At 37.9% G+C, this 72,089-nt stretch overlaps 3 protein-coding genes and 1 non-coding gene across 4 annotated transcripts; 3 read left to right on the forward strand and 1 right to left on the reverse strand.

Annotated features, from left to right (window-relative positions):
* Positions 1-356: 356 nt before the first annotated feature.
* Positions 357-463, reverse strand: LOC133296806 (small nucleolar RNA R71). Its single transcript, XR_009749557.1, has one exon. It is a non-coding gene; the product is annotated as a small nucleolar RNA R71 (small nucleolar RNA).
* Positions 464-25,742: 25,279 nt separating this feature from the next.
* On the forward strand, positions 25,743-27,140 carry LOC133296803 (large ribosomal subunit protein uL2z-like). Its single transcript, XM_061495859.1, has 2 exons — positions 25,743-26,259; positions 26,567-27,140. Exons 1-2 carry the CDS (start codon positions 25,820-25,822, stop codon positions 26,907-26,909), a joined length of 783 nt encoding a protein of 260 aa, XP_061351843.1. The 5' UTR covers positions 25,743-25,819; the 3' UTR covers positions 26,910-27,140.
* Positions 27,141-29,249: 2,109 nt separating this feature from the next.
* On the forward strand, positions 29,250-32,326 carry LOC133296805 (peptide methionine sulfoxide reductase A5). The gene is made up of 4 exons (XM_061495861.1): positions 29,250-29,563; positions 30,847-30,959; positions 31,056-31,200; positions 31,888-32,326. Exons 1-4 carry the CDS (start codon positions 29,267-29,269, stop codon positions 32,083-32,085), a joined length of 753 nt encoding a protein of 250 aa, XP_061351845.1. The 5' UTR covers positions 29,250-29,266; the 3' UTR covers positions 32,086-32,326.
* Positions 32,327-60,629: 28,303 nt separating this feature from the next.
* Positions 60,630-63,222, forward strand: LOC133296804 (peptidyl-prolyl cis-trans isomerase Pin1). The gene is made up of 2 exons (XM_061495860.1): positions 60,630-61,018; positions 62,762-63,222. Exons 1-2 carry the CDS (start codon positions 60,769-60,771, stop codon positions 62,884-62,886), a joined length of 375 nt encoding a protein of 124 aa, XP_061351844.1. The 5' UTR covers positions 60,630-60,768; the 3' UTR covers positions 62,887-63,222.
* Positions 63,223-72,089: the final 8,867 nt, after the last annotated feature.

Here is a 72,089-nt window from a genome sequence, read left to right on the forward strand (position 1 = left end):
TGGGGGATTACATGACCCCAGCTCGAGTTCCACAGACGGCAAGCATTGTTAGACCAAACATAGAGGCTAACAACTTTGAACTGAAGCCGGCACTGCTGCAACTGATTCAAAAAGATCAGTTCGCTGGAGGAAGCACAGAGAACCCTTATAGTCATCTCGATAACTTCTTACTTTACTGTGATACATTAAAAGTAAATGGAGTTCCTCGTGATGCTATCTTGCTCAGGCTATTTCCATGCTCACTGAAGGATGAAGCAAGAGATTGGCTGCAGTCTCTACCTGAAGGAAGCATAACCAATTGGGATGACTTAGCAAGGAAATTCTTGGCCAGGTTTTTCTCAGCCTCAAAGATGGCAAGGCTCAAAGCGGAGATCAATGCTTTTGAACAAAAAGACAGCGAATCTTTGTACGAGGCTTGGGAACGATTTAAAGGATTACTCAGGAAGTGTCCTCAACATGGAATTTAAGCATGAGAGAAAGCAAGAATCTTTTTCCAAGGGATGACATCCAGCACAAGAACACTGGTGAATGCTGTTGCAGGAGGCTCCCTGAAAACAAAAACTCCTGAGGAAGCACTTGAACTGTTGGAATCATTAGCATCTCAAGAATTTGACAATGCTCCAGCCCCAGTTGCACCAAGAAGATCAGGAATCATGAAGCTTGAAGGCTATGATACACTCTTAGCCCAGAATGAACAAATGCTACAAATGCACAAGAAACAACAAGAACAATTAGATGCTCTTAATAAGAAATTTAACATTTCTCAAGTTTCTTCTGTTTCTAATGCTAACATTAAATGTGATATTTGTCAGGAGGCTCATGCAACTGAGGAATGTGAATACATAAGAGCAGCGGAAAAGCCACTAGCAGAGGTCAATGGACTCTGGTATGATCATAAGAATCAGAATCAACATCCAGGATTGAGTTACAAGTCAAACTACTAGCTGAATCCTCCTGTGCCATTGCAACAACAACAGCAACCTCCACAATCAGAGTGGAAAAAAGCATTTGCACAGCTGTCCAAGACAACCTCGGACTACATTCAGAATTCAAATTCCTTCAGAGAGGAGACAAGAGCCTCATTCCGGAATCAAGAAGCTTCGATCCGGAACTTGGAGACTCAAATTGGTCAGCTGTCAAGAAAGTTCACTGAAAGGACTCAGGGTGCTTTGCCAAGCAACACAATTGTCAATCCAAGAGAGCATTGCAATGTTATCACCACTAGGAGTGGGACAATAATTCAACCTATAGAGGAACAGCCCAAAAAAAAGAAGCAGGATGGAGAAGCATCAGATGAAGAAGAGAAGGAAAAAAAGGCAAATGATACAATTGAAGTTGACAAAAGCAATCATGAAAAAGCCGAAAAGAAACTATTCAAGTGGGAGAAGAAGAAAGCTTTAGAAAGACAGAACAAGCCATTAGATCTCTCTCCATATGCTCGAATCCCTTATCCTCAGAGATTAAATAAAGAGATTTAGAAGCAGCAATATTCAAAGTTTCTAGACATATTCAGGAAATTGCAGATCAACATTCCTTTTGCCGAAGCTTTAGAGAACATGCCCAACTATGTAAAATTCATGAAAGATCTATTATCAAGGAAACGTAAGTTGCGGGAATGTGAGACAGTAAATCTGACGGAGGAATGTAATGCTATCAGCGAAAAGAAGTTACCTACCAAAGTCAATGATCCAGGGAGCTTATTTTTATTTTGTTGAGAATTTTTAATTTTTTTTAGTTTGTTTTGAAAACCCCAAGCCACTGTTTTGTGAAAAGTTGAAAGTATTACTCAGTGTTTTTAAATGAAAAAATGACGGGAATTTTTAATCAGTAATTGATTGATCCAGAGCATGATGATGAACATACTTAAATTTTCATAATGAACATCAATGCAATGATTTTCATGATTCATTGAATATTCTCATAAGTGATGAATAGGGAAATTACTGTGCATTCATAGCCGTGAGGTTTTGAGCCTATACAAAAAAATATATATTATTGAGTGTGCATCCCACTGTATGAAAGACTCTAGAACTTGCTTTGTTTCTTGCTTGAATTGGTATGTGATATATTTTATAGATATGATTGAGGCATGTTCTTTCTTAAGACTAGATGGCCAAATAGCCAACCCTTGCTGATATTCCTTAGTTTAAACCCTTTGAGCCTAGGCCTGTTTATTCTTTGAAAACCCATGAAGATGATTAAGCCACTTTCCACATACTCTCCTCACCTTAATTGAGATTGAAATTTCTGATTAAATTAAGAAAAAGGTGTTAGTTGTTAATGATATAAATTGTGGAAGTACAGGGAAAAAGGAAAAAGCCAAGGAAGTAATGTTGAGTAAAATGAGAAAGAAAGAAACAAAGAAAAGGGAAGTTACTCAGAAAAAGAAAAAGAAGTGAAAAGAAAAACAAAATTGTTCTGAGAAAAGAGAACGACAGACAAGAAAAAAAAAGTTCAAAAGAAAAAGAAAAAGAAAGGACTGAAGTAAGAAGAAAGAAAGTTGTTTACAAATGTAAACAAATGCATAAGTTCCTCTTCAAGAAAATCTGAATTTTAATCTTGCAGCTCCTTCTCTAAATTTTCCTTCCTTTAGCCAGGCCAAGTTATAACCTAAGAAAGACCTCTTGATCTGTGAGATATGTCACAATACTATGGAGAGCGAGAATATAATCAAGCCTATGGTAGTGTTGATTCAGTAGGGATTCGAGTGAAACACCAAACCTCTAAACAGTTGAGTGTGAGTGAATTAAAATCCTAGTGAGGGAGTGTTTCGGGAAATTTTCCTTATTGTTTATCTTAAGAAAGTTGTTGCATATTTTTACTGATGAATTATGAATTTTGTTGATTGATGCGTTAATTTTTAGAATCTGAATGCTCTGTAATCATGTCTCTGATTGAATAATTCCTGCCAAATTACATGCTTTTGAGATTCCTACTTCCTAATCCTCTAAGTTTATTCTAGTGCATTGCTGAGGACAACAATGTTCAAATCTGGGAATGGTTGATAAACCCTTGGTTTACCATATTTTTAGGCTTAATTCTGATTGATAAATGTTGTGAATTGCATGGAAATTAGGGTTTTATGTTGTAAAAGTTACAGTAATTGAATATCTTGCTAAGATGTTGTCGTAATGTTGAATTACAAGGTTTTTAACACTTATTATGGCAATTTGGAACCAAAGGAAGACATCAAGTGAAGATGAAGTCACAAGAAGGCAAGAATTCAAGGATTCACCTCTGGAAGAGCACGTTTTGGCGTGCTAATTCATGCTAAAACGTCCACAAAGCATCCCAAAACCCTTCGAACAGCACGTTTTGGCGTGCTACTGGACGCCAAAACGTGCTAAGACAGACAGCAACATAATTCAACAGCAAAAATCCACCCAAGAGCTGTTGAAGGTTCAAAGGATAATTTGATCAAGATATGCAACAGATTCCATGAAGATTTAAAGAAGATTTTTTCAGATAGGATATGGAACTAAAACGGAAACAAATCAAGATGATTCCTGAGAAGATTGAAGCAAGATACAACGGAGATTTAAAACTCTAATTCATCAACTAAATCTCCAAGATTTTACATGAAAAAGGAAACAAAGATGAAATCAAATACAAATCTTGTATGGATTCATTGGAAGATTAGATGATGGATACAACTCCTGTGGTTATAAATAAGGAGCTTGGGAGCACAAACCAATTCACAATTCCAGAGCATTACACCAAGATTGAAGGAAGAATCCTGTCGCGGAACGCTGGAACACGGAGGAACCAAGTCAACATCACACCAATGGAGGCTTGGGGTTCTCTTTTCTTTATTATTTCTTTTCTTTTCAGTATGCTAGAGTAGTTCTTTTATTTAGTTAAGGGTAGATGGAACCCAATTGAATCTTTATGTTTATGAATTAAATTGTGTCTGAATCCTGTTCTTTTTATAATTGAATAAATTATCTATTTTTAATGCTTTCTATGAGTTTGTTCCTTATAGAATGATTTTGAGGAATTGTATGACAATAGGGATGTTGGTGCATGAACCTTGACTTGATAATTTATCATAATTCTTGTGATCTAGGAATAGGAATAGGAATAGACATAGGGTAATTATGCAATCTTGTAATTCTTGATCTTAATGCATGTTTTCTTGGGTGATCAATCGGGGAACTAGAGTTCTTTCAAGATCACATAGATTTAGGGTAACAAGGAATTGAGCCCTAATTAACTCAGATAGAACTGATTGTTAATATATTAAGAAACGGATTCTTGGCTTTTTAATTCATAACATATTGAGGATATTGGGGGAAGTCGAAACCTTAACTACGCTTTTCTTTAAATCTTAATCAAACATCATCTCATTCATTCTTCTAATTCTAGAATTTCATACTTGCATTGTTTTTAAATTTAGGTTCTTTGAACCACAATTCTCTTCATCTAAATTCACTATTCTCTCAAACCCAACCTTAGATTGTCCAACTAAAACGCAATTAGTGAACTAGTGCTTGAAATTCTGATCTGTGGGAACGATCTCGTACTCAGTACATTTTATTACTTTCACGATTGGTGCACTTGCCGTGTCGCTATCAGTAATGTTGAACAATCACAGCGCTAGTAAGATGTTTTCCCAGCCATGCATGAAGAGATAACTCAAAGAAGTTCGGCCAACGGGTCCCTACATCCAATGAGGTCCACAGTTCCTTACTCCATTTACAGTCTCTCAACGTGTGCACAGTATCTTCAAAACCTTCCTTACATCTAGGGCAAGAACCATTCTCGAACAGATGCCTTTAAAACCGTCTGCCATTTGTCATCAAAAAATTATTGGAAGCTAGCCACAAAAACATCTAAATGTGGTTGGGGCCTATCCAAGACCAAGCGATGTTCCAAATGCCATCATGAAGGTCCCCTTCATCCTCGCTGTGTACTTCGTAAGCGGACTTGGTAGTAAATTTCCCATCATGCGTGTGCCTCCATATAACCGAATCAGTTCCAAGGCTCGCAAAAGGAGGCATAACATTAGCAATCTCTGCGCAAGAGTCCGTTGTTACTATATTTTGTATAACTTGCCAATTCCAACCACCTAGTACATCCACAAAGTCCTTAACACTCCAGGCGCGGACTTCGTCAGGAATAGAAACCCCTGCTACCAGTTGAACATTCCCACCTAAAGGTTACCATACGTCCGAGCAGAAATTCATTCGAGCACCATCTCCCAGTTGTACTCTTGAACCTTGGACAACCAAAGGCCAAAATTTCTTAATGCCCCTCCAAAGGTTCGAAGCTTGGGAGCTATGCTTGAGAACTGGGATAATCTTTGGCCCCACTTTATATTTGTTTCTCAATACTTGCACCCAAAGGCTGCCAGTATGGGTAATCAAGCCATGACCCAACTTCATCAGAAACGCTTGGTTAGTTTCCTTGACCCTCCTTAAACCAATACCCCCTCTCCTCTTGGGTTGCAAACTCTCTCCCACCCCCACCTGGTGGATTCTTCTCCTCTCCATGGTAGAGCCCCACAAAATGTCCCTAGATTTTTTTTCAATGCTTGAGCAGATGCTCATGGGAAGACAGCAAGACTGCATTAGATAAGAAGGGGTTGCCGCCACCACTGATTGCACCAAGGTAGCTCTCCCGGCCAGTGAGAGCGTCGTCCTGTTCCACGCACTAAGCCTTCTATCGATTCTCTCCAAAACTGAACGTAGTTGGTTTCACCCTATCCGTTAGCAGCGGAATACCAAGATATTTCCCAAGATCAGGAGCAATAGAGAACTGCAAGGTATTGGCAATCTCTGCCATGCGAGAATGATGAACGTTTCTTAAGAAGAAGACACGAAACTTGTCTGAACTGACTTTCTGGCCTGAAGATTTGCAGAAACACCTCAACAGAGTGTTGATAATAGTCGCTTGCTCCATGGAAGCTTCTGTAAACAGGAGAAGATCATCTGCAAAGAACAGATGAGAAATATGAGGCCCATTCTTCCTCAGCAAAACCGATTTCCAAGCCTTCATCCTAGTAGCCTCCTAGATTAAATGGGCCAGCCTTTCAACACACAAGACAAAGAGATAGGGAGAAAGGGGATCCCCCTGCCTAATGCCCCTACTAGGTTGGAAGTCGTTCGTTTTGGAGCCTTCCCATAAAACGTTCAAAGTTGTTGAAGAAACCCCCTCCATGATCAGATCAATAGTGCTCACATTAAAACCAGCCTCCTAAAGGGTAGAACGAAGGAAACACCAATTAACCCTATCGTATGCTTTCTCCAAATCCACCTTAATAGCCATCCACCCCACCAAGCCTTTTTTAGCCCTCATGGAATAAATAATTTCCTAGGCGATGATAAGGTTGTCACTGCTATGCCTTCCTTTAACAAAAGCGCACTGTTGAGGCATGATCAGCGTGGACAAGTGAGGCCTTAATCTATTTGCCATGATTTTAGATATAGCTTTAAAGTTTACGTTGCACAAACTAATGGGCCTGAGTTTTCTAATCGAGTTAGGATGCTTTTCCTTAGGAATAAGACATATCAAGGAGTAATTGATCTGCTTGATTTTCTTTGGATCCAGAAAAACCTCTTCGATAAGCCTACGGACAGACCCTTCCACCGTTTCCCAATGTGTTTGGAAGAAAAGCGCACTCAGCCCATCTGGCCCAGGGCTTTTAAAACCATTCATTCTAAAGAACACATCTTTAATTTCCTCTCTATTTGGGGACCGATGCAAGTCGTGTAAAGAGGCACAGTGAATACAAGGAAAACATCTTGTTAGGGGATAAGGTTCAAGAGTTGTTCCTTCATCCTTAAAGAGATCTTGGAAATAGTGCAGTACCATGGATTTTAGGTCAGCTGGGTTCTCTATCCAATGATCGTTGTCATCCTTCAAACACAGAATCCTGTTATATCTTCTACGAGCCACTGTTGCTGCATGGTAAAATTTTGTATTCATATCCCCATCGACCAACCACATGCAACTGGCTTTTTGAAACCAATTCAACTCCTCTTGAATGTGTATCCTGTTAAGTTCTTCCCATAGACCACTTTGCAATCTCTCTAGATCGCTGTTAGGATTGATTTGGAGAGCCTTGTCAATGCCCATCATGCGAGCAAAAAGTCTATGCTTGTTGCGTAAACTTTCATTAAAGACATTTTTGTGCCAAGAAGAAGCTTCATTCTGAAAATAGCTACAAGCTGGGACCCAGTTAGGATTCCAATCCTAACAGTTCTGAACCAACTCCTTGAACCCAGAATGCGTATTCCATGAAGCTAGGAAGCGAAACGGCCTATTCCAATTCTCCATTCTAATTCTAGGACCTTCCCATAATAAGATAGTTCTATGATCAGAATTAAAGAAAGGAAGGTGAAGATTAAATCTCTCCTGGAACGACATGGTCCACCCGACATTGGCCACAGCCCTGTCCAGTCGTTCCCTCAGTTGCCCTCTTTTCCAGGTGAACGATGGCCATTTATGGTTGATGTTCGAAAGCTGACAGGTATTCAAGCAATCGTTGAACTCCCTCATGCTGCCTGTACAAGCTTCTCCACCACCTTTTGTTCTCACAGCCATGACTAATGGCATTAAAGTCTCCCATCACCAACCACGACTTGCTAATATTACTACTCATGTTCACAAGCTCCTCTTAAAGTAATCTCTCACCGCCCTCCTAGGACTGCCGTAGACGAACGTGACCACCTCCTCCAAATTAGAAGACACACACTTAACATTAAGATGGATAAATTGACTATGTATTGCCAACAAATCCACCTCAACCTCCACTTTGTCCCAAAGGACCCAAATTCCCCCGGAGAAGCCAACTGCGTCATTTTTTATGAACCCATCAAAGCCAAGCTGCTTGATTCTCTTGTCCGCTTTCTCCCCACTAATCCTGACCTCGGTGAGGACCAGAAATTTAATATTATATTTCTTGCCCATGCCCTTTATAAAAGGAATAAACCCTTTCTTATTTGCCCCTCTAACGTTCCATGTGCATGTATTCATAGGAACCAGATTAAAAAACAACAAGGTTAAACAACCAAAAACAGAATGCAAACAAATGCACCAGACAACAAAGGAGGGAGAGACACGTAGTCTAAAGACTAAGCCTTATTTTTCCCCCCAGATGAGTATCCTCTTCTAGGCAGATATGTTCAGGGTTTACCTGAGAAACAGAATGCACCGTCACGAAAGAGGTAGGCTGATATCCACCTACTAAGCCCTCGTCAGCCATAAAGACCTCAGTTGACGTAAAAACAGTGGGCCCACTGTCCCCCTTAACAACTTTTGATCCCTGCAATCCTGGGGCATTAGGAACCCCATGTGCTGACCTTTTCGGCTGACCAATATCAAGACTTGACGTGGTGCTTCTTCCCAGTATCACAGGTTTCGTGTTGGTTGAAGTGCCAACACCAGACGTCGTACTCGCAAGTCCCCGTACATTGCCCTTATGGTCCAAAGGGCCTGCATGCTCTTTAAGAACCACTGTAGCGTTATTCCTCTCAAGGAATCTGCTATGACCTGTTGAACCCTGTGATCTGGTTCCCTGAGCCCCTAGCCTCTCTTCTGTGGTCAACGAAGCACGACTTGCCTCGAACGATTCCCTGCCGGAAGGATGGCCTCTACGGGGTAGTTTGTCTGTGACCGGAGCTTCCCTTAACCTCCCTTTTCTTGGTCTCAGCCACCGAAAAGTTTTGCCTATTCTTTAGCTTTCATTTCACGACCATCCACTCCCCGAAAGCTTGAAGTTTGTCCTTTGAACCCTTATCCTCCCCGATGACAGCAAGCTGGCCAACATTCTAGGGCTGCAGGCCTTTCGACAGGTCCACCCCCTTAGAGGAGGAGGTGTCTATCCTAGCAGCAAGGGTTGGTTCCTTAGCGTAATCCCTTCCCCCATTGCAAGCATCCTTCTGATGACCATAACGCCCACAAGTGAAACAAATATGATGCAATCCTTCATACCCTACATTCAGATATAAGAACTCATTATGGAAAAAATCCCAGATCCTGAAGCGGGACACAAAGCTACGCCTCAAGTCCACCTCGACACAAAGACGTGCGAACCTAGCTCTGTCTGTGACAATGCCCTCCACTCCTTCCAGCCTTCTGAGAGAAGTTCTATCAACCTTCAAAGTCTTACCTATCATGTTACCAATACTCCACAAGTGTTGCATCGTATAAAATTCAGTTGGTAAGCCTGGAATGCGAATCTAGACGGCGAGCTTAGTAACCTCATTGTTATAAGGATCAAAAAAGGGCCTCCATCTTTGAAAAATAACATAATGGTCTATAACAACCCAAGGACTGACACGAGCTGTCGAACTCGCGCAAATTAAAAATTAATTTTATTTAGGGTTCAGAAAATTTGCAGTAAAGTGGAAAATCCTAAGTCGTCTCTCAAGGAGTTTGCAAGGATCTTAATCGCTCAGTTATGAAAATAAAAGCAACTAACCGAAGAATTAGAATTCCAAGGATATCCATCATTGGACAAATAATTACCAAATTGTGATTGATCTCAATTGAATCAGAATCCTTATTTCCAATTGAGAACCTTCTCTAAGCGATCACTTAGCGTTTGGTCGAATATGGTGCGTCTACTCGAGCAATCGCGGAGTATCAACCCATTCGACTTGAGTTCATTGGGTTAATGAACATAACCATTAACTCTAATGGATAATCTCTTTCCTAAGAACACAATCGTGTATCTCAGATTGAACACCCACAATCGCGCGATGCCAAACCGAGTTGGAAAGAGAAACGTATTTGGTTCAAAATGAGGCGCAAGTCCTCAAGATTCAACCATGGAATTCTCAACCCTTGGGTTGATTAAAGAAAAGAGGAGAGAAAAGAGACGAAAATTATATTAATTTCAAAACTGTATAATTCAAACTCAAACCAAAGGTCATCCACAAGGTCCCTACTCTCTCCCTTTTAACCCCTAATCAAGCTAGCTGGACTTCGGGCTCTACAAATCCAACCCAAAATAAAAGGAAACAAAACAGAAATAATGGGTCTGGGCTTCTTGTACATTGGGTTCAAAATTATAACTTAAGTCCAATCGTCAAAATAAATTTTCGGCAAAACACGTCCATCTTGGGCTCAGGTTTCGACCATCTTTCTGTCCGAATTGGGCTTCAGTAGCTGAAATAGAAATTGTAGCCCTTCTTGTTAGCTGAGAAACGCAACAAGAACAGAATTAATCAGACATCTGTAGAGTGAGATATGGCCAAAATACGAAAGTAGTGTAAATCTGTAAAATTATGACGAAAATCAATTAAACCCAATTAAAATCTAGAATTCTGATTTGACCCAAAAGACCTTTATTTAATTCAAATAAAACCTAAAAATATTAACCAAGAGTAATAAATAAGTGTAACAAAATATGTGTTATCAAGGACCTTCATGAAGGACACAAAGATAGTCCTTCTCCTCCTTGAACAAAATAAGGGTGTGGCCATTATCTAAGTCAGTGATGTCAAAAGAGCCCGACAAGTTCCAAATCCGTTCCAGATGAGCCAAGAGGATCCTTGAAGCCAGTTTCTTGCCCATGAGTTTAATGACGAGGGCCTTACTCCACTTCTTGCAATCCTCCTCATGTTGTTTCCTAGAGAAAACATAGGTGGGGCAGAGAGGGTCACTTGTTGCACCAGGACTTGACTCATCCACCTTATCTTCAAACACCTCCTCTTGCCGGTGGATTTCTCTGCATTCACCTTCCTCCTCAAGTAACACAAGGTCATTTTCATTCAAGCCAAGAACCTTGTCCACATAGGACACCACCATCCTCCCACCTGGCCTAGGGCTCCCCATGCAAACAGCTTCCTTCGTATTATCATCCTCCCTAAACCCATCCTCCCTCGTTGTAGACGTAACAGCCGAGGCATAGTCCTTGACTTCAGCAGTTCCTCCACAAATGATTGGGTTCTCTTCTCCCATCGCCGGCTGATCCTCTCCCCGAACTTGTGTTGTCCCATTGTGCTTCTCAATGGAAGAAAAGCTCTTAAAGAAGTAAGTGCCTCATACTAGCGTAAAAGAACTCTTAACATTATTTTTTTGATTTCTAGAAATGCATTTTCACTATATTAATTTTTCCTTTTTAAATTTGATACCCAATATTTTTGATCTTACTTATCATTGATTTTTCTTTAGCTTATTTACTTTCTTTCTTTTTTTCTATTGCTTTCAAGTAGGAATAAAACTAGGCTAGGCCAGCCTGCAGGGGCCTACGGCTCGGTCTACGTCAGGCCAGACCTGATCTAATATATTTCATAAAATAGGTCGGGCTTGGACCTTGAAAAAGCTAGTTTAATAAAAAGGTCGTAGGCCCACTTTCAGAAGGTCTGGCCTATAAGCCTACAGGCCGGCCTATATTATACTATTTATTTTAAATAAAATAAAATAGAATAAGTATGCCTTGAAGAAAAACAAAAGGAATAAATTTAATCAATTGCAATTATTTATAACTTAATTATATTCGATTAGATTTTAATATAAATCTGACTTTATTTCTTATGTAGGAGGAACCAACATCTCAACATGTTAGATTGTGTATATGAATATATTAAAAGGTTTTTGAGAGAGGTTATACTTACTACAAGCATCATGATGTGCTTGTTGGATTCATGTAGTTATTTTAATTTACATAGTATGAATTTGTTTGTTGGATCTGATGAAATGTATATTAATAGAATAAGTATGCCTTGAAGAAAAAACAAAAGTTATAAATTTAATCAATTGCAATTATTTATAACTTAATTATATTCTATTATATTTTAATATAAATCTGACTTTATTTCTTATGTAGGAGAAACCAACATCTCAACATGTTAGATTGTGTATATGAATATATTAAAAGGTTTTGGGGAGAGGTTATACTTACTACAAGCATCATGATGTGTTTATTGGATTCATGTAGTTATTTTAATTTACATAGTATGGATTTGTTTGTTGGATCTGATGAAATATATGTTATTTAGTTTGAGCATTTTATTTTTAAAAGTGACTTAAATGCAAGTTGTATGAGTTTTGTTGTGATTCATGATTCTGTTTGAACGTTAAAATTATGATTTTTGGTTTAGCAACAGAATTTGAACATTTTGTAAAGTTGATTCATGGTTTTGCTTGGAAGTTAAAAATTAACAGGCTAACGGGCTAGGCTAGGCCATTTGTTACTTTTATAAACGGGACAAGCCAGGGTAACAGTTAGACTCGTACTAGGCTTGGGCTTTTCGGGGTAAAGCTTGGCCCAGCTCAGCCCACTTTCACCCTTACTTCCGAGCTCAAAAAGCAATGAGAAAAGCTAAAAGCTTCGTCTATAATTTTTGTTGGGATAGATTACTCTACCTACTTTTTTTCATATATACCTTATTTATCCCTCTCTAACATCGTTAGATTAAAATCTCAATCAATCTTTATCATTTTTCTTTCCTCTTAAGATTCTAATTTAACGGTATTAGAAAGTGATAGGTAAGGTAGATATGAAAAAAAAATAGGTACAATAACATATCCCATTTTTGTTATAGGAAAGCTCCGAATTTATGTAAAAATAATAATATTATAAAATGGAGAATGATATTGTAACAACCAATTAGGGTTACTACCAATATTTCTGCTAATCAATTTCATCGTTAGATCGATTATGTTGATCCAACGGTTATATTTATTTTCATCATCTTTGTATGGTTATGATTCTCCATATTTTATATTTTATATTTATTTCCACCTGCATATGGTTATGATTTTCCATATTTAATGCTTTCACATTAAATATGGAAGATCATAACCATATAAAGATAGAAATAAATATAACCGTTGGATCAATATAATCGATCTAACGGTGAAATTGATTGGTAGTAACATTGTAGTAACCCTAATTGGTTGTTACAATATCCTACCCCATATAAAATTACTAAAGTGATTTTTATCTAAAATTTTAAACTTTTAGGTTGAAATTATATCTTATATAGCACCAAACCTCTGTGACCAAGTAGTTCTCTCCGTGCCTCATTTTATTAATAAATAATTAAATATTATAAAAATTTTAGTATAAATAAGTGGATTTGTGCATTGTTCGCCCTTGTGAAAGAATGTATAAGATAAATATAATATAAAACCATTAGTGAATACTTCACCTAACATTTAAAAAATTTAGGTTGAAATATTTTTTTTATAGTTTCATGACTTTTTAATCGTGGCATTTGATTTTACCTTCATCCTCAGATGATGATGTCTTCATTTTTTAGAGGATGTTTTACAGAAAACTTGTCATGGGTACAAAGTTTTAACCTCTAAGGTCATTCAGCTCTACAAATGCTTTCAAAGCTTGTCTCCATCTATTATTTTTTGTTTTGTCCATTTCATTGACTTAAATGGAGGTTATATTCAAACTTTTTACATAACAAAGGAAGAGTTTTAGCCTTCCGGGTACATCAAGTCAACACACACTATAACACCTCGCATTTCTAAATCACATATTAATATATTAAATGAGGATTAAAGGGAAGGATTAGTGAAAATCCTGGAAATTAGGTTAAAATACAAAGAAAGGGTAGAACGGTAATTAGCCAAACACACAACCCTAGGAAGGTAAAATTGAGTAGGAGGTCTCAAATGATAAAAATAACCCTGGAAATGGATTCAGAACGGAAAATTGAGTGGTTAGGCAAGTTTCAGAAAATTCTGTGAGTAGTGTTTTTACCGGGTAAAAATATCGTGGTACGATTGCGCCGTAACACGTGCCGATTGAGTTTTGAGCTCTAGGTTTTGAATACGAATTATAAATGGTATATAGGACTAGGAAATATGATTTCTGATGAAAATTGATGGAAATTAGTAAGTTCAGGGAAGCGTGCCTACGGCGCGCGTAACAGCTTAAAACAGCATTTTCTCCGAATGACCGAAAAACTCCGGATTCATCTGATCAAGGGTAATTAAAGGACAATGGTTAATTTTAAAAATTAGAGTTTCTAAATAGGTTATGAAATTATGGACGTTTAGCAAAATCGGAGGGAGTTTTAAATTAGTTTGAAATCGCGTGAGGTGGCGGTGGGCCCACCTCACTTAAGTTATAAGGTGACAACTAAGCCTAGTCACTATTCACTCATCCCTTCCCCCTTTCTCTCTCCCTAGCCCGCGGCCTCCATGGTCATTGTGCAAGATTTTGCACAATACTTCTTTTGCTTCTAACTTCATCAATACCTCACTAAATCAAGTAAAATTTGTCATCAAACTTGTTGTAAATCACCATCCAAACACAATGGTAGTAGCCTTGAGCCATGAAACCTACTAGATTTTTAGAAAATCCCCCCCAAACCCGCAGCCCTTTGGTTTAGATTTGTGTTCATGGAGTTGTTTGGAGCTCCAGTGATTTAGTATGATGTGGAGGAGCCCTATACCCACCTTTTGAGTAAGTTTCATCACATTTGAATGGTTGGATTGTTGATTTTAATTTATGAACCCTAAGCTCATTTTGTATGAATTGTGTAGTTAGAGAGCTCAAATGGAAATTGTGTATTAGATGATTATGTCTTAGAATGATGTGTTGGAGCTATAAATCCAATAAAAATTATTGGTGAAAATGTGATCATAACTTAGTGGAAATTTGGATGATGCCATGAACTTTGTGATTTTGAATTGTGTTAGGATTGTGAAATTGAGTTGTTGTATGGTTGTATGATGTAATAATAGGATTGTATGATGTGTGAAGTAGTTGAACTGGATGGAATAATCCTTGGTATATGGCTTGGTACAATTCAGCCATAATGGGTAGAAAGAGGAATGTGATGTTGTGAAATCGTATGATTGGTATGTTGTGTTGTTGAATGGTAATTAGAGGGGTTGTGTGATGGTTGGAAGGTTTGAAAATTAATGGAAAATATTGGATTGTATTGGATTGTGTATTGTCCCTAGAAGGAAATAATTGGGCAAAATGATGTTAGGATGGTATAAAATGCAAATTGGCACCTAAAATGACATTGGGGTAGCCTTGGGATGCTTAAGAAAAATGAAAAGAAAATAAAGAAAAATAATTTATAAATTAACACACTAATGGCCGAACCTACCATGGTGTAGGGGAGGAATTTGACGTTTTTGGATTTTGATAGATTTGTCGTGTGTTGATGATCTGTACATGGTCATTGTAGGTTGTCGTACGTGGGTTTGAACCCCGAACCGTGAGCTCGGTTGGTTGCCCTTGGTCCCAGACCAAAAGTGATTGAGGCATTTTGATTGTGTAACTAGCTCGGAAAATATATTGCATTGGAGCTGCAGGAGAGGATTATATAGGTAACCTCTTGGTACTGGGGCTTGATCCCCTTGTGTGTTTCACCATGCCCGTTAAGGGTAATGGTAGGAAGTGTATGTAAATAATATAGAATAACATGTTCATGCATATTGTATGTGTGTTGGTACATAAGATGTACCGTGTCTCTGGCTAGTAGACAGTTTGCCTTCGGGCGTTACGGACTTTCACTAGATAGGTCTCCGAGAGGGAGTTCCAGTTGACCTGGGGTCGTGGTGTGTGATCCGGATAGGAGCACACTAGGAAGTCTCGGGTGGTTATGGATGGAGGGTGCCTTGGTTTGATGTTCTGGGAACACGCCTTGGTTTGAAACTCGTAGGCTTATATGCCGAGCTAATAGGTTGGACGTTGCATGGTTTTGGCATTGACCATTCCAGCTTCGTCGTATTTTGTATCTCTATGCTCCCCTATTTCACTAAATCCCTTGCTTTATCCCATTTTTGGATGTTATGTTATTTATATGCATCGAAGTGAGCCATTGGGCGGAGTATTCTCCAGAACCTCTGGGTTACTGAGATATATTCGTATATCTCACCCCATTTTGGAGCCTTTATTTCAGGAGGTAGCAGTGGAGCTGAAGCGGTGGGCAAGAGGCCCGTAGGATGATTTAGATTTAGGATCACATATTTTGCATTTTGTTGGCCATTAGGCCTAGGCTAGACTTAGGTCATAAACAATGCATATGATTAGGAGTATTATTATCATTTTGTTCATGATGTATATTTTGTCTAAGTTTAGTCTTGGGTACCATGTTTATTTTGGGGTATGTATTATGTTATTTGAAGGTTATGATTTGTAAAGTGTAATATGTCATTTGAAAGATTTGTAATTTGTACATGAATCGATGTCACCATGAAGTATGTAATATGATGAAAGGGCAATAGGCCTATTCTAGGATGTGAATGATGCTTTATAATTCAAAGAATGCATGCAAATTGATTATGGTGATAGAAATATGTTAAGTTTGAAAATATAAGTAAAGTGGTGGAAATTGAGTAATTTGATATAAACTGTGATGGGTTGTAAGAGCCCCAATGCATTGCTGGTCCTTGTGTGTGCCAGCCAATGATTATTAGGTACAAATTGAGTTCATAGAACACGTTTGCAAACTTAGGGATTATTTGAAAAACAAAGGAAACTCTAGCGAATTTTCTAGAAATTGGCAGAATTTAGGCAAAATTTGGGAGAGTATATCTCCCTCCACAGAGGTCCGATAGGGACGTTCCATACGCTATTTTGAAGCTTGGTATGTCATCTACATTGTGGTAAAACTTTGGATTTTCTGGGTTGGGCGTCGGTCTGTAGAAGGCCGTGAACACAAACTTCCTTGTTGGTCCCTGCACATGCGGCTGCTCTGGACTGAGTTTGGAAAATTTATTCCCGCTTCTTTTCTTGGTCAAATTTGGTGTATGATATATCAAATTGAAGCTTGAGGTGTCTAGTTTGGTGTATAAAAATTTGAGAGAAATTAGTTGAGTGTATTTTTCAGAATGATTGATTGAGTGAAGGCTGTTTGGGAGCTGTTTTGGGGTTTGCTGGCAGATTCTCTTCTCCAAATTCAAACGGCGATATCCGGAGCAAACGAGAACTTTATGACTCGTGTGATAGCTTCCTAGAAAGGTAATTAAGTCTAGAATAACATACTAAAAGATGAGAGTCTTTTCGTATGCGGTTTGTCCGCAGAAAATTAATGATCAAACCATGTTCGGATAGGTAAGAAACGTAAAAGTGAGATTTTAGCTAAGTGGGTTTATGGGAACCCCTTAGTTACTTGAGAGAAGTAATATATGATGTAAAAGAAGTTTAATTAATTATTCTGCAAAGATTTTATAGTTACGGTCACAACTTTTATTTATTACGCTTTTTATTGTTTTTAATGCTCGCGTAATAAACGGAAAAAGTTTACTCGCATTTTTATAAATGAATTGTTGTGATTGTAACTGTGCTTAATATCATAATTAATGTTAACAATACCGGTGTACAACGGACTGTTACACACACCATACAAAACTTTAGTTTTGAATATTTTTGTCTATTTATATTTGTCCAACTCTCCATTTTGTACATCAAAGAGGTTTTGCTCAAAAATATTTATGAAGAAGAAGCTAGCTTTAGGTTTTAGCTAGGTTACCTCAACCCCACACACCAAGCAAAGCTTTTACTTTTGTTTTATTCTTTATTTTGTCTATTTGGTGTGCTACACTACTAAAAATTCACTCAAAATTTGTAATGGAAAGAGTATATTCAAATGCAATGCATCGTGTTAATGATTTGTAAGCTCATTCATATTTTTTAGATAGCTATAAACCATCAAAGTATATGATGGAGAGTTTAGAAGCACCATTAAGGTAGAAGTGCAATGCAATGGAGGTTTGATCCATTCTTTTCATTTTGCCTTAATCTAATTGTTTTTAATAATCATAAACATGATTAGATTATTTAAGCGTTGTCTTTCATCTTGCAATAAAATTTAATGTGACCTATATTTTGTAACATTAATAGCACTACCTATTTCTATAATGTGGCATGGAGTAAATCTGATGCATGTATCAAGTGTTCAATACTACATAAGTACTAAAGACATTTTACATGATTGACTAAAACTTTATATTTAACTTTCTTACTAGAATTACTTCAATAGAACTATTATTATTAATAAACTGGAAAAATTAAAGAGCACAAATAGAAGAGCACGCAAGTGCACTACATCTTCACTAAAAAACTCCCCATGTTTTCTTATTCTTTTAAGAAGGTTTCATTCATCTTAAATAGAGTGTGAAACAAAGAATCCAATGACAATGTGACTTTAAACATATGATATGGATAATTCTTATTCTTTATACTCTTAGTTAAATTTGAAATAGGATAACACTTAATCTTATATACTATTTTTTCATAATCTTCTCCAATCTCTTTTTTTATCGGAACACTCCCCCTCCAAGTTGGAGCAAATATGTCTATTATATTCAACTTGGCAACTATGTTATGAAATGTGTGCTTTAGCAAATCTTTGGTGAATATGTTAGCAAGTTAATCTTCACTACGAGTGTAGGGAGTAACAATGATTCTTTCTTGAACCTTTTCATGTACAAGATGACAATCCAATTCTATATGCTAGTTTTTTTCATGGAAAACTAGATTTGAGGCAATATGAATGGCTGTTTGGTTATCACAATGAAGAATTATAGGTGTCCTAATGGCTTTATTTGTTAAATCTTGCATTAGAGCTCGTAATCAAACAATCTCACTTGTAGCTGACGTCATAGCTCTATACTCTACTTCAGCACTAGACCTTGCAACAACACTTTGCTTTTTGCTTTTCCAAGTGACTAGATTCCCACCTATAAACGTACACAATCTTGATGTTGATTCTCTATCAACAGGATTTCCAACCCAGTCCGTTTCTACATATCCAACTATGTTGCTGTGGTAATTCTTCTTCATTCGTATCCCCTTTTCAGGACTTGCTTTTAGGTAATGGAGGAGTCTGTCAACCAGGTTCATATGACCATTGGTTAGAGCATGAAGAAATTGACTTATGTAACTCATAATGTCGGAGATGACTGGTATGATGATGGTGAGATATATTAATTTTCCAATTTGTCTTTTAAATTGTTGGGGATTTGATAATAGGTAGAGTCCCATTTAAACTTGTTGTTATGCTTCATGGGATTTTCTACAGGCTTCACTGCTAGTTTTCATGTTTCTTTCAATAGATCTAAGACATATTTTCTTTGTGATATGAACAATCCTTTGTTGGAAGTGGTCATCTCGATGCCTAGGAAATATTTGAGAGGTCCAAGATCTTTGATGTCAAACTTTTTGTTGAGAAATTGTTTTGGCATACTAATTCTGTTGAGATCACTACCTGAGATAACAATATCATCAACATAAATTAAATACTATAGTTATCAGTCTGGAGTAATGTTTTACAAACAGAGTGTAACCTGATTTGCTCTTATTGAATCCATATTACATTAGTGTTGAGCTTAATTTTCCATAGCAAGCTCGAGGTGATTGTTTTAAACCATAAATTGCCTTCTTTAGTCTACACATCTTTTCAAATTGAATTTTCATTTACTTGCTGGGAGGAAGGTCCATATACACATCTTCTTCAAGTTCACCTTGTAAAAAGGTATTTTTTACATCTATTTGAAATAGAAGCCAATTAAGATTGACAACGACTGACATTAGAACTCTGACTGGGTTTATTTTTGCTACAGAAGCAAATGTCTCATTATAATCCACCCCATGTGTTTGTGTACCCTTTTGCCACTAATTGTGCATTATGTATTTCAATAGAGCTATCACTCTTGTATTTTCGCATATAGATCCATTTGCAGCCAACATAATGTTTTCCCTCAAGTAAGGAGACAATAATCCAGGTTTGATTCCTCTCAAGAGCATCCAATTCTTCATTCATTGCATTCCTCCATTCAGAAATTTTACATGCTTCTTCATAGGTTACAGATTCGAACTGAGCATCAATAGCAGCAATGAAGACTTTGTGATTTAATGAAATACTATTATAGCTGACATGGCTTTGAATAGGATAAGCAACAATGGTGTTTGAAACAAAATCGTTGAATATGTTTGGAGGCCTTACGATTCTATTTGATCTGCGGAAAGGGAGTTGATTTGAGTTGCTATTAATCTGTTATTTTCAATGAATGCAGGCTGATCTGCTACTTCGGGTACATGCTGGTTTATTGCTTCAGTGACAACAGGATTAGATTCAGAAGGAACGAGTGGAACAAGAGGATAAAAATCAAGTAATGTGTTCTCCCCCTGATTTTGATCCTCGTGAGAAAAGAACATGGATGTTTCATTAAATATAACATCTCTTGAAATGAATAATTTTCTAATATATGGATCATAACATTTATAGCCTTTTTTTTATCGAAGAATAGCCTAAGAAGACATATTTCTTAGATCTAGGTTCGAGTTTGTTCCCTGAGTGAAGGAGAACATAGGAAATGCAACCAAATACTCTTAGATGTTCTAAGCTAACAGACATGTTAAGAATAATAAATAATGGAAAGCAATAATCTAAGACTCTACTTGGTGTTCTGTTAATCAGATAACAACTTGTTAGAATAGCAAAAGACCAATAGATGGATGGCAAGTTGCCATAGAACATTAAGGCTTACGTCACCTCTAGAAGGTGCCTATTTTTTCTCTCAGCTATACCATTTTGTTGAGGAGTATTAACACAGGAAAATTGATGCACAATTCCTGCAGTTTTAAGGAAATGTTGAAGAGATGAATTCATATACTCAGTCTCATTATCTGTTTGTAGGAGTTTAATTCCATAACTGTATTGGGCTTTAATCATTTGATAAAATTCTTGAAATATGTGACCAACTTTAGATTTAGACTTCATCAAATACAACCAAACATTTCTTGATTTGTCATCTATAAACGAATAAACCATTTAAATCCATCTAAAGATTCATCGGGAGTATGTCCCCCCAAACTTCGGAGTGTATGAGATCAAATAATACATGAGAAATATATGTGAACTTTTATTAAATGGCAATCTGTGTTGCTTTGAGTAGTCACAAGTCTCACAGGAATTTGTAGCAATTGAAAAGGTAGAGTTAATATAATAACTCATCCGGTTAAATAAGTAATTGTGGGATTTTTACAAAATTGTATGAAATTAGTTAGATAATAAATCTAATTATGTAATGTAAGTCACTTTTTAGGGGAAAAAAGGTGCAATTACGATGAATTTTTGGTAAAAGGTCAGTATTTTAGAAATTAATGGAAATTTGAGAATGAGTTAGTAGGACACTACCTCATGAGAATAGTTAATGTTAAAATCCATAATAGATGAGTAAATTTATGGATTGTGAGTAGTCACAAATTTTATGATATTAAGTTATTTGACTAGATTAAATAAGAAGGAAAGGTAAAATGGAAAGTTACCATATGTAGGCTACTTACCAAGTCAAGTGGGTGACTTAAGTCTTGCAAAATAGACACAAGAACACATCACCTCCTTCCTTCTTCCCCTCCTTGTTTGACAGCCATCGTAGGAGAAATGGGGAAAGCTTGCAGGAAACCTAACTCTTTCATATGACCACCAAATCACTTGGCTCCAAAGTCAAAACCACTTGGAATCTCGTCGTCTACAAAAACCTCTATGTAGTAACTGTCAAAAAGCCATATTGAGTGAGATATTCCACCACTCAACCTTCAAAAATTTAAGAAATTTTTGGATTTCGGAGTGCTTTGAGGGCAATGGAGCTTGAAACTTACTTCTACTAGTATCCTATGATGATCCATGGTAAATTTCCACATCCAAAACTAGTTTTCATGGATTTTCAGAATCTTAGGTTTTATGTGAATAGTACTCTGAAAATGCAAAATATTGGAGAGATTTTAATGTTGTTTCCTTGATATGTATGTTGTAGAGTTGATCACAATGACTAATTGAGAGAGGAAATTTCATTGGACTAAGATTAGGTTTCTTGGAAAATTTATGAATATGGTGATGTTTAGGACTTGAATTGGACATTGTTCATGTTGAGAGATATGTTTAGGAACGAAAATAAATGGTGAAAAATAATTGAAATATGCATTTGCACAACTTTTATGTTATTGCCGAAAATGACATGAACAAAGTGTTAAAATTCTAAGTGATGTGATGTTGGTGACTTGGAATAGGAGGAGTACCCTTTGTAAAAGATGTTGAGGAACTAAGATTAATGTCGAAAAGTAGTTGAAATAGCCATTTGTATTACTTTTGTGTTATGGCCGAAAATGAGTCATGAAAAGCATTGAACACTTGAGTATTTTTATGACTTGGATAAAGTTGTGATGTTGATGAATATGCTTGGTTGGTTGTGTAGCTTGAAGTTAATTGATTACATGATGGAGGAACAAGCATTGACCTAAGTTTTTGGTTGAAATATTGGCTCTTAAGAAATCAAGATAAGGTAATTTGGTATACAAAGTGTGATTGGTTGAGTTTCTTGTGTGACAAGAAAAATTGTCAATAAGGAAGTCTGCTTTAATGTAAACTTCTGGGGATTCCATCAAGCTCCTTTGGGAGGAATGGTTGGATGATGTGATGTATGATAGTGATAGTGAATCGTATGACGAAAATTGATTTGATATGATAACTATATGCATGGTGTGCTATATATGATTCTCTGGCCAATAGAAATGCATGATTGTGTGGGGCCTCCCATAAACAAAGCCTTGTATGGATTGTTAGGTGGTAGAATACCTAAGAATAATAATTCGTTGGGATCTCTCTTGGAAGTACCCAGTGGATATATATACTATGTAATATATAATGGGATTGAAATGCCAGTGAATATCCTGTGATGGATAAATGCATGATTATGTGGTGCTTCTCCTGGATAAAGCACCGTGTGGATTGACATGTGGTAGAATACCTAAGAGCAATAATCCGTAGGGATCTATCTTTCAAGTACCTAGTGGGTATTATATTATGTATTATATAATGGGTTTGAAATGCCCAATGGATATCCTATGATGGATATATGGATGATATGTTATTCTGTTATTATTGTATATGCACATTGAGTGAACCTATGGGTGAAGTGATCTCCAAGGACCTTTGGTTTACTAATCTTGTTACCTCACCCCATATAGGAAATACATTTCAAGTACTACTGATGATACTTGAGCATCTCAGGGCAAGAGGCCCGAGTATGCTTGTGGAAGATTCATATTTTGAGATATGTATCATGTTGATATTTATGCATAAGATTTAATGTATTATGTGTAATCTTATATTTTGTATGGCCTTCGTTATTTGAGAGACATGTATACTACGAGAGGCTTGTAATATGACATTGGATATTTAATGTATTTGGATTCTTTTGATGTAAATGTGAAGTCCAATATGTGTATGACAATGAGATATTGGTTAGAATTCTGACATACATGTGATTTGAAATGAATTATATAATGATTTGTGTATTTTATGTAAATTGGTAAATTTATTGGAATTGAGCCTATTATATAAAATCCATGGATGAATTAATTGGATAAGGCCATGAATTGGCTAGTATTATGTATAATGAATGCATTTAATTGTTAATCAGGTTCAAACTACCTTGGTGGGAATTATTCTCAATTGTTCGAAATACAGACGAGATGTCGTTCGTTTTGTGTTGACCAAAGATGGTAAGAGATCACCCCATGTATGTAGTTAGCCACCATCATTTGGGTTTGAAAGGCAGGAAGCCTCATAATTATGATTAAAGGATAAAGTTTCAATTTTGAGCATAAACAATGTTCTAATGAAAAAGGTAATGAGACGGAATGCCCTTTGGCGTTGGAAGGGCTCGGAGAGAGTGAAGATTTTCATGTGGAAATGTCTCTACCGTAGATTGCCAACTAGAGCATGGGCTGTTAAATGGTCAGATGCGAATCCAATTTGTTCTAGATGTCTTAGTGCATATGAGACGGAATTCCATGTGTTGAGAGACTGTGTAGTGGCAAAAATAGTGTGGGATAATCTGTTATCACCTAAGAGACATGCTTCTTTCTATGATTTGGATTGGGTGTTTATCTAATGTATGTAACGATAGAACAGGTCCCATTAGCTTGAATTGGGATACAATATTCCTTTTAACTTGTTGGGAGTTGTGGAATGATAGAAATGCTATTTATCATGGAAAGGAAGGTTCTGATGGAATTCTTATTGTGGGTAAGGTGAATCGTATGGCTATGGACATCGAGCAAGCTTTTGGCGATAAAGGCAATAAGAAGAAGGCTGGCATGTTAATTCAGTTGCATATTGCATAGAAGCCACCAGATCAAGGATGGATAAAATTAAATACAGATGGCGCAGCCAAAGGATCTCTAGGAGTAGCTACATGTGGGGGATTATGTAAAGGATCAGATGGTCAATGGCTGGGGGGTTTTGCTAACCATGTGGGCATTGCATCAGCTTTTATAGTGGAATTATGGGATATTCTGAAAGGCTTGGAATTTGCTTGGAGCAAAAGGTTTAGGAAACTTATAATTGAAAGTGACTCCACTTCGGTGATCACGTTGCTTACCAATAAAGGTAATGCTGTCCAAGAGTCGTATATTGTTACTCGCATTCGGACTTGGATGAATAAAGACTGGGATCTCAAGGCTCAACACATTCACCGGGAAGAAAATCAATGTGCTGATTGGCTCGCCAACCATTTGATTTGTCCCAACCAGAACTCTATGTATAAGGAGTTTAGTCATGTGCCTCCTGGGCTTAGCTGTCTATTTTTTGCTGATATTTGTGCTGTTACTAGCCTTAGGAATGTTTATATTGTTTAGTTGTTTTTGGGCTGTTAAGCCCTTTCTTTCACCAAAAAAAAGAAAGAAAAAGGTAATCACTTATTATGATTAGTTTAAATACTTTTCATATAATTGAATGTCTTAGAATAGATGGTTATACCTTGTGTAATATTTTGGGCTCAATGTATGCTAAAGGTGATATATTTAATTGGGAATAACAACTCAATGAATAATGAATAAAATAGTTATGATACATTGCAATACATAAGTAAAAGAAAAAATTAATTCACATATTTTTTTTTGGTAAGCATTAATTCACATATTTACAAAGGTAAGAAAGTGATGCATTATATATTATTGCTTCCGTTTAATTTAATAAATTTGTTGTGCTTAATACCACGAACAAAAATTTTAAGAATTCATGATTTTTACATTGCTACAAGTTTGTACGAAGATGCACTTACCTTTATCCGTGATACAAAACTGATGCTTAACAATGTGTGACTTGCAATACAATAATTGAAATATTTATCAATCTCTTTACTTTTCTTGATATGCTTTCTCTTCGTAACGAAAAACTTGAGGCGTCTCTAATGATTAGAGAATGAATGAACACGTTTCTATCCCTTTATATAAGTCATGTATCCAAAAGACGAGACTCTTCACATCTTATAGATATGACTACTCTCATCAATCAGTCAAGAAACATCTTACCAAAAGTCAATTGCCAATAATCATTTAACTCATTCATTAATTATTAAATCATATGCATTTATCACTCAGACGTGAAACATTTCTTACATATCCATCATAGGCTGTACAAATCATAAAAATTTCACATAACGCACACTTTAATAGTCGTCCCACATGTTTACAAAAAAAAAATAAAAAATAGTCCTCCCACGCTTCAGCAAAAAAACCTATTATACAATTCTCAATTGGACCATTTTTTTTATTAAAAAAATGCCCAGCCCAGTTGATTTTATCATTTCAATGTTTTATTTCTTATCACGTAATGGTTTAACTTGATCCTTCTTCTCAGCCCAATTTCGAGTCCAAATCATGGTGGGCTACCTTGATTTATTAGCCAACATAAATTCACCATGACAAGTTCAGTTTCTCCGAGTGGGAATGTAACTGTGCTGTGACAACCCAAACAAATAAAAATAAAAAAATGGATCCCTAATATCCACTCCTATATAAGACTCATACGAAAACAATAAACCCTAATTTCCCCATACCCTGTGGTAAGTGATTGTTCCCTAAACTCACAAGAGAGGCGCAATGGGACGTGTGATCCGTGCGCAGCGTAAGGGTGCAGGTTCGGTGTTCAAGTCCCACACGCACCACCGCAAGGGTCCAGCGAGGTTCCGCAGTTTGGACTTCGGTGAACGGAACGGTTACCTGAAAGGTGTGGTCACCGATGTGATCCACGACCCAGGTCGCGGTGCGCCACTTGCCAAGGTCACTTTCCGACACCCCTTCCGATACAAGAAACAGAACGAGCTCTTCGTCGCCGCCGAGGGCATCTACACTGGCCAGTTCATATACTGTGGCAAGAAAGCCACCCTCGTCGTTGGTAACGTCTTGCCCCTCCGATCCATCCCCGAAGGTGCCGTCATTTGCAACGTCGAACACCACGTCGGCGACCGTGGCGTCTTCGCTAGAGCCTCCGGCGATTACGCCATCGTCATCAGCCACAACCCTGATAACGACACCACTAGGTAACCGTTTCTGTTAGAAAATTGATTCTAGATCTGCTTTGTCTCATGTATTTAGTGATTTGAATTTTAACATTTTGATTTAAGGTTAAATGGTTGGTCTCATGTGTTTAGTGATTTAAATTTTAACATTTTGATTTAAGGTTAAATGGTTGGTCTCATGTGTTTAGTGATTTGAATTTCAACATTTTGATTTAAGGTTAAATGGTTGGTCTCATATGTTAATTTGGGTTAAATGGTTAAAGGTTATTTTAATTGTGGTGTTAAGTGTATGGTAGAGTTTAATTATCTATGTTTTCTTTTGGTACAGGATTAAGCTACCATCTGGTTCGAAGAAGATTGTGCCGAGTGATTGTAGGGCTATGATTGGGCAAGTAGCTGGTGGTGGGAGAACTGAGAAGCCTCTTCTCAAGGCTGGTAATGCTTACCACAAGTTTAGGGTGAAGAGGAATTGTTGGCCTAAGGTTCGTGGTGTTGCTATGAATCCTGTTGAGCATCCTCACGGAGGAGGTAATCACCAGCACATTGGACACGCCAGTACTGTTAGGCGTGATGCTCCTCCTGGCCAGAAGGTTGGTCTTATTGCTGCTAGGAGGACAGGGCGTCTAAGAGGACAAGCAGCTGCAACTGCTGCTAAAGCTGATAAGGCTTGAAGGGGAAATATTGTTAGGGTTATATTTTATTGTGTGTGTTTTTCAATTTTGTTTCTTTGATAGTTTGTCTGTTGAACTGTTTTGGTGCCATTTTGAGAACCATTTCCCCTCAGAAAAATATTTAGCTTTCAATAGACAGTGATTTATATTTATTTAAGTACTCTGTTCATTCCAGCAGTTTCTCTTCTTGCTGTCTGATCTGGTTGGAATGGTTAAATTGGTTATTTTGACTACTTGAATTGTGTCATACCATTTATTCATTAAATTTAACTAATATAGGCTTCTTTTGTGGTCTATTCATGGTTGCATTTCTTTGAATGGATGCAGTTCTGTTGATTTTTTATTTTTATTTTTTTTACTTTTGAATTGCATGAACTTAAACAAGTATCTTCACTATAAATATATTTATCGTATAGCTTCATGCTGGTTAAGCAATGGTAAATGACTCTTGTTTATGGTGACTCTCGGGGTGGGGGTGTTTGTTTGTCTCTGTGTTTTGAAAATTTCTATAGTATTTTTAGGAATGCAATGTTAATTGACTTTTGTTTTAGAGTTTTTAAATGTCTCATGCCATTCCTTGATTAAATTTTACTGATAGGCTTCTTTGCTAGTCTGATAATATGCATGGTTGCAATTCTATTGTCTCTAGAATTTTATTTTATTTTTAAATTATGTGAACTTAAACAAGTATCTTCACTGTAAATATATTTATCATATAGCCTCTTATTCTCAATTTATACTTCTAAAATAATTAATTTTAATTTTTTTAACTTAAATAGTTTTTAAATTTTAGTTACTTTTAATTTTAAATTATTTCCTTTCAAATATTTACATTAAATTTATTTGTTTAATGGGTTTATTTTGATTTATAATTTTAATTTAAGAGTAACAGTTTATTTTAACTTTTTTATTTATTTAATGTTTTCAATTAAATAACAGTTTATTTAATTGTTTCTTTTGATATATAAATTACAAATTCTATTTAAATAAATATTGTAAATAATTGTATGATTTTAATATTTTTTAATTTATTTTATAAGTTTTCATTTAAATTTAAAATATTTGGACAATGCATACAATATTTCTTAATGTCATAATTGACAGGATCATCCTCGCTTACAAGGCAAGTGATATTGAAAATTTATTTTATAAGTTTTCATTTAAATTTAAAATATTTGGACAATGCATACAATATTTCTCAATGTCATAATTAACAGAAGCATCCTCGCTTATAAGGCAAGAGATATTGAATAATAGATTGTAATGCTAAAATTCACTTTAAATTATGACTTGCTAACAGTGCTATATAACGTTTTTTTCTCTCTAATTTATAACATGAGAATATATTATTAGCTGAATGGATTCTTGTTTAAAAATCAATACTTCTCGAATCTCACTGTAAATATGATTTTAACATTTTAAAGTTTATGATTAAAATTTTAAATTTTTTTTTCTCTAAATTCTCAGTCTATATTTTTTTATGAAATCATATGTCATTTGTATAATATTTGGCAAAAAGTAGGATAAAAATATTGGCATTTTAATATGTTTCATCCCATAATTTGAGCTTTTTTTTTTTGGTAAAAAATTTGAGCTTATTAAATGTAGTATAATTTAATATAATTTTTACCCCGGCCCCTCTGAAAAAAGTAGAGTTGTGAGTGTAATTGTAGAATTTAGCAGTAAATAAATTTTTCAAGTCTTTTTGTATATTAAACAAATTAAAAATAATTAACTTAATAGACTTTATATTATTATTAGGTTGGGATAGCACAATATGCAAGGGTGAAATTTCATTTTCTTTTTCCTTTAAAAGGCTTTAGAAAATATAAAAAAAAAAATTAAAGATTAAAATTAGATGTGTACTTTAAAAAATAATGAACGAGTAATAATATTAACAAAAGAAATATAGGGAGCAGATTTGTATATATTAATAATAATTTATTTATGTATTTTATATTTTATAAAATTTCAATCTTTTATCAATATTATAATTTGGCATTTAAAAAATTACCATTAACTTAGATGGACAATTGTAGAGACTAAATATTAAATAATTAATTATTTTTTTAAAATAAAAATGATTTAATAAGATTCCTATAATTTCAATTTATTTATTTATCTATTTATTTACTTTTTAAAATATTTTTTTTTTTTTTTCCTCAAACGACAAATCTCGATTGTATTGTTGCGCAACGAAGCAATAAAACGACAGGTTGTTGAAGAGTGCCGCGTTCGGCCATTCGCACATCCACCTCCTAAAAACGACAACTGAAAACTTAGTTCCAACGCCTTGGTTTTCTGTCTCTTAAAACAAAACAAAACGCAGCGCCTCAACGAGTGCTGCGAATGACAAAATGGCAGTTTCTGAGAGGAACCGTTATTATCGGGTCTCAGTATTCATCGTCCTCATTGTGTCCGTCCTCGACAATGCTCTCTGCATCAGGTTTCCGGATCGGGTTTCTCAACCGGCTCGCGACCCGCCCGACCAACAGCGATTGCAGACAGCGGTCTTCGCTCTCGGAAGCTTCTGGAGATCCGAAGCGGTGTTCGGGTGCTTGCCCGGAGTTATTCGGACCACAGTTGGCTACGCCGGCGGATCTAAGCCCAACCCGGAATATAGAAGCTTAGGTGACCACGCCGAGTCCGTTCAGGTTCTCAATTTCTTTCATCTTTTTCATTTCTCGCTGAATTTGCATTCACATAATGATGCAGAGTGCTTTATTAGCACCAAGAAAGATAAAGCTTAACAATCAAATTGTGTGTGTTTTGGTGTAGTTTTGATTTTAAGGCTGGTTGATTTATTTTAAACACCTTGCCATCTCCTAAATCCTAATTATTTATGGTTATAACGATTAGTATGTAGTTACTCTATTTTTTTATCCTAGGTGTATTTTTGTAAGTTTGGTAATTATTAAAGGCTGAAATTATGATATCTCAAAGTATGACTTGAAAACATCTAAGGAATCAAAGGGAATTCAACAAGGTTCCCCAACTTTGCAAGAGGAGGAGTGAGGGTCCATTATAGGCAGCCTTATCCTTCCTTCTTACAAAGAGGTTGTTCCCACATTTCAACTTGTTACCTTCTGGACACAAAGAGCAACCTTAAGACATAGTTATCAAATGTCTGCCGAATCCCAAAACTGCGACGTGTAGTGGTAGCTAGCTGGCAATAATGAAGTCCTATGCAACAAGCATGGCGACTCAGGCAATAGTAGCGCAATAGTGTGCAAAAGCGGTGCTATTGATAATTATATCTTACCATTGTTCCAAGACTCCCCCCCCAACCCCAAGGTGTAGCTCAGTTGGTAGACGGACTGCAGCTCAAGAATAGGACTCTGGTGGCTAATGAAGTTATGGGTTCTATTTTTATTAGAAGCACGAAGCACTTTGGGGCCAGTGGTAAAAACCTTCTCATTCCAAGTCATGAAGGGATTAGTCTCATCCTACGGGGAGGAGACACCCTGAGTTTACTCAAAAAAAATAAAATAAAATAAAAGGACTCGCCCTGCATGTGCCAAACTAATGCTTGAGAAATTTTTTTGCACTTAAGAGTCTTCAAAGGCCACTTCCGGACTAGTGTCTTCTATCACTTGGTTTGAAACAGACAAACCCATATGCTTTGGAAAGTCAGGTTTTTGGAAGAATTTATGAATAGTTGGCAGTTCAAATTGTGGATGGCAATGACTGTGATATTTGTTGAGTGCTTTGGAATCATAGTCACCAACAACATGTTTTGATAAAGGTGATGTTAAATTTGGAATCGTATGTCCATAAAAAGATGGTTTAATTTGCATTTATACCATGAATAAACTAAATTCATCAATCCATGCTACATCTTAAAATCCAAATTTAACTTTATTGATTTATCAATATGTTGAGTTGAACTTGGATGATTTTATTGGATTTGCCTTTACGGTTTGCTTATACAATGCAGGTTGACTATGATCCACGGCTGATTAGTTTTAGGGAACTCCTGGATGTCTTTTGGTCGAGCCACGATCCCAGGCAAGTGTATGGCCAAGGTCCTGATGTGGGTAATCAGTATAGGTAGGATGGGCATTGATGCCAGCCATAGTTTCTGGTGATCTTCCTCCATGTCCAACCTCATGCTAAGTGCTAAGTATCATTCTTACATTGTGACAGATCTATTATTTTTGTTAATGGAACTGAAGAATCAAGAATGGCTGCTGTCAGCAAGGAACAGGAACAAACCAGGTCAAGAAGCAGCATTGTGACTACTCAAATTCTACAACTTGGAATATTTCACCCTGCAGAGCCAGAGCACCAGGTTTTGTATCCCAAAATATTGTCTATTTATAATTGGTGTTTCTAAGTAAAGCATTTTCTCCTATGTTGCACAGGTCCGGGTACAAGTATATGATACAATACCATACACAAATTCAAATTTTTTTTTTTTTTTTTTTGAAAAAACATTTAAGATACAAATATGGCAATTTATATCAAATATAATATTGTATTTATATGCATAAAAGAGGTAAAGTTAAATTTATCCACTTGTGATCACCCTTACTTGGGTCTCATGTGTTCTCTAACTCGTCTGGTGAGGATGAAAGTCTGCTATTCTGTCATTCTCTAACTTGTCACTTTTTAGAAAACTAAAACCATCTGTGTTTCTTGTGCATTTCAACAGTATGGCTATTAGGGTTTTTGAGGTCTGCAAATGCTCATTTTTCTTAAAAGAAGACACGAAGCATGAGGATTAAATTCTATTTTAAGCCACCATCGATTGATACATTCTACGTAGTTGTAAATAGTATGCAAGCACTTGTTATTAGAGATGTCAGTCTGCAAAAAATATATGCAGTTGGAAATCGAGTCTATTTTTCTTGTCATCATCTGTTAAGCAATTTTAGTAAGTTCAATTTTCTGTGGTGGGAAAAAAAAAAATTGCCCGTCAAAGTTCCATCTCTTCAAATCACTGACTGACTTTGCCTGTTCTGTTCTAAATATGCAGAAATTTGAACTCAAACAGAATACCTTCCTTCTTCAGTTAATTGGTAACCTGCCTGAAGAGGAGCTAGAGAGGTCAAGCCTGGCAACAAAATTGAATGGATTTGTAGCTGAACTTTGTCCTTCACATATCCAAAAGCATATTGATGCGAAGATCAATGAGATTATAAAAAAGGGTTGGCCCATTTTGAGGGAATTGTAGTTGGCCATAGAGGAAGCTGCTCAGATTATCATTCTTCAGCTATCGTGCTTGGCAGTACCTTTAGGTCTGTTTCAATAGCTTGTACCAGGTGCAGGGCTCGAAATATCGAAAGTGCTGCGCATATGGTTCTCGCCAATTAAACCATTGCCTTGTATTTATTGTACTTGCAATCCTACTCGAGTCTCCCTCATCCATTGAAAATGATACCCTTATTTACTTGTGGTCTCTTACATTTCCCTTTCGATATATGACGACAACAGGGAAACTAGTTATTCCAGCTTGCTATTCGTCAAGAGGAAGAAGAACTAATTACGTTCGTGCGTGTTAGACTCTTCTAATAGCATATTTTTAAGCTCTTAGATAGCAACTGAATTTTTACTTAAAATTTATTATAAGTTGTCTAGATTTTTTTTGCACCTCTTCCTTAGAAAAATAATAATTTTACATATTTTTAGATAAATCACATATATCTTCCATGAGGGATGATTCTGTTCGAGTTAGGAACATTTACATCATGGTGAGATTAGCTCTTCCAAAAGAAATTTTTTACATTCACAAAGACTTGAATTTAAATTCTTATTTAACCGGAATCAAGCATGTACCATTTGAACCAACCATCTTTGATTACTTTTACATATTTTATCTTCATAAATTATTCACATATGTTTTATGTTATAGCCCAAAGTAAAACCAAAGAACAAGCTAAAATGAGGGGTACCTTTGTAAATGATTGGACAAGCCATGACAATCATCCTGCAAAATAATAACTACTACCATCACCAGTTACACATTATAGTTTCCATTGCAAGTCTTGCCAAACACGATCAATGCTCTTCCATACAAGAGAGTCACCAGTCTTCACCATTATCTGTCTACGGTTATCACACTTCCTGCCATAGTTGCCGAGCAGGACCTTGGCCCAAAGCGCCTCTTGATTACTAATAAGTTTCCACGCAAACTTTTGACTAAAGGCTTGGTTTTGCTTTTTTGGAGGTCTCTGAGACCAAGTCCCGCAAACTGCTTCGGCTGAAACAAGGTCATGATGCCTCCCATGCTCAGAATCCTCCGATATGAAGCTGCGTTGAAATTGTTCCATCTCATTACAAATAGTCACTTGAAGAGTATTTTAGCTTTACTATAATTTCTTCTCAATAGTCTACATGAATCATTTTGAATTCATTGGTTTGTGAGGGTCAAGTATCTGTGAGTATTATTTAATATCCAGTCGTCAAATTTAAAATATTATGGTTTTATGAGGGATTTGAGCCTCATTGGTGGAGTATTTTTTTATCATGCAATTAGCTCTACACGAACGACAAACGTAAGATAAGAAAATTGTGATTTTCATTTGATCATAATTCCAGAGAGATACACACACATTTATTGTAAATGAACAAATGAATTTCAAGTTCAATTCATGAAGAGTGTATGATCTGTCCATTTTCTTTTCCTCCCTAAAAAGTAAATAAAAGAGAAATTAGGAACATGATGTAGCATAATTCTAGAGTACTCTTTGCTGATAAACTTAGAGTATTCCTCTAGGGTTAAGTGTTTCACCTAGTCAAATATCATATACTCTCTAAATAAAGGAAATACCAATTCATATAATAATTAAAACCGTATCAAATATTTACTGATAGTTTATTTATAGACGTTATTCAGATTCTAAGAAGGATAAGATAATCCAATATAGAATAAAATTCTAAATTAAATAACAAAATTAATAGCTCAATCTACATTGTTCTCCCTGGGTGGGAAGAATTTTTCTTTGAAGTGGCTAAAGGCAGATAATGATCTAAACGTGCGAGTGTAATCCAAGTTCAGCGGACCCAGAAATTTTTATAATGGTAGGCAAAAATTAAAGATTAAAGTTACAAGTATTATTAATACTAAATAGAAGGTGTTAACTATTAAAGTATTTTTAGGGAGGGGCTCACTATTAAAATTAATAGTCTATTATTATTAAAAAAATATCATATATATATATATATATATATATATATATATATATATAAATAACTATATATATATATAATAATAATAATAATAATAATAATAATAATACTTGAGAATAAAGAGAATTAAGAAAATTAGTTATGTAACTTATTAGACTCTATTCCATAGGTATAAAGGAGTATAATCTATAGAGAAACTAATGGACTTAAAGGAAATAAGGAAACTAATATCTACATATAATTATATGATTATTTAAAGATATTACAAGATAATTCTAACACTCCCCCTCAAGTTGTAGTGTATATATCATAGGCTCCAAGCTTGCTATAGATATAATCAACATGTGGACTTCTAAGAGCTTTGGTGAAGATATCTGCAAGTTGATCATTGGAATTGACAAAATATTGTCTTGATATCTTCAGATCGAATCTTTTCTCAAATAAAGTGGCAATCAATTTCAATATTCTTGGCCCTCTCACGAAAGACCGGGTTAGAGGATATGTGTAATGTAGATTGATTTTCGTAAATGAGTCTTATGAGCTGTTGTTCTCAAAGGCATAATTCCATAATCAATTCCCTTAACCAGATGAGCTCACACGTTGTAGTTCCCATTGCGCGATATTCAGTCTCAACACTTGACCTGACTACCACAGTTTGCTTCTTACTCTTCTAAGAAATCATTTTTTCTCCGAAGAGGACATAATACCCCGAAGTGGAGCATCTGTCTGAGGGAGAACCTGCCCAATCAGCATCTGAATAGCTACACACTTTAGTATGCCCTTTATTTGTGTACAATAAGCCTCTTCTTGGAGCTCTTTTGATGTATAGGAGAATCTGTCAAGGAATGGACTTGCCATACTAACTGCAAAAAAGATGCTTAGTTTTTTCACAATAAGATAATTCAACTTTCCAACCAGACTGCGATATCGACGAGATCTGACAATGGCTCCCCTATCTTGGTAAGAGCTTAACATTATGATACATGGGTGCATCGATGGGCTTACACCCCAACATATCAGTCTTCTATAAGATATCTAGGGCATACTTTCACTAACAAATGAAAATGCCCTACATGAATTGGGTCATTTCAACCCCTAAAAAAATAGCGAAGCCTGCTAAGGCCTTTGATCTAAAATTGGCTAAACAAATATTGCTTTAACTTATCAATCCCAGCTTGATCATTGCCAGTAATAATGATGTCATCACACATAGACTATGAGGTAGATGCATTGATTAGGAGAGCTATGCTGATAGAAAATAGAGGGATCAGCTTCACTTCAAGTTAAATCGAAGGCTTGAATAGTGGAACTGAAATGACTAAATCAAGCCTGAGAAGATTACTTCAGACCATATAAGGATTTACGAAGCTTGCATACCATCCTAAAAGACTCCCCTTGAGTAACAAAATCAGGTAGCTGTTCCATGTAGACTTCTTCTAGCAAATCATCGTGCAAGAAGATATTTTTGATGTCAAGCTGAAGAAAAGGCCAGAGGTGAATGACAGCAAGTGCAAAAGATAAGCGCACATAAGCCATCTTGGCAACAAGAAAGAAAGTGTCATCATTATCTAATCTGAAATCTGAGTGTATCCATTGGCCACTAAGCGAGCTTTGAAGCGGTCAACAGTTCCATCAAGACCAACTTTAACCGTGAATACATATCGATAACTGACAATAGACTTCACGAAAGGAGCAGGAAGAAGATCTCATGTTCCTTTGGAGTGAAGAGTTATCATTTTAACAATCATTATCTAGCACCAACCCGCATGAGATAGTGCTTCACATGTGGTCTTAGGAATAACAACAGAAGAAAGACTAAAAACAAAGGTAAAATGCTATTAAGACAGTCATTCATAACTCAAAAAGGCATAAAGTGGATAAGGGTTAGGAGTGGATCAAATACCTTTGTAGAGGGCAATAGGAGTAGTCTCTGGTGGAGGAGTCGAAGGGGAAGAGACGACCGTTTAAGGTGGCGAGTTAGCCGGTGTAAGGTTCGTAGTAGGGCTAACACCTACAATTGGTAAAAATGAATCAAGAAAAGGAATGGGAAGAATATGATCAACCTGTGACTGTGACACAAAAGTTTTGAAACGGGAAAAGGGATTCTGATCAAGAAAGGTGATATCTACAGACACAATATAGCGTTTAAGATCAGGAGAGTAGCGGTGGTACCCTTTTTCAAAGAGAGAGTAACCAAGAAAGAGACATCTGAAGGCTTTGGATGTTAATTTATCTTTTCCTAAAGTGAAGTCATGAACAAAGCACGTACACCCAAAATCTTATCGAGGCAGTGGATAAGGAGGTGTACTTGGAAATAAAACATTGTAGGAGACTTCATTGTTAAGCACGGAAGAGTGCATGCGATTGATGAGAAAATAGGAGGTAATATATTATCTGCTAAAAAACGGAGAGGAACATTCATATAAAGGAGAAGAGTATGCGTTGTTTTAACCACATGTCTATTTTTACGTTCGGACACTCCATATTGTTGTGCAGTGTGAGGGCAGACAGTCTCCTGTAATGTCCCTTGTTTTTCTAAGAAATTAGAGAATCCAAAAGGCATATACTCTTTAACATTACCACTTCGTAAAACCTGAATAAAAGCACCAAATTGATTATAAACCTCAACATAATATTTTTTATAAATAGAAAATAATTCAAAATGATTTTTCATTAAATAAACCCAAATGCAACGAGAAAAATCATCAATAAAAGTAACAAAATATTGAAAACCCAAGACACACATAGCTCAACTCGGACCCCAAATATCAAAATGAACAATAGAAAAGGGAGCATCAACTTTTCTATTGACTTTACTAGTAAAGAAAGAGCGAGTGTGTTTTTCTTGTTGACAGGACTGGCAATTTGAAGACTAAACATTGGACAAAAAAAGAACCATCTGTTGAATTTTGGAGAGACTTGGATGATCTAGACAAATGTGGATTAGTTTAGGAGACTCAATGAGAGAACTTGCCACTAGAGAACAAGGCACATCCAGATAGTAGAGCCTATATAACTCACGACCCTCTCCAATCGTCTTCACCGTACCCAGATCCTACACAGAGATAGTTTGGTTAGATAAGGTAATGGTGCATGAAAGAGAACATACCAATTGTCTAATAGATATCAAATTAAAGAGAATGTCAGATATATAATAAATAGAGGTTAAAGTTAAATAAGGAGCTGGACAGGCTTGCTCAATGCCACGAGCAGGGGCCTTGGTGCCATCAGTAAAGTAACAGAAGGTAGATAATTAGAATAAGTAAGTTAGATAAAGAGGTCCTTATTACCACCAAGATGTTTAGTAGTACCTGAGTCAATTATCCAATGTTTAAGAGATGATTGAGAAAGACAAGCAATATGATTACCAAGATCTGTAGCAGAAATTTGGGAAGAAACCTTCCCAAGAAGAGCCTCATAATATGCATTTGAAATAGTTACTGATCTAGTAGAGGATGACGCAATGTAAGTCTATGCAAGGTTAGTAGCTGCTGGCTTTAAGTGAGGGTACTTCATGTGGCAGCGTTCTTCAACATGACCAAGGTTTTGGCAATAGTTGCCCAAGACCATGTTCGTGATCGCATCTACTATTCTAGTTGGAATCATTGGCACGAGAGATGAGAGTAGTGGAATTGATAGTTGACACATGAGGAAAAGCAAGAACAGGCACAAGTACAGTACTTGAGTCCTCCATCACAAATCAGATTCAAGGGCTATCAGATGTGAAAGTATTGAGAGTCAATGGTGAGCGATGAATGTTTTGGAAGGGATGAGAAGACGAGAAGTAGGCAAAAGAGTAGCAAAATTTGGTGAATGAGGGAAGACTGGTAACAACAGATGAATTTAGGGTTAAGAAAAGATGTATTTTCCAAGTGAAAATAGAGAAGATAGGTTGTCGGTATGATGCACGATTAGAATGGCTTACGGGTAGAACGCATAATGTAACACCCCGTGTATACCCGGAATATTATTACATCGTATTAAGCGGTGCTTAATTAAAAATGCGGAATATTCTTTTTCTTTTCAATTATGACGTCATTATCAATTACCAACTTGATTACTTAATGAATTTCATAAAATATCGCCTGTATGTAAATTGCAATAAGACATCTACTGAAATACCTCAATATATAGATAAAGTGTGTATCTAAATCACGACATTACATCAAGTAATTCGGACAATATTCTGATACATTATTACAACTCCAAAAAACTCAAGACATAATCAAGACATAATAATACTACGTGTCATGGACAATCCCCATACTCACCAAATAAACATAGTAAACAACAAGTCTCAACATAATACTCCAAAACATAAACTGAAGCTATAAGCATAAAAGCAGCATGCAAACCCAGCATCCAATCATGGCAGCATAATATAACAACAATCTAACTCAGCTCCGGCCTCCTGCCGCCTGAGGTCTCAACATTTCCTGACCCTGAAATAAGCATTCCCCAAACGTGGGGTGAGATCTCTAAACTAGAAATCTTAGTAAGACAAGGGGTCCTTAAGGATCCTCCACCCCAAGCTCACTTACATGTGCAATATAAGTTCAAAAAGCATTTATATCATTATCAGTTCCAAAACTATGTAGTGCAACAGATATCTATGGCATGTGCGTAATCACTATCTACTGGCCAGAGAAATGTAGGAATACGTCTATTCCCTACATGTAGTACAAGGAACACCGCTTGCACCTCACCCACAGCCTCACCCTCTTGTATGTTCTACATACTCAGGCTTACCGTATAGGTGGAATACCTCCATGCATATCAACAAGGCACTAACATACAATAGCTCAACAGCATTTCCAAAACATCAAAAGCATGTAACACAGCATGCATATAACCATACCCCCATGGGACATGGTGGAACCACAACATGGCTAAACCGAGGACACGAAAGCTTACCTCTAAGCTAGTTATCCAATGCCACAAGCTCAAAGTCCAATCACAGCAGATCACAATCTGATATGGACCAAATATAAATCAATAAATGTGTACCACATGCATACAATTAAAGACAACGTCTTTTCATTACGTTTTCAAGTCTTAAAGCTTCTAACAAGCCACAAGCCCTTAATCCCATGATTCTGGCTTAATCCATTAAATACAGAAGTTCAACTTCATCAAACTAGGGTCCACAAACCCTCAATAGCCTACTGTACACACAACACAGCTGCTGTTCTGCGAAATCCCAGAATATCCGGATATCTCACTATCCATATCCGGATATGCAATATCCGGATATACAGATTCACATATCCGGATATCCAATATCGGGATATCCCAAAACCACATATCCGGATATCCAATATCCGGATATCAGTTCGACAAATATCCGGATATCTCACGACAGAATGCAGTTTCTGAATTTTCGTGAAGATATCCCTTAAAGGTTCCCTTTTTACCGATTTTAAACACCTAATCATGCATTTCTAGGTGTGTTAAGCCTTACCCAACAACAAGTTATCATCTTTTAACCTTAACATGCATCAAGCTTCCATTTTTAAGCCTTAAAACTCAAGATCAAAGGTTGGTATACATACCAAAGGCCAAAACAGAGGGTCAACTGCTCATGAAGCTCCCAAAACAGCTTCAACAGCTACTGGGAATATGGTGTACGAAAATGCTACACCAAGACTTGACCTTTCTACCCAAAGGTTGCTTCTTTAAGCAACAAAATGCCCAACTCAAGCTTCCACAACCAAGCCAACCAAGTCAGCCCCAAAACTCTCACCAACAGTGGCTGAGCACTCAGAGAAAAGCACAATTCTCCCTCACCAAGCTCACCCTCAAGTGTTTACAAAGGAAGAATGAAGGAAAAACAAGAAAGGAAGTGCCTTGGACCCAAAATGGAGAAGAAACCCCACAAGTCAGCCAAGCTGATCAGCCACCCTCAACTCTCACGTTCAAAATCTATTTTCTAGGGCATTATGCCCTTAGAGATGGATATTTATAGCCACAAGTCACTTAAACACACAGTATTAACTTTAATTGCTACGCTTAGCATTTTAATCCCAAACTTTGGATTATGAAACTACATAATTTTCTAAGATTTATCATATTTTTCTTATATTTTTCTGAGCACCTTTCTGGTACGCGCTTTTCAAAGCCAATACCGGTTTCTAGCACCAGTTCTCATTATTTGGACTTGAAACTCGTTTTACAAGTCCTACATATTATTCTAGTAATTATCATGTACTTACATTAATTTTCCGGGATACTTTTTCGGTACACATTTATACCGACTAGCTGAACCGGTATCTGCACTTTTCTTCCGAAAAGCGACTTTCAGCATTCTTAATCACTTATTATGGTTATTAAGCCTCATAAATAATTATTAGGGTCAATTATGGAATCATTTCTTATTTTCACATAATTAATTAATTAAATACCTTAATTAACGGTGCGGGTTCTTATATTCACCCCACCTTTTTAGGATTTTGACCTCAAAAATAGAAACATACCTGGTCGATACTCAGGGTACTGCCGGAGAAGCTCATCCTCACGCTCCCAAGTACACTACTCAGGAGTCCTTCCGGTCCACTGCACCTTGACCATAGGTGTAAGAACCTGCACCGTTAATTAAGGTATTTAATTAATTAATTATGTGAAAATAGGAAATGATTCCATAATTGACCCTAATAATTATTTATGAGGCTTAATAATCATAATAAGTGATTAAGAATGCTGAAAGCCGCTTTCGGAAGAAAAGTGCAGATACCGGTTCTACTAGTCGGTATAAATGCGTACCGAAAAAGTATCCCGAAAAATTAAAGTAAGAGCATGATAATTACTAGAGTAATATGTAGGACTTGTAAAACGAGTTTCAAGTCCAAATAATGAGAACTGGTGCTAGAAACCGGTACTGGGTTTGAAAAGCGCGTACCGTAAAGGTGCTCAGAAAAATATGATAAATTTTAGAAAATTATGTAGTTTCATAATCCAAAGTTTGGGATTAAAATGCTAAGCGTAGCAATTAAAGTTAATATTGTGTGCTTAAGTGAGTTTTGGCTATAAATACACTTACTATGGGCACATTGCCCTAGATACCAGAAAACCAGCGTGAGTTCTCCTTGGTGGCTGACCTCCTATACTGTTCCATTTCCATCTACTCCATTTTGAGACTTTGTGATCATTTTATGCTTGTTTCTTCTTAAAACCTTCTTCCTAAACACTTGTTCTTGTTTGAGTGAGCCTTGGGAGGTGGGAAGACACCATTTTTCTTAGTGATCAGCCACTGTTCTTGTTTGTTTGGGGGCTGACCTTGGTGGTTGGGTTGAAAGAAGCCTTGTCTTGGGTTTTTGGTGGTCCAAGTGTTGATCTTTGGTGCTAAAGGGTTAACCTTTCTTACCATTTTCGTGCATCCTCTTGTGACAGTAGCTTGAGACTGATTGTGAGCTCTAAAAGGCAACATTTCCTTCTGTTTTGAGTTGGGGTATGTGTACCAACCTTTAACTTGAGTTTTAAGGCTTAAAAATGGAAGCTTGATGCATGTTAAGGTTAAAAGATGATAACTTGTTGTTGGGTAAGGCTTAACACATCTAAAAATGCATGATTAGGTGTTTAAAATCGGTAAAAAGGGAACCTTTAAGGGATATCTTCACGAAAATGCAGAAACTGCATTTGTGTGAAATATCCGGATATTTGTCGAACTGATATCCGGATATTGGATATCCGGATATGTGAATCTGTATATCCGGATATTGCATATCCGGATATGGACAGTGAGATATCCGAATATTCTGGGATTTCGCAGAACAGCAGTTGTGTTGTGTGTACAGTAGGCTATTGGGGATTTGTGGACCCTAGTTTGATGAAGTTGAACTTCTGTATTTAATGGATTAAGCCAGAATCATGGGATTAAGGGCTTGTGGCTTTGTTAGAAGCTTTAAGACTTGAAAACGTAATGAAAAGATGTTGTCTTTAATTGTATGCATGTGGTACACGTTTATTGATTTATATTTAGTCCATATCAGATTGTGATCTGCTGTGATTGGACTTTGAGCTTGTGGCATTGGATAGCTAGCTTAGAGGTAAGCTTTCGTGTCCTCGGTTTAGCCATGTTGTGGTTCCACCATGTCCCATGGGGATATGGTATATGCATGCTGTGTTACATGCTTTTGATGTTTTGGAAATGCTGTTGAGCTATTGTATGTTAGTGCCTTGTTGATATGCATGGAGGTGTTCCACCTATACGGTAAGCCTGATCAACTCATAATGTGTGTAACTTGTGCAAGAGTCATGGTAATACCCAGAAGAACACGAGAGACTGTTGAGGGTCAATCCGACCCAATCCTGACTGCATTGGCTGTGATGCAGGAGGCCACTTGATTGGCCAACGTGGCAATGATGGAATCCGCTTGAGAAGCGAGCCAAAAGGCCACGGAGGATGCTCTTGAGGAAAATCGGCTGGCGAACATGACCTTGATGAGGGTTATGTTGGAGGAGATGAGGGTTGGTCCTGCTGTTGGCCAGTATCCTCCGCCACCACCTCCACCGCCACCACCGCCGCCGCCTCCACCTAGTGTTCAGGTTGAGAGCCTGAGTCACATTGGCAGTGCTGCTCATGTCGCTGAGACTAGGGAGACTCTGCTGAGGATCGTGATGTGATAGACCGCCGGCTGAATGCTTTCAGGAAGCATAAGCCACCTGCCTTTGATGGATCTTTTGATCCTGTTGCTGCGGCACATTGGCTTCAGGCGTTGGACAAGATTTTTCGGGTCATGCAGTGCACAGATCCGCAGAAGTTGATGTTCGCTACTTATATTCTGGAGGGCGATGCCCGTGAGTGGTGGACAAACCTTTCTCATGTCTACGAGATGCAGGGTCATGTGATGACTTGGCCTATGTTTGAGGACTTCTTCTTGGGTTAGTACTTTCCATAAGACGCTCAGGAGAGGCAGCAGGGAGAGTTTGACAGATTGGTTCAGGGCTTGTTGTCTGTGGACGAGTACCTGGCCAAGTTCAACCAGTTGGTGAAGTTTGCATACTTCAGGATGGCGAGGCCTACTCCTACATTTTTGGCTGCTAAGTTCCGCAGAGGATTTAGTGAAGATATTGCTGGTTACCTTGCTGGTGCTGCTTCGAGAGACTTTGGTACACTGGTTCAGTAGTGTAAGGACATTGAGGATGTCTGCATAGCGAGTAAGGCCAAGAGGGCCAGGGTCGACGAGACCAAGGGGACTGTTGGTTCCACTCCTGTTTCTACGTCCTGGAAGGACAAGAGGTTTGCTGGGAAGGGCAAGGGTAAACAGTTGGCTACTAGGCAGGCGCCTGGTCAGTTCAAGAGGACTGCTTCACAGCAGGGGAGTTTTGCTAGGCCTCCTTCCACTCTGAGATGTGCAGGGTGCGGAAAGGAGCATGTGGGACGTTGTGCTTCGGGGCAGTTGGTTTTTTTCCTGTGTGGCAAGGAGGGCCACTTCTCTAGAGACTGTCCGTCGGCGACGGCGAGGGCTACTGCAGTGCAGGCAGTGCCACTTCAGATGGTTCTCCTTCCACATACTTCGGCACCGGTAGTGCCACCATCTTCTGGGAGAGTTTATACTCTGGATCGTCAGCAGTCGGATCGAGCTCCGAACCTTGTCAGAGGTACTGTTACGATTGGTTCATCAGCTGTTGATGTGTTGTTTAACTCTGGGGCTACGCATTCTTTTGTTGCTACCCCGATTGTTGTGGGGCTTGAGTTGCCCAATGATGTGCTTTCTCCACCGATGCGGGTAACTACCGCCACCGGAGAAAGATGAGATGCTACCACTGTTCATCGCGATGTGGCGTTTCAGTGGGATAGTCGTGAGTTCTCGGTAGATCTGATAGGATTGCCGATGGCCAACTTGGAGGTTATTCTAGGCATGGATTGGCTGTCCAGAAATTGTGTGATTATTGATTGTTGCACCAAGCGTGTGGTGATGTCTCCGTGTGATTCCACAGCTAGTTCCTCGCCTTACATTTCTTTGCTGCAGGCTAGGAGAGCCTTGAGAGCTGGGGCATTTGGATATGTCATGTTGGGAGGTTTGGTGAGTGGGACACAAGAGGATATCACTGGCATTCCTGTGGTGAGGGAATTCCTCGGAGTACTTCCGGAGGAGATTCCTGAGTTTCCGCCACGGAGGGAGATAGGGTTCTCCATTGACTTGTTGCCTGGTGTGGGGCTGATTTCGTTAGCTCCATATCGGATGTCGCCACTAGAGTTGGCTTAGTTGAAGTAGTGTTCTGAGGGTCTTTTGGCGAAAGACTTCATCCGACTGAGCGTGTTCCCTTGGGAAGCACCGGTTATGTTGTTTTTGAGGCAAGATGTCTTACGCCATTACTTTGGCGTGATGGTGTTCTGTTTGAGGATGTGAAATTCTCTTTAGAGAAACTGAGTGTGTAACACTTGGAATTTGTGGCAGCGGCCACGCGCGATCTTGTATATGCGAGGCAGTGCATGTACAAATCGTCTGTGAGTTGAGTGGTCTCCATGACTCTAGGATCTTATGTTGATTGTTGATATGCTTCATAAGTAGTTCGCATATTAACATCATGGTTAGTGTCAAGCATGAGATGAGTACGATAGATGGTTGTAATGTATCAATGTCATGTCACCTTTAATTGAGTTTCGATTTTGCAGAGGCCATGGAGATTGAGGTATACTGTTGCATTTAGTATTCGAGTTATTATGTTACTAAGATTGAAAATTTTGCAGGTGTACGTGAACTAAGGTGCGTTATTATGTGAATGGATATGCTAGATGACATGTGTTGGTTGAAATGAGTATGATTTTGATTTCATACAATAAACATGAATATGAAGTTATTTTGAAAATAATGATTTATCAAATTGTGAGATTAGTCGATGTTAGAGTCATGGAATAGGACCAAACTCACTCGAGTTTTGTGTGGATTCTTAAGTTGTGGGGTTAGGTTTCCTCTATTGAGAGAGTGACTGGTGATCCCAGAGAATTGAATGACGTTTTTGATGTCATTGTGAAACTGTGAGTTTTGTCTGTGACCTCTTTGTTGGGGGTGCACTTCTCGAGATAGAGACTGTGAGAGTCAAGAATGAGCTGATAGAGAGGATCAAAGAGGCACAAGTTCAGAGAGAGTGTCTGGATTATGTGAAGAACCAAGACGATGTGTCTTTGAATGATGATGGATTGCTTTTGTTTCAGCAGAGGATAGTAGTTCCTCGAGGTCCATTGACAAAAGAGGTTATGGCAGAAGGCCATAAGGGTCAGTTTTCTATCCACCCTGGTGCTACTAAGATGTATCAAGACTTGAAGAAGAACTTCTGGTGGCCGGGCATGAAGAAAGATGTTGCTATCTTTGTGTCCAAGTGTTTGGTTTGCCAGAAGGTGAAGATTGAGCATCAGAGACCGTCTGGTGAACTTCAACCTCTTGAAGTACCACAGTGAAAGTGGGAAGGTATTTCCATGGACTTCGTGGTGGGATTGCCGAAGACTCAGGCAGGTTGTGACTCTATTTGGGTCATTGTGGACAGACTGGCGAAGTCTTCCTATTTTCTTCCAGTGAAGGTGAGCTTCACTACAGAGCAGTTGGCCAAGCTTTATGTCCGCGAGATTGTGAGGCTTCACGGGGTGCCCGAGAGTATCATCAATGATAGGGACCCGAAGTTCACTTCTCGGTTCTGGGAGGCGCTGCAGGAGGCTTTTGGTACGCAGTTGAGATTGAGTACCGCCTATCACCCTCAGACTGATGGACAGACTGAGAGGACCATCCAGACCTTGGAGGACATGTTGCGAGCTTGCACGTTGGAGCAGGGCTCGGCATGGGATAGGTACCTTCCGTTGGTTAAGTTTTCTTACAACAACAGCTTTCATGCTAGCCTGGGCATGGCGCCCTACGAAGCACTGTATGGTAGGAGGTGTCGGACTCCTACTTGTTGGTCTAAGGTTGGGGACAAGGAGCTTTTTGGCTTGGACTTTGTCCAAGATACCACCTTGCATATCCAGATGATCCGTGAAAAGTTGAAGCAGGCGCAGAATCGCCATAAGAGTTACTATGATGTCAAGCATCGTCCGCTGGAGTTCTGTGAGGGTGAGCACGTGTTTGTGAGACTTTCACCTGTCACCGGTGTAGGTCGGGCACTCAGAGTGAGGAAGCTGAGCCCGCGTTATATTGGGCCATACCAGATCCTTGGTAGAGTAGGACCTGTTGCCTACCGGCTTGCCTTGCCTCCGAACCTGGCTAACATCCACGACGTGTTTCACGTGTCTCAGCTTCGGAAGTAAATAGCAGATCCGTCGCACGTGGTGCAACTGGATGATGTGGAGGTTCGGGAGAACCTAAAGACTCCCGTCGGACCACTGAGAATTCTCGAATCGTGGCGAGAAACAGCTGAGGAGCAAGATCATTCCTATGGTCAAGGTGCAGTGGACCGGAAGGACTCATGAGGAGTGTACTTGGGAGCGTGAGGACGAGCTTCTCCGGCAGTACCCCGAGTTTCGACCAGGTATGTTTCTGATTTTGAGGTCAAAATCCAAAAAAGGTGGGGTGAATGTAAGAACCCGCACCGTTAATTAAGGTATTTAATTAATTAATTATGTGAAAATAGGAAATTATTCCATAATTGACCCTAATAATTATTTATGAGGCTTAATAATCATAATAAGTGATTAAGAATGCTGAAAGCCGCATTTCGGAAGAAAAGTGCAGATACCGGTTCTGCTAGTCGGTATAAATGTGTACCGAAAAAGTATCCCGGAAAATTAAAGTAAGAGCATGATAATTACTAGAGTAATATGTAGGACTTGTAAAACAAGTTTCAAGTCCAAATAATGAGAACTGGTGCTAGAAACCGGTACTGGCTTTGAAAAGCGCGTACCGGAAAAGTGCTCAGAAAAATATGATAAATCTTAGAAAATTATGTAGTTTCATAATCCAAAGTTTGGGATTAAAATGCTAAGCGTAGCAATTAAAGTTAATATTGTGTGCTTAAGTGAGTTTTGGCTATAAATACACTTACTATGGGCACATTGCCCTAGATACCAGAAAACCAGCGTGAATTCTCCTTGGTGGCTGACCTCCTATACTGTTCCATTTCCATCTACTCCATTTTGAGACTTTGTGATCATTTTATGCTTGTTTCTTCTTAAAACCTTCTTCCTAAACACTTGTTCTTGTTTGAGTGAGCCTTGGGAGGTAGGAAGACACCATTTTTCTGAGTGATCAGCCACTGTTCTTGTTTGTTTGGGGGCTGACCTTGGTGGTTGGGTTGAAAGAAGCCTTGTCTTGGGTTTTTGGTTGTCCAAGTGTTGATCTTTGGTGCTAAAGGGTCAACCTTTCTTACCATTTTCGTGCATCCTCTTGTGACAGTAGCTTGAGACTGATTGTGAGCTCCAAAGGGCAACATTTCTTTCTGTTTTAAGCTGGGGTATGTGTACCAACCTTTAACTTGAGTTTTAAGGCTTAAAAATGGAAGCTTGATGCATGTTAAGGTTAAAATATGATAACTTGTTGTTGGGTAAGGCTTAACACATCTAGAAATGCATGACTAGGTGTTTAAAATCGGTAAAAAGGGAACCTTTAAGGGATATCTTCACGAAAATGCAGAAACTGCATTCTGTGTGAAATATCCGGATATTTGTCGAACTGATATCCGGATATTGGATATCCGGATACGTGGTTTTGGGATATCCGGATATTGGATATCCGGATATGTGAATCTGTATTTCTGGATATGGACAGTGAGATATCCGGATATTCTGGGATTTCGCAGAACAGCAGCTGTGCTGTGTGTACAATAGGCTATTGGGGGTTTGTGGACCTTAGTGTTATGAAGTTGAACTTCTGTATTTAATGGATTAAGCCAGAATCATGGGATTAAGGGCTTGTGGCTTTGTTAGAAGCTTTAAGACTTGAAAACGTAATGAAAAGATGTTGTCTTTAATTGTATGCATGTGGTACATGTTTATTGATTTATATTTGGTCCATATCAGATTGTGATCTGCTGTGATTGGACTTTGAGCTTGTGGCATTGGATAGCTAGCTTAGAGGTAAGCTTTCGTGTCCTCGGTTTAGCCATGTTGTGGTTCCACCATGTCCCACGGGGATATGGTATATGCATGCTGTGTTACAAGCTTTTGATGTTTTGGAAATGCTGTTGAGCTATTGTATGTTAGTGCCTTGTTGATATACATGGAGGTGTTCCACCTATATGGTAAGCCTGAGTATGTGGAACATACAAGAGGGTGAGGCTGTGGGTGAGGTGCAAACGGTATTCCTTGTACTACATGTAGGGAATAGACGTATTCCTACATTTCTCTGGCCAGTAGATAGTGATTACACACATGCCATAGATATCTGTTGCACTACATAGTTTTGGAACTGATAATGATATAAATGCTTTTTGAACTTATATTGCACATGTAAGTGAGCTTGGGGTGGAAGATCCTTGAGGACCCCTTGTCTTACTGAGATTTCTAGTTTAGAGATCTCACCCCACGTTTGGGGAATGCTTATTTCAGGGTCAGGTAATGTTGAGACCTCAGGCGGCAGGAGGCCGGAGCTGAGTTAGATTGCTGTTATATTATGCTGCCATGATTGGATGCTAGATTTGCCTGCTGCTTTTATGCTTATAGCTACAGTTTATGCTTTGGAGCTTTATGTTGAGACTTGTTGTTTACTATGTCTATTTGGTGAGCATGGGGATTGTCCATGACACATAATATTGTTATGTCTTGATTATGTCTTGAGTCTTTTGGAGTTGTAATAATGTATCAGGATATTGTCCGGATTACTTGATGTAATGCCGTGATTTAGATACACACTTTATCTATATATTGAGGTATTTCAGTAGATGTCTTATTGCAATTTACATACAGGCGATATTTTATGAAATGGATTAAGTAATCAAGTTGGTAATTGATAATGACGTCATAATTGAAAAGAAAAGGAATATTCCGCATTTTTAATTAAGCACCGCTTAATACGATGTAATGTTAATATTTCGAGTATACACGTGGTGTTACAATAGGAATGATCTTGCTCCTTAGCTGTTTCTCGCCACGATCGAGAATTCTAAGTGGTCCGACGGGAGTCTTTAGGTTCTCCTGAACGTCCACATCATCCGGTTGCACCACGTGCGACGGATCTGCTATGTACTTCCGAAGCTGAGACACTTGCAACACGTCGTGGATATTAGCCAGGTTCGGAGGCAAGGCAAGCCGGTAGGCAACAGGTCCTACTCTACCAAGGATCTGGTATGGCCCAATATATCGCGGGCTCAGCTTCCTCACTCCGAGTACCCGACCAACACTGGTGACAGGTGAAAGTCTCACAAACACGTGCTCACCCTCACTGAACTCCAGCGGACGATGCTTGACATCATAGTTGCTATTCTGGCGATTCTGCGCATGCTTCAACTTTTCACGGATCATCTGGATCTGCAAGGTGGTATCTTGGACAAAGTACGAGCCAAAAAGCTCCTTGTCCCCAACCTCAGACCAACAAGTAGGAGTCCGGCACCTCCTACCATACAGTGCTTCGTAGGGTGTCATGCCCAGGCTAGCATGAAAGCTGTTGTTGTAAGAAAACTCAACCAACGGAAGGTACCTATCCCATGCCGAGCCCTGCTCCAACGTGCAAGCTCACAACATGTCCTCCAAGGTCTGGATGGTCCTCTCAGTCTGTCCATCAGTCTGAGGGTGATAGGCGGTACTCAATCTCAACTGCATACCAAAAGCCTCCTGCAGCGCCTCCCAGAACCGAGAAGTGAACTTCGGGTCCCTATCACTGATGATACTCTCGGGCACCCCGTGAAGCTTCACAATCTCGCGGACATAAAGCTTGGCCAACTGCTCTGTAGTGAAGCTCACCTTCACTGGAAGAAAATGGGCAGACTTCGTCAGTCTGTCCACAATGACCCAAATAGAGTCACAACCCGCCTGAGTCTTCGGCAATCCCACCACGAAGTCCATGGAAATACCTTCCCACTTCCACTGTGGTACTTCAAGAGGTTGAAGTTCACCAGACGGTCTCTGATGCTCAATCTTCACCTTCTGGCAAACCAAACACTTGGACACAAAGATAGCAACATCTTTCTTCATGCCCGGCCACCAGAAGTTCTTCTTCAAGTCTTGATACATCTTAGTAGCACCAGGGTGGATAGAAAACTGACCCTTATGGCCTTCTGCCATAACCTCTTCTGTCAACGGGCCTCGAGGAAATATTATCCTCTGCTGAAACAGAAGCAATCCATCATCATTCCAAGACACAACGTCTTGGTTCTTCACATAATCCAGACACTCTCTCTGAACTTGTGCCTCTTTAATCTTTCCAAGCAGCTCGTTCACAACATCATATGCTTCCAATCCGAGAAGTACACTCTCACACGGAGCGGTCACAGCCAAGTTGCGGAACTTCTCAACCACATCGAAGTTACCAAGTAACAAACTGGATGAACTACTGGATTTCCGACTCAAAGCATCAGCTACCACATTGGCCTTGCCAGGATGATACTTTAGCTCAAAGTCGTAGTCCTTTATGAACTCCATCCATCTTCTCTGCCTTATGTTCAACTCCTTCTGGTCGAACAGGTACTTCAAACTCTTGTGGTCACTGAAAACCACAAACCTCAAGCCAAAAAGATAATGCCTCCAAATCTTGAAAGCAAACACAATAGCAGCCAACTCCAAGTCATGAGTAGGGTAGTTCTCCTCATGAGGTTTCAACTGCCTCGAAGCATAGGCAATCACCTTGCCCAACTGCATCAACACACAGCCTAGCCCCTTCCCGGAGGCGTCGGTGTAAAGCTCAATCTCAAGCGCAGGATCAGGAAGGACCAACACAGGAGCAGTAGTCAGTCTCTCCTTCAACTCCTGAAAACAGACCTCCCACTCGTGAGTCCACACAAATGGAGTCTCCTTCCGAGTAAGGCGAGTCAATGGCAAAACCATGGTGGAGAATCCTTTGATGAACCTCCGATAGTAACCTGCCAAACCCAGAAAGCTCCTCACTTCCGTAACTGTCTTGGGTCTCTCCCAATCCAGCACGGCCTCAATCTTGTTCGGATCCACTGCAACTCCCTCAGCAGAAATAACATGCCCAAGGAACTTCACAGACTTGAGCCAGAACTCACATTTGGAAGGCTTCGCATACAGCTTCTTCTCCTTCAGCTCTTGCAGAACGGTTCTCAAATGCCCCACATGCTCTTCCTCCGTCTTGGAGTAAATCAAAATGTCGTCAACGAAGACGATCACAAACTGATCCAGGTACGGTTGGAAAATCCGGTTCATATAATCCATGAACACAGCAGGTGCATTGGTGAGACCGAACGGAATCACCAAGTACTCAAAATGACCATATCTCGAGCGAAATGCGGTCTTCGGGACATCCTCTGGCTTCACCCGAATCTGATGGTATCCGGACCGGAGATCAATCTTGGAATACACACAAGCACCCCTGAGCTGATCCAACAGATCATCAATCCGAGGAAGGGGATACTTGTTCTTGATTGTCACCTTGTTCAGCTGCCTATAGTCGGTGCACAATCGCATTGTCCCGTCCTTCTTCTTCACAAAGATAACCGGTGCTCCCCAAGGAGACACACTCGGTCTAATGAAATATTTCGCTCAAAGATCCTCAATATGCTTCTTCAGCTCTGCCAACTCCGGTGGCGACATCCGGTATGGAGCTAAAGAAATCGGCCCCACACCAGGCAACAGATCTATGGAGAACTCTATCTCCCTCTGTGGCGGAAACTCAGGAATCTCCTCAGGAAACACCTCAAGGAACTCCCTCACCACAGGAATGCCGGTGATGTCCTCCTGTGTACCACACACCAAACCTCCCCACATGACATAACCAAATGCCCCTGCTCTCAAGGCTCTCCTAGCCTGCAGCAACGAAATGTACGGTGAGGAACTGGCTGTGGAATCACACGGAGACAACACTACACGCTTGGCACAACAATCAATCATCACACAATTTCTGGACAGCCAATCCATGCCCAGAATAACCTCCAAGTTGGCCATCGGCAATCCTATCAGATCTACCGAGAACTCACGGCCATCCCACTGAAACGCCACATCGCGATGAACAGTGGTAGCATCACATCTTTCTCCAGTGGCGGTAGTCACTCGCATCGGTGGAGAAAGCACATCACTGGGCAACTCAAGCCCCACAGTAACCGGGGTAGCAACAAAAGAATGCGTAGCCCTATAGTCAAACAACACATCAACAGCTGATGAACCAATCGTAACAGTACCTCTGACAAGGTTCGGAGCTCGATCCGACTGCTGACGATCCAGAGTATAAACTCTCCCAGAATATGGTGGCACTACCGGTGCTGAAGTAGGTGGAAGGGGAACCATCTGAAGTGGCACTGCCTGCACTGCAGTAGCCCTCGCCGTCGCCGACGGACAGTCTCTGGAGTAATGGCCCTCCTTGCCACACTGAAAGAAAATCAACTGGCCGGTAGAACACGGCCCAAAATGAGTCTTCCCGCATCCCGAACACCTGGGAACAGGAGGTCTCGCTGCACTCCCCTGAGCAGAAGTCCTCTTGAACTGACTCGGCGCCTGCCGAGCTGCCAACTGTTTACCCTTGCCCTTGTTCCCAAACTTCCTGTCTCGCCAAGAAGTGGAACTACCAGCTGCAACCTTCGTCGCCTCAGCAACCTTGGCCTTCTTGGCCTTACTCGAGCTGTAGTAATCTTCAATATCACGACACTGCTGAACCAGCATCCCAAAGTCTCTAGAAGCAGAACCATCTAGGTAACCAGCAATATCCTCACTAAGTCCCCTGCGGAACTTAGCAGCCAGAAATGTAGGAGTAGGCCTCGCCATCCTGAAGTGTGCAAACTTCACCAACTGGTTGAACTTGGCCAGGTACTCGTCCACAGACAACGAGCCCTGAACCAATCTGTCAAACTCTCCCTGCTGCCTCTCCTGAGCGTCATATGGAAAGTACTGACCCAAGAAGAAGTCCTCAAACATAGGCCAAGTCATCATATGACCCTGCATTTCGTAGACATGAGAAAGGTTTGTCCACCACTCATGGGCAACGCCCTCCAGCATGTAAGTAGCGAACATCAACTTCTGCGGATCTGTGCACTGCATGACCCGAAATATCTTGTCCAACGACTGAAGCCAACGTGCCGCAGCAACAGGATCAAAGGATCCATCAAAGGTAGGTGGCTTATGCTTACGGAAAGCATTCAGCCGGCGATCGATCTCATCACGATCCTCAACAAAAACAGGGACGGTCTGCATGGCCCCCATAAGATGACTGCCATCTCCCATCTGACTCTGAGAGTCATCCTGCAGACTGGGTGGAGGTGGTGGCGGTGGTGGCGGTGGAGGTGGTGGCGGTGGAGCATGACCAACATCAGGGCCATTCCTCATCTCCTCCAACATGACTCTAAACATCGTCATGTTCGCCAGACGGTTGGCCTCCAACACGTCCTCAGTGGCCTTCTTGTTCGCCTCTCTGACGGCGTCCAGCATGGCCTGGTTTGCCATTCTCATGGCCTCCTGGTCGGCTAGTCGGGCCGCCTGCATCTCAGCTAATGCAGCCAGGACAGGAACGGGCCGATCCTCTGATGTCTCGCAGTTTCTCCCGGGTCTTACCATGATTCTGCACAAGTTACACAAATTATGAGTTGATCAGGCCCACGCAATGTGGTCACATATGCATTATCATAATAATACTCGACGGAGCAAACACACAAAACAGACACAACCAAACATCCTAATCATTGCAATACATATATGCTTTTCCCTTGAACCGTTGCTCTGATAACATAAAATGTAACACCCCGTGTATACCCGGAATATTAACATTACATCGTATTAAGCGGTGCTTAATTAAAAATGCGGAATATTATTTTTCTTTTCAATTATGACGTCATTATCAATTACCAACTTGATTACTTAATGAATTTTCATAAAATATCGCCTGTATGTAAATTGCAATAAGACATCTACTGAAATACCTCAATATATAGATAAAGTGTGTATCTAAATCACGACATTACATCAAGTAATCCGGACAATATCCTGATACATTATTACAACTCCAAAAGACTCAAGACATAATAATACTATGTGTCATGGACAATCCCCATGCTCACCAAATAAACATAGTAAACAACAAGTCTCAACATAATACTCCAAAACATAAACTGAAGCTATAAGCATAAAAGCAGCATGCAAACCCAGCATCCAATCATGGCAGCATAATATAACAACAATCTAACTCAGCTCCGGCCTCCTGCCGCCTGAGGTCTCAACATTTCCTGACCCTGAAATAAGCATTCCCCAAACGTGGGGTGAGATCTCTAAACTAGAAATCTCAGTAAGACAAGGGGTCCTCAAGGATCCTCCACCCCAAGCTCACTTACATGTGCAATATAAGTTCAAAAAGCATTTATATCATTATCAGTTCCAAAACTATGTAGTGCAACAGATATTTATGGCATGTGTGTAATCACTATCTACTGGCCAGAGAAATGTATGAATACGTCTATTCCCTACATGTAGTACAAGGAACACCGCTTGCACCTCACCCACAGCCTCACCCTCTTGTATGTTCTACATACTCAGGCTTACCGTATAGGTGGAACACCTCCATGCATATCAACAATGCACTAACATACAATAGCTCAACAACATTTCTAAAACATCAAAAGCATGTAACACAACATGCATATAACCATACCCCCGTGGGACATGGTGGAACCACAACATGGCTAAACCGAGGACACGAAAGCTTACCTCTAAGCTAGCTATCCAATGCCACAAGCTCAAAGTCCAATCGCAGCAGATCACAATCTGATATGGACCAAATATAAATCAATAAACGTGTACCATATGCATACAATTAAAGACAACGTCTTTTCATTACGTTTTCAAGTCTTAAAGCTTCTAACAAAGCCACAAGCCCTTAATCCCATGATTCTGGCTTAATCCATTAAATACAGAAGTTCAACTTCATCAAACTAGGGTCCACAAACCTCCAATAGCCTACTGTACACACAGCACAGCAGTTGTTCTGCGAAATCCCAGAATATCCGGATATCTCACTGTCCATATCCGGATATGCAATATCCGGATATACAGATTCACATATCCGGATATCCAATATCCGGATATCCCAAAACCACATATCCGGATATCCAATATCCGGATATCAGTTTGACAAATATCCAGATATCTCACGACAGAATGCAGTTTATGTATTTTCGTGAAGATATCCCTTAAAGGTTCCCTTTTTACCGATTTTAAACACCTAATCATGCATTTCTAGGTGTGTTAAGCCTTACCCAACAACAAGTTATCATCTTTTAACCTTAACATGCATCAAGCTTCCATTTTTAAGCCTTAAAACTCAAGATCAAAGGTTGGTATACATACCAAAGGCCAAAACAGAGGGTCAACTGCTCATGAAGCTCCCAAAACAGCTTCAACAGCTACTGGGAATATGGTGTACGAAAATGTTACACCAAGACTTGACCTTTCTACCCAAAGGTTGCTTCTTTAAGCAACAAAATGCCCAACTCAAGCTTCCACAACCAAGCCAACCAAGTCAGCCCCAAAACTCTCACCAATAGTGGCTGAGCACTCAGAGAAAAGCACCCTTCTCCCTCACCAAGCTCACTCTCAAGTGTTTACAAAGGAAGAATGAAGGAAAAACAAGAAAGGAAGTGCCTTGGACCCAAAATGGAGAAGAAACCCCACAAGTCAGCCAAGCTGATCAGCCACCCTCAACTCTCACGTTCAAAATCTGTTTTCTAGGGCATTGTGCCCTTAGAAATGGGTATTTATAGCCACAAGTCACTTAAACACACAATATTAACTTTAATTGCTACGCTTAGCATTTTAATCCCAAACTTTGGATTATGAAACTACATAATTTTCTAAGATTTATCATATTTTTCTTATATTTTTTTGAGCACCTTTCCGGTACGCGCTTTTCAAAGCCAGTACCGGTTTCTAGCACCAGTTCTCATTATTTGGACTTGAAACTCGTTTTACAAGTCCTACATATTATTCTAGTAATTATCATGCACTTACATTAATTTTTCGGGATACTTTTTCGGTACACATTTATACCGACTAGCAGAACCGGTATCTGCACTTTTCTTTCGAAAAGCGACTTTCAGCATTCTTAATCACTTATTATGGTTATTAAGCCTCATAAATAATTATTAGGGTCAATTACGGAATCATTTCCTATTTTCACATAATTAATTAATTAAATACCTTAATTAACGGTGCGAGTTCTTACACATAACAAGGTTTTTATGTAGAAGCAAGGTTTCCCAGAACACAAGCTTTGATATTAACTTGAGAAAAATTATAATTGAGAAAATGAATGATGTTTAATATTAGACTGTATTCTATATGTATAAAGGAGTACAATATATAGAGAAACTAATGGGTTTAAAGTAGAAACCCAAGGCCTAACTCAAATCCTAATAAAAAAGAAAATTAATATCTGCATATAATTATATGATTATTTACAGATATTCCAAGATAATTATAATAATTCTAACCATAATAATAAACATTAAAATTTACGAAGGGCGACATCGACCTTTGCCCCTCCCTTGGTTCTGCCACTGAATCTAACTAACAAAAGTCATTCACTATGATCTATGTAGCATTTGAAGTAGGACATATTCCTACTTCGCAAATTAGTGGTGAAAAGAAAGAGAAAAAGAGTCAACATACTCATCATGCAGGACAATATCGATCTCCTCTAGCGATAGAGAAACACACTACAAGAAATCAGGCATACAGAGCAGTTATTTTAGGAAATTGAGGCGGTTAAAACTGCCTCTAAATGCTTGGGTCGGCGGTTCATGAACCGCTTTGTTTACCATCAATGCAATGCAAAATGCGGTGATTTTCACAAACCGCTTGAATAACCACCTCCAAATGACAATTTGAGGTGTTATTTTAACCGCCTCCAAAAGATATTTTGAGGCGATTATTTTAACTGCCTTCAGAAGACATTTTAATGCGGTTATATTAATCGCCTCCAAATAACTTGTAACCGCCTTCAAGAAAGTAGTTTAAATACCATAAATATTTACATGCCAATATTTATATATCACCTTTATATTTTATTTAAATAGAAAAATAAAGATAAAAAGTATAAATTAAAATATATATTTCTTATTTTATTTAAAAAAAATATAAGAATAATGTAAGATTATAAATAATAGTGTACTTGTATTCAAGTGTAGGTGTGTGTTAGTATGAGTTCTTATATAAAGGGAATGGAGAAAGAGGAGCAAAAGCCATCTAATGTGGGATTTCAAAGTGAAAGTGAGATGATTTTTTCAATGTGCAACAGCCATCTTTGAACGGTCAGATTAAAGTATTACAAGAGAAGAACACACTGACCAATTTAAGGACGATCCAACGGCTGAACAAAGAGATCTCCTTCTTTGAATCTCATTGTCCGATAGGCCATGGACTGGCTTTAAATGTGCTTTAGAGGCAGTTAAAATAATTTCCCCCCGGTTATCATTTAAAGGAGGTTACAATAAAATCGCATCTAATTGCTACATTTAGAGGTAGTTTACTTAGACCGCCTCTAAATGGTCAATGTGGACGGTTATTTTAACCGCCTCTAGTATACATTCAGAAGCGGTTTCACGTCAACCACCTCGAATAAATTTAAGAGCCGAAAGAATCGCCTTCAAATACCAATTTTCTTGTAGTGACAAGAGGAACTCTAGGAACCTAAGAATATTTTGGGACCTACAGATTTGGAACCTAATAAGAGAGGTTGAAATGTGCTTCTAAAAGATGTTAGCTCCTCTATATTGAATCATTACCTAGAGCAAGATTATATTTAGTGTTGGCATGGGAATTATGAATTTGGGTAGCAAAAGACTTGGCAAATATTGAAGGCTTACAAAAAAAAAGAACAAAGACAAAAGATCAACATGCTGGTAAGGGGTTAAATCAAGGATAACCTTGAAAGAAATCTCACTGTTATGTTTATTACCCTCATTACATTCTTTATCATGTGAAATATCCTTATTAAACTCTTCATGCATAATACCCTCCAGCGTCCCCATTGGGTTATCCAACTCATTGTGGGACACTATAATAAAAAAAATCAAGGAAATAGCTAATATCATGTTTCCTCTAGAATTCCATTTTTAAGCTTGTTGGGTCCCACGCTTTATTCAATTTTTATGATAATAAACAAGTGAGTCCATGTCATCTAACATTGTATTTTGAGTTTTTAAAAGTTAATTGCAGAATTTAATATATGATGAATTGTGAAGAAGTGAGTTAACAAAGTTGTCATGCAATCGTGAAGGTTGAAGATCCAAGATAACATCTTAGATTTCACGTAATGAATGGATGAGGTGAATCCTGGTCTTGTTTTGAATTACACTATTTTAAGTTTTAAAAATTAGTCAAAGTCATTTATAATCAACAGTCAAAGTTAAAGTTGGTTATAGGTTAACATTTGTTGACATGACAGGCCAAGGCTAACATGACACTTGATGATGTGGTAGTTGATGTGATGTACGTAAGCCACATGGTAGTCAATGACTTGGGCTAACATGATAGAAACAAGAGTAACATATGGGTGGTACGGGGGAACATGACAATGAAGGTGGTGGTGCATAGGGCACATGAAGCCTATGCATAAAAAATTGGGGTGGCACGTGAAGGTGTGTGCGAAGGGTTTTGGCATTGAAAGTTGGTGGTTGAGACAAATTGAAGTGATGTATCTAACACCGTGGTTGGTTTTCTTGGTGGTTCATAGGGCATATGAAGCCTATGCATAGACAATTGGGGTGGCATATGAAGGCGTATGTGGGTGGTTTTGGCATTGAAAGTTGGTGGCTGAGACAAATCAGAGTGATATATCTAACACTTGGTTGGTTTTCTAAGATGAGGTTTAGAAGTTTGGAAACCTATTTTAGTCATCATATTGGGAACCTTTTTGGCAAGTTTTCTAGTGATGTGTTGTCATTTAGGGTGTTGAGATTGGTCAATATCGATGCTCTAAGTTTGATGGTTAGTGGCGGAACCAGCCTTCTAACTCAGCTAGGGCTAAGGACAAATAGTAAAATGTGGATGATTATTTAGCCACAGTTATTTCGTCACGTTTAAAACATGGCTAAATTTTGAAATAAGCTAGGGTTAAGGCACCCCCTCCACCCCACATGGCTCCGCCACTGCTAATGTTGGCCTCAAAGTGCAGAAACCTTGAAATTTGGAAAGAACATGAAAGCTAAGACAGTATTGGGACGCCGAGGCAATCAAAATTAGGCAGAGTTGATTCTGTTATGATAAAGAATGAGTAAAAAATAATCATTAATTTGTTTATAAATAACTGAAATCATCTGATATAATATCATATGATCCATTCTCAAATTAGATTTTAATGTCAAATTTGATATAACACCATCTAAAGTATTTCCCTAAAGGGGAGTGCTTCTTTAACTGAAATATTATTACTTTCTGAATTTTATATTTTGTTTCTCTCTGGTAAATTTTTCCTTTAGGGCTTTGGCCCTCCTAATATACAAAAACAAAAGGTAAAAGCGACTTTGACTATTTATGAAATTAAATAATTTCAATATTTGTTAAAATATAATAATGGATAATTTCAAATAAAAAAATTTTAATTGTGAAATTTAAAACTTTAAATATTTATAAAAAAATCTACATGAAGTCATTAATTGAAGAAGTATGAATTATGAAACGTTATGACTTAGGAAATCTTCTAAAGTATACTCCTTCATCCTTCGTAAAGTATATAAGCGTCTTGAATGTTCATGAGTTTCATACAATGGCAAAGATACAGTACTCTTTTATTTAAAGTAAAAAATAATAATAATTATTTAATAGATATAGCTCAGTTATAACCTATGTAGTACCAATACCGACACGAGACACGTGACACGATACAACACGACACTCTGACACGTTAATTTTAAAAAATGTTAGATTTCGACACGTTAAGACACGTTTTGATATTAAATAACATTTTTAATTTATGTAGTGTATATTATATTTAATATTCAATAATTTAACAAAAACATGAATCTAAACTTATAATATTCATAAATATTGCAAAGAAACATAAGATATCTCAAATATTTATATTAAACTCAATAAAATGATAATCGTAATCCAATGAATCTAATAGTTGAAACTAAAAACTCAACGCAACGCAACCTTTGAACCTTTTTTTGAATTTCTTTAACGCGTGTTGAAGTGTCGGGGAGTGTCGGAGTGTCCGAGAGTGTCGGGAAGTGTCGGACACGACATGTCAGAATTTTTGAAGTGTCAGTACTTCATAGGTTATAACACATATTAAGTAAGTAGACGTGGGAAAAACTTTAAGTTCGATTCCCATATACCAAAAAAATAAAAATAAAGTGACTCACTTCAATAAATATTGCTTAAAAAAATTAAGTTTTCCACTTCAATACTGAAAATATTTTTATTAAAAAAAGCCCCGTGCCCACGTGACAAAAAAGAATGTAAGGGTTTGATTCTTAAAACAAAACAGAATCTATATTTAATCTGAACCGCATGATTCAACTTGAACGGACGCTTCAGCCTGGACCACTCTATAAATACGAAAGCTTGGTGAGTTAACTCAGTTCTCTTCTTTATGTGCTAACTAGCCCTAGGGTGACCGGAACGGCGAAGATAGAGTCCGATCGGAAGAGGAAGAAAGCGTCGATCTCTGCGGCGGATCGAACGGAGAAGGAAAACCGTAAGAAGAAGACAAAGATGTCATCGTCGTCGAACAGACAAGGCGGTGAGGTTAGGGCATCGCACATATTGATAAAGCACGAAGGTTCTAGAAGGAAGGCTTCGTGGAAGGATCCAGAAGGCCGTGTTATCAAGAACACCACCAGAGAAAGCGCTGTTTCTCAGCTTAAGGCCCTTCGCGACGACATCGTTTCTGGCAAGGCCAACTTCGAGGACGTTGCGTCTCGCTTCTCTGATTGCAGCTCTGCTAAGCGTGGCGGCGATCTTGGTCAGTACAGAGGAAACTCTCTACAAAAGAAACTTCTTTCTTTTTTATAATTAAAAAAAATATATATGAAAAATGAAAAAAAAAAAGTGCTTTTAGATTTAATTATCCGAACAATTGTGCATAAAAGTGAATTTTTTGGGGATAATGATGTGAACCCTAGGAGATCCATCTGTATATTATATTGAGATCTTATTTTGTATGAAGAGAGTTAATACTTACTGTAATTTGTTGAATTGTAATTTGTTATCAGAATCTATGTCTAAGTTAGTTAAGTGAGATTGGTAACCAAAATCTTGATTCACATGCTTTGTATCTTTTGAAGCTAGGATCATTTTGAATCATAAATAATTTTTGTTGAGCATAAATGATTTTGCATCATAAGCTAGGATCTTAAACCCACCATTGAGCCACTTCTTGTTCTGTGCTTGGTCCTGGTTTTATCTCCTCAAGGCTTTTCAGAACTCAACAACCAGCAGATTGATATTAATGACAGAATAACCAATTGTTGACAGTTACTTGTTAACATCTCAACTATAATTAGCTCAAAAGCCCATTGTTTATAGATTTGTGGCTGATCTTTTTGTTCCAAGTATTGTACAAGGAACCTGGACTTTTGGAGTGGTTTTGTTTGTTATTTGAGGGATTCTTGTCTGCTTACTGCAACAAAACAGAACAAGAATTTTGGACCCTGATGGACTCGGTTATTGCTGTGCCTTCTCATTCATTAGCACCAGTTTTGATTTTCCTGCCCCCACCCACCAAAAAATAGAATAAGAAGAATAGGTTCATCATTTGATGCTACCTGATTTTTTTAAGTATCTTATCAACAAACTTGCAAGTATTTAACAAAACATCAAACTTGACTGTTATGACATTCTTTCTGTTGCTGTTTTAACAGTTGTTGTTCCATTGGAATTCCTCATATTACATCAAAGATCACTTTTTGTGCGCCCCATCTATCTCATGCAGGCACACACTGACATCACATTCGATTTTTATATGAATTTTTTCTATATCACTCCTAATTTACTGAATGCATATCACATATATTAGATCTCTTCTCTGAATGGAGTATAAAATCAACGTGACTTTTACCACTTTGTAAAAGTAATTTGGTTTATCTTCTCTACAAATACGGGTGGAACTGAAGAAAAATTTTTTTTTGTAATTTTTTTAAGTATGAAAACCAATTTTTTTTTTAAAAAAAAAAAAATAACTTAACCCCTAACCTTCTATTCTAATTCCACCCGTCCATGAAGGGTTTCTAAATAATACACACTTTATGCCATTGTATTTAATATAAATCGAAGAACTGAAGGCTGCTACTTGTACGAGAAGCACTTCATCTGTTCCAAGTCTGTGTCAATTGGCTTTGAATCTGATGGAGTGATGATATATATGTTGGGCTTTTTTAGCCTTAGCTAGCTGTAGGCGAGTCAAATATTGTTAGAATGCGCTTTAAAGGGCTACGTTTCAAGTGCCTATCAAGACAACTGATCATTCAATCTGCGTAAAACTAACTAGCATGCTTTATCTGGTTATGAAGATAACATCTTCATCAATGCAGTTCCCTAAACCACTGAACTTCTTGTACATTAAATTCATTATCATAATACTGAAGGATTCGATCTACATTCAGTCATTGCATTCATATCTGAAGTGAAATATTGGCCTAAATTTTCTCCCTAACTCAAAAATAACTTATCAATCAAACTGAAACCAGTTAGTTTTTTTTTGCTGCAGGTCCTTTTGGTCGTGGCCAGATGCAGAAGCCCTTTGAAGAAGCAACTTTTGCTCTTAAAGTTGGTGAAATTAGTGACATTGTGGATACTGACAGTGGAGTCCACATCATTAAGAGAACAAATTGATTATTACACGGAATAAACTCCTTTTAGGGAAGACGTTTGTAGAAGATTCACATGATTCTTGTTCAGCTCAAGATGTTTTGATCTATTGATATTTTACACATGGCTGAGCCATGTTATTGGATGATATATCATTTTAATGACTATTAAGAACCTGAAGTTGTATGCTTGTAATTTTGAAAAACATATTCATAAGGTTTGGATTCTATTATCTTTGGCAGGAGCAGGTCTTTTGTTGGTATGTGAATTCCATAGTTACAGCCTACAGGTATGATGTTTTGCCGTAGGCATAAAATTTCACCTATGATACACCGTCCGTCTTAGCTTTTTTACCTGTAAGACGCCATCAACGTTGGCTGCTCCATAGTTTTTTCTTCTTTTTATCCTGTAATGAAATACGCCTTAAAAATGCAAATCACTTATTTTGGTTCATATAAAAATGCAAATTTTAATCATTTTAGTCCTTCCGAAATTAATGTATTTGATATTTAAGAATGAATACGCTAACATTTGTAATTTCTTAAGAGTGAGGCTTGTATTTTTTTAAAATTTATTTATTGAAGAATTTTGTGTTTAGTATATTTTTATCATATCATTTAAATGTAAGATAATTTCAGTTCAAAATTTTCAACTTATATTATTATTATTATTTATTTTTTTGGAAACAAACTTATATTACTATTGACATTACTAATAATATATCTGCTTTTATATTTTGGCCCTTTGTGAGTTTTTTAAAACAAATACGAGTTGACATATAAATTGTAACAAAAATAAGGGGGCGGGGGGCGCAAAGAGTAGAATAAATTTAGCAAAAGGGACGGAAAAAAACTTTTTGAACGAAACGAACGATATGAAAAATGGTGGGAAGAGATCTTGATATTTGGGATGGTAGAGGTTGAGGAAAAGACTGCCATGGGCTTGAACCCACGTCTAGTTAGTGTAATACTCCATTATCATGCATATGGTAGCAATCGCAACATATTATTATTATATAGTGGGAGCTAAACGTGTAACATAACAGCAACTTTTGCTCTTAAAGTTGGTGAAATTAGTGACATCGTGGATACTGAAATTAGTTAATGGTGAGTAAACTTTTTCCATTACTAACTTATTGCAATGCACACAATTATTCAAACTATGAGCACTCTGACTCTCTTCATTAATTATACTGAATAGCAAACAACATTCTGTTTGCACCCTGCTCGCTACACTCCTCACTGAAGCGAATAAGTTAGCGAATTCTTCGTGTTTGCTAGTTGTGCTCGCAAAAGCGAGCAAATTAGCGAGCAACTAATTTCCAAGATAGTAATAGAGGTTGTCCATCGTATTTGCTCGCTCAAGTGAGCAAGTCAGTGAGGTATTTAATTTTTGAGGGAGTAAGTGTTGCCATCTCCCAAATCTGCTCGCTAGATTGCTCACTCAAGCGAGCAAGTCAGCGAGCAGAATTCTGTTTAGACAGTGTCCACTGTCCAACTCGCTACTCTGCTTGCTAGACTGCTTGTTTAAGCGAGCAAGTCAGCGAGCAGCGAGCAGACCCTGAATGACAAAAATGATAGCCTCTCTTGCTGTATTTTGCAGCCTTGGTTGTTCTCATGACCTAGGCATGCAAGCCTCTTAATACTTAAAATATCCATCTTAATATCCATATGATCTTCAAGAACATTACTTCCAGATATAACCATATACAAGTACATATCCTCATTGTTCCAAGATTACATCATAAGATACATTCATTCAATATGATAAATATACAACTTTTATAGTATCAAAGTACAATGTCCAACAACATAATCCAAAAGAAGGAATCTTATCATGATTCTATCTCCAAAACTCCAAAGTAAGGATGCATAGACATAATTCCCTAACAAGGCTTCTTGCCAAGGAAAGGTTCAACTTCAACAATATGTGTACTTGAAATATGATCCCCACATGGGGTGAGATAACAATCTCAGTAAATTAGGGATCCTTGGAGGATTCCTTCATCCCTAAGTACACTTCAGGTGTAAAAGCAGTAAAACAGATATAATACAATACATACACGCACACACACATACACATATCAATTCAATTGTTTGTCAAAATCAAGTCATTCCTCTGATCCATCAACCATCACTAGAATGCTCATATGTCACCTCCGAGAAAAGTCCCAACAGGCTCCTTTTCTCTGGTCTTACCCACTTAGGATTGCATCCACATAACTCTAGTCCTAACAGAAGTCCATATTATACTTTGAAAGAGTGGGGTCCTCTTAACAAAGCACTTCCAAAGGCATCTCCCTTTCAGGAATTAAATAGATAAAAACAACAGTCTCCTAGCTAGGGATCCGTTCAAATATGCAGCATATCAAGTATCACTCCATTATGCATCCAACAAAGCATATACACATGAAACGCATTATATCACATCTTAATGCAATACACACCAACTATGAAGCCATTAGATGGAACATATAGGGGATAAATTTCAAGGTCCGAAAGCTTACCTCCAATAAACTTTCTTTCCAAGTTTCCCTTGTAATCAAAGTGTCCACAACACAATCCACAAGGTCGACACCACTAGATAAATACGGGTGTCACCTATTCCAAAGGCATAAGTGTAATCAACAACACATTTCATACAAGAAATATCAAGCCACTACTAATAATTTCAACAAGAAATCAAGTTAGAAACTTACCCCAAATTCTTGAATTCACTCAAGAATCAAGACGTTGATCCAGAGGTTGGTCCAATGCTTGGTCTCCCACTTGAACACCAATAGGATCCAAACTGATAAATCAACCAAACATAGACTACCATCAAAATATCATTTACATGACTTACAACACAAGAAACCATTACTTGGTCTATGCACTAAAATCCAAAAGTGTGCTAAATGATGTTTTTACTAACTTGTCACCATTTATTTCTCTTCCTTATCATTCTTTCCAACATGACTCAAGTCCAATTCCATCCTAAACCACTCACAACATACAAAATTACTCAAGGAACTAGGTTATTCATAATCTCATGAAAACTTAAGAAACTTAATCAATTCTTAGCTCAAAACTCCTCACAAGTAAGTTAGGAGTAGTTTCCAAGCTTCAAGAAGATCACATAATCCTCCAAGCTCAAGAACACTCAAAATGGCTCCAACTATAGGTTGAGTTTTCTCTTAAGACAAAGCCTTTCAATGGTATCTATTAGATGGGTTTTGATCACAACAACAAGATGATCAACTTTGATGGCAATCACTAAGTGTTTTGGTGGCTTAATGATGAGTTGGATTTTCAAGCTCCAAAAATGGCTTCTCTCCATTAAGAAGAAGAAGAAACTCGATGGTGAAGATAGGTTTAGTGAAAAATATCAAGTGTTTAAGCCTTTAATCATAGTTTGACAAAAGTCAAACTTTCACACTTGTACAAATACCATTATACCTTTCATTAATCCTTCATAAACCATGACTTAAACCATCTTACAAGCCATTTGACATTCACAAAGATCATTTAATAGTTTCTCACTATATTTTTTTCAATTTTTGAGTGACTTTTTCCTAATTGCAATTTTACCCCTAAACGTTCACTATTTGCACTTTTGTCCAAAAGTGACTTTATTTAACACAATTAGACCTCTTATCTAATTAATCCCTATTAATCATTATTAAGTTCTTAATCAGCTTACAAATTCACAATTCATAGGTTAGGGTTATAATATAGTTAGGGCCATGAAAAGGTTTCTTGAAATAATTATTTTTGTATTGCATGCTTGAAGTCTTTTTACTTCTCATTTCTTTATAAGTAGAAGTTTAAGGAAACATAATTTAACAAAAGTTCTTATTATAAAAAGAGTATTTTTGTTATAATGAATAAAAAAAGCAAAAGTTAAAAGCTTCCAATATGAGCATTTTTTAAGATATATACTAATTTTTTAGAATTCTCATATTTATTTTCTAGTTACACCCTTATTCTAAATTTGTATTTATCAATTTTATTTTTACTCTAATAATAAATTATTTCATCTTCCCTCCTTCGAAAGCCTCATAACAACTATATAAAATTACCAAATAGCTTTTAACTCCTTTTTAAGCTCTCTCTTTTTCTTTTTCTTTTTTAAATTTAGCTTGGCTTTTAACTTAAAAAAATATGTCAAACATGTTGTTAATGGAGACGAGGAAGAAATCCATACAGATGATGAGTTTATTATATCAATATGGCTCAAATAATATTATAGAGATAGATTGTGAGAGAAGGGATTTACTTGTTTATGAATGAAATTTACAAATGTAGAACTATATAGATAAGTTGATTCATATAATAACCCTAATTTGAATAATTCAAAATTAGAGAGTTATTATGAGGACCTAAGAGTCATTAATGAGATGAGGATGAAATTAGATGAATTTTGATATCCATATTGCTGGTATTTTAAACGGGTGGATCTCTGCCTGTCAATTTTGACTGCTGATGCAGCAATAGACTGTAGAATAACCCTAATCAGGTGAATTTGACTTAGAGAGTTATTATAATAATATCACTCTCATAGATGAGTTTAGAATTCAATTATGAAAAGATTGACACCCATATTGGAGGTATTCTGAGAAAGTGAGTTTTGACCTAATAGTGTGTACTGTTGAGGCAGTAACAGGTATCTGATTAACCCTAATTAGTGAATTTGAGTTAGAGGACTATTCTAAGGATATAATTACCATAAATGATAAGAGGATTTGATTCTGTGAATTCTGATACCCATATTGGGATATTTTGATAAAGTCACTTCTACCGGGTATTTTGTACTGCTGTGGAAGCAGCCGGTAGAGTTCAAAACGAGAAAAAGATGAGACAAAAGAAGATAAGTCCACCATGTGCCAAAGAAGTCATAATTAGACCAATGATATGAAAAAATTAAGAAAGTTATGAAGTCCGAGTACAATTAAGGATACCCGTAAAGACTACAGTATAGTTAAACAACAGTAAACGTATCTATGAGTTACTAATTAGAATTTTGATTTAGAAACATGTTAATTAAACAAACTTGATAATAGCTCAAAGAAAAATTACACCGGGTGTCATTAAATGATAGAAAGCCACTTAATGACATGTCATAAACCCTAATAACATAAGGGACCCTTCCCCTCATTTCTGATCAGCACGACAGCACCCAAGTAGCCCTCTCTCTCTCTCTCTAAGTTTGGGTTTTCAAATTTTCTCCACCTTCTCCTTAAGATTGCACCATCTAAACTTCATCAAAATCCAAAACACTCTTCACCAATCTTGTTCCTTAGCTCTTGAACTTGTGAAAGCTTGTATTTTTTAAGCTTGGAACCTCATTTTCGTGGCTTCACTCTCACCAAACAGCAGCTGCAATACCATCCTTTTATGGCAAAAAAATGGTGGTTGAAGCTCCTTGTTGAAGAACACTCTTCATTTGGTCATTCTTTGAGTTTCTAGTGTAAGTTTCTTGCATTTTCTTCTTGAAAACCCCTACCTTTACTCTTCTAAAGTTATGTTCTTGTTTCTAAATCCTTGAATATCTTATGAATGTGTGTTCTTGGTGAAAAAGAGCATTCTTGGGGGGAAAAGTTTGAGCTTGAATTAAAGGAGCCTGATGGGACGAAAAATTTGTTCCCATATAAGCCCATTTTTGTGGTACAATACCATTTGTTCCCTCATCTGATGAGCAACTTTTGCATTAAAAACACGTGTTTATATCTTTGTGACAAAAATACAGTGGGGAACGGATGATGAGGTAATCATTTGAGAAAAATATAGAAAAAAAGGGAACGGATTGGGAACATTAAATACACTTTGCAGGAAACGTTGAAAGAAGCTTCCATAAAGCATAAAGAGGTACAACAATCAAGCAGGAAGAAATGTGTACAGCAGAGAATAAAGAGTTCCCATTGGCTAAGAGGAAAGCAAAGCATGGGAAGTGCAGAAGGAAAGGAAAATCTCAACAATAAGTGTCCCATCCAGCAACATGCGTCCCTCTTGCGTACTGTTCACACCACCCCTTTCATGCAGTCAAGAAAATAACTCGAGAAATTAACAGCGTTGCCATCACTCTTCTGGCCTATAAATAGGACGTTCCAACACGAAGAAACCATCGAATTCCTTAAGAAGAGATCACTTAGTTTCAGTTGTAGTTTTTACTTTCCATTTGTATAGTTTTAGCAGTAGTTAAGTGACAACAACTTCTCCTCTATTCTGTGTCACCCACATGAGACTCCTCACGAGAAACAACCATACTTCTCCATTTTATTTTGTTGTAACCTAACTTGTTTCTTATTTACAAAAGTTTTTATTTCTCTTCTCTTCCATTCGTTATCTCTGAACTGAATCTTTGGTCTATGGGATTTCAGTTTGGAATAATTATGTTTATTGTTATAGCCATTGGCTAAGTTATTTGTGGAACGAAAAAGTTGTGAAGTTCTTAAAGAACTATTTTCAAAACTTTTGCACTGAAGCTTTTGTATTTCTGTGATTAAGTGTGCTATATTCATTGCGTATCAATGGAAATTGAACTTATACTGAGAAAGGAACTTCCATAAGGAAGGAATTTCAGACAGCTTAATCAGAGGAGGAAGGTAGTGTTGTTTTCACACAACACTACTGGTTGCCTTAGGAATAAGGAACCACCTCGTTCACTGAAGGTTCTTAACTTAGTAACTGTTGGAGTCAAGGGAGCCATAGGAATATAAAAACTTGGGAGCCATTAAAGTCCATGAGTTGTGGAATCAGAGTTGGAAGTGAAAAGACCTGAACAAATTCAGAAGGGTTAAGTCTTGAGTTGAGAATATAGATATTTAAGAAAGGAATAGTGGATCCGTTCCTTGTGTTAAAAACTATTTTTATCCACCCATATTGTTGTCTTTTAAATATTGTTATGATATTGTTATTTTATTTATTAAATCTTGTGACAACAACATCAAATCTCCAATGAATATTGTCGTTCCTTATCTCATCAAGAAGGATTTCATATATAATGACACAAAGAGTTGTTTGAAGTCTGAATGAACCTACTATCCTTGAGGAAATAGTAGGGAACAGACGACCAAACAGTTCAAATACTGTCTTTTCTTTTCATTTTTAATTTTTTATAAAATAGTTTAAGGTATAATTTAGAGTTCTATCCTCGTGGGAACGATAATCTGGGCATTAATAGTCCCATTTATTACTTGATGCGTGCAGTTGTGTTGAATTCAAGAGAATGAATGTGTTTTCTCTTGATGAATTGAATTAAGGGAACGTCCATGCAAAGAACATTTTAAGCAACCAACAAGTTCACACCCAACAAATTTTTGGCGCTGTTGCCGGAGATAGTTACACTAAATTTTGTCCTTAAATTATTTTATTTCATACTTTGTTTATACATCATGCATTATTCTTTGTTATACACTATGTTGATTATATTGTATATGTTTTACGGTGTATGAGTGAAGAATCTGAAGCTAATTCTCACAATTTTACTGAAATACCCGAGTTCTTCTTTGATCCTGAACCAGAACGCACTTTTCATAGGAGAAGAAGAGATCTCAGAGAAAATATTTTTGAATCAAACATGGCTGATCAAAATAACAATAATGAAGAGATTCCTTTGGAATAAAACTTCAGAGCTTTGGCTGCTCCTTCAAGGAACAGACCAGAGAGAGGAGTAATCATCACTTTGACTTGTGTGTGAGTTGTTTCTTGAAATGGATTTACTAAGAACCCTAAAACCACCCTTTATGATTCTTCCATATTGTTGGGTGGTTTGCTGATGGTGGAAAAATGTAGGTTCTGATAGGGGACGTTCTTCTGTTCTTGCAGAACACAGATTCGTCCCTCAGTTCCAACCCAAGTGCGTAAGTGCACGCATCAAGTAATAAAGGGAGTATTAATGCCCAAATTATCGTTCCCACGAGGATAGAGTGCTAATTATTGTTTTATCACTGTTTATAAAGAGTGAAAATGAGAAAAAAAGTTAGTAAATGAACTGTCTGGTCAAACGTTCCCTACTGTCTTGACAACGTTCCTCAGGAACAGTAGGTTCAACCTGATGGCAAACAGTTGCTCGCAACGTTATGTATGTGATCCTTCCTGTTTAGAAGAAGGTGAGATAACAATCATTGGAGTTTTTATAAGTACTAAATAAAATAAAATAAAATTACTAAAACAGAAATAACTATAATCAAGAGACAACGGGGTGGTGGTTAAAACAGTTTAACAGAAGGAACGAATTCACTGCTTCACTCTTAAAGGGGCTGTTTTCTCTGCTCAAGACTTAGCACCTTTTGGCTTTGTCCCAGTTTCTTTGCCTGCCAACTCTGATTCCTCAGCTCATGGTTTAGATGGCTCACAAGTTTCCATATTCCTATGGCTCCCTTGACTCCAATAGGTACTTAGTTCAGAACCTTAAAATGGACGAGTTGGCCCCTTATTCCTAAGGTGACCAGTAGCGTTTTTGCCATGACATCTACCTTCCCCCAATGGCTAAGCTGTCTGAAATCCCTTCCTTATGGAAGTTCCTTTTTCAGTATGTACTCAATTTCCATTGGCGCACAATGAATATAGCTTACTTAGCCAAAGAAATACAAAAAGCTTCGGTCAAGAGTTTTGAAAACAATTCTTTAAGAGTTTCACAGTTTACCCGTTCCACAGATAGTTCAGCTCATGGCTGATAGTTTAAACATAATTATTCTCAACTGAGATCACATAGACCCGAGATTCAGTCAAGAGATAACGATTGGAACGAAGAGAAAAACACTTATATTAATTTAAAAGACAGTTTACAAAAAGAAACAGAAAATGGAGAAAGATGGGTATTTGCTCGTGAGGAGTCTTGATGGTTGTTTACAGAGAAGGGAAGAGGGATTGTCGTTTGACTATAATTACAACTGAAAATTAAACTAAGTTACTAACTACTACTAAATGATCTCTTCCTTTCGGACTGCAAACCCTTCAGGATTCGATGATGTTTTTGTGTGAGGGAGATCCTATTTATAGCTGGAAGAGGAATGGCAAGACTGTAATTCCGTCGGAGCTAGTTGCTTGAATGAGGGGACGAGACGGTGGCCGCAGAGTGTGAAGCTTGCGTGAATTGCTGAATGGAACAGGGTTTGGTGATGATTAGCCGTTGTTTGCAGGCCTTCCCATGTTTTGCTTCTATTTTCAGCCAATGAGAACTCTTGATTCTCTGCTCTTCACGTTTCCAGCTGCTCAGTTGGTGCACCGCCTTGCTTTTTAGAAGTC

The sequence above is a fragment of the Gastrolobium bilobum genome, unplaced genomic scaffold, assembly GCF_033153095.1.
Source record: "Gastrolobium bilobum isolate Gb01-03AN ecotype WA unplaced genomic scaffold, APGP_CSIRO_Gbil_v1 utg24325, whole genome shotgun sequence".
Taxonomy (NCBI): Eukaryota; Viridiplantae; Streptophyta; class Magnoliopsida; order Fabales; family Fabaceae; genus Gastrolobium; species Gastrolobium bilobum.

What these genes read in the sequence shown, in the direction of transcription:
- LOC133296803 (XM_061495859.1), top strand. Translation starts at nt 25,820, where the DNA reads ATGGGACGTGTGATCCGTGCGCAGCGTAAGGGTGCAGGTTCGGTGTTC. An exon ending in CCTGATAACGACACCACTAG is followed by an intron (nt 26,260 to 26,566) that starts GTAACCGTTTCT and finishes CTTTTGGTACAG; the next exon opens with GATTAAGCTACCATCTGGTT.
- LOC133296805 (XM_061495861.1), top strand. Translation starts at nt 29,267, where the DNA reads ATGGCAGTTTCTGAGAGGAACCGTTATTATCGGGTCTCAGTATTCATC. An exon ending in ACCACGCCGAGTCCGTTCAG is followed by an intron (nt 29,564 to 30,846) that starts GTTCTCAATTTC and finishes TATACAATGCAG; the next exon opens with GTTGACTATGATCCACGGCT. An exon ending in GATGTGGGTAATCAGTATAG is followed by an intron (nt 30,960 to 31,055) that starts GTAGGATGGGCA and finishes ACATTGTGACAG; the next exon opens with ATCTATTATTTTTGTTAATG.
- LOC133296804 (XM_061495860.1), top strand. Translation starts at nt 60,769, where the DNA reads ATGTCATCGTCGTCGAACAGACAAGGCGGTGAGGTTAGGGCATCGCAC. An exon ending in TAAGCGTGGCGGCGATCTTG is followed by an intron (nt 61,019 to 62,761) that starts GTCAGTACAGAG and finishes TTTTTGCTGCAG; the next exon opens with GTCCTTTTGGTCGTGGCCAG.